This window comes from Sus scrofa, chromosome 6, assembly GCF_054392235.1.
Source record: "Sus scrofa isolate SSC_HxYL_T2T_F1_AM1 chromosome 6, Sscrofa_HxYL_maternal_Yorkshire_Landrace_v2.0, whole genome shotgun sequence".
Lineage (NCBI taxonomy): Eukaryota > Metazoa > Chordata > Mammalia > Artiodactyla > Suidae > Sus > Sus scrofa.
In genome coordinates, this window is record NC_139388.1 from 111,737,985 (window position 1) to 111,808,618 (window position 70,634).

A 70,634-nucleotide genomic window follows, 5' to 3' on the forward strand; every position below is an offset into this window, starting at 1 on the left:
AAAGGGTCTGGAAGATATGTACCAAAATGTTTAGTTCTGGGGAGGGTATTGGAATTGAGTATGGGTGGCACTAAAGTGGACATTTGATTTTGATTGTCTTTAGGTACTGCTGGTATAATCAGTGGCATGATGGTAAATATTTAAGAAGCAACTCTGTTTCTCTCTCTCTCTCTCTGAAAAAAAAAAAAAAAAAAAAAAAAAAAAAAGCTATTATAGTGTCCCATGCAGTGCTTTCCATGCTATAAATGTTTCCACTATGGCTAATTTCAAGCAACCGAAGTAAGATCAACTAGCTCACAGATTCTTGGAAATTTAACAATTCAAGCAATTATTATGTGCCAGGTTCTGAGTCAAGTGCCAGGGCAGATGGAGAAGTGATTATGATGCAAACCTTGTCTGCAAGACAACAGAAATACAGAGGGGGAGCTAAGTGAGGAACTAGAGGAAGAAGAGATTAACTTTGGCAAAGTGTGGGAAGGAGGAGAATCAGAGAAGCTTCCCTGAATGAGCTTTGAAAGATGGAATAACAGTTAAGTAACTAGAGGATGGGAAAAGGCCCCAAAGCATGGAAGCACGTGATACAGATTGCTCACTTTGCACAAGATGATTGTCACAAAATGTACGATGAGGCCAGAAAAGAGCTTTGGGACCATACTGTCAAAGATGATGAATTTCACTGTGAGGTAACGTGAGCTGACAGATTTTCTCTTTTTGGCATTAAAAATTTAATTAATTTATTTATTTAAAAATTTTTGTTATAGTTGATTTACAGTGTTCTGTCAATTTCTGCTGTACAGCAAAGTGACCCAATCATACACACATACACATTCTTTTTTTCATATTATCCTCCACCACATCATGTTCCATCACAAGGGATTAGATATAATTCCCCACGCTAGAGCTGACAGTTTTTGAGAGGCATCAGGCAGTAAATCTGATGGCAGTGTGGAGACTGAACTATAAGATGAGCTATTTCAAACAGGATAGAATGAGGGCTGCAATTAAGGTGATACAGTAGGGATAGAAATGGGATTGACCCAGGAACCACTGATGAGGAAGAATTAACAGGGCAATGGATTGGCTGAAATAAGTGGCAGAGATGGGTTGCTTGAAGGTATTACCCAGGACTTGAAAAATGATCTTGCTGCCTCCTGTGGGAATGAATGACTTCATCAGTAAAGGAAGGAAGTATTTTTGAGAAACTATAAAGATTAGGACTTGGGAGTCCAAATGGCCATCTATTTTGTATCTTACTAGTGACATTTAAGTTCGAAGTTCTGAGACTTGAGTGACAAGCGATGAAGATGGTTTTATTTTACCGTATTTGGATTTATGGATCTGGAATCTGGATAGTTACATTATGAAAGTGACGCACTTTTGATTTAGGATAGAGGACATCTCACCAAATTGGGAACTTAATAATTAACCCAGGAGTTTGCTGGATAAATAATAATTAGTCCACAGAGCTTGAAAAGGGGATAAGGAAGGCGGTGGGGAGGAAAGCACCCAGGTTAACCTGTGAATCAGTTACTCTCAAGAGTAATAGGCATCATGTAGAAAAAAATAAGGAAGCAAGAGGTGTTTGGTGATTCACGTGAGAAACCAGGTGGGAAGGAGACCAGAAAACTATACGCAGGGCCTGAGCTGTCTATGTACAAACACACAGGGCATAGGTAACAAGCAAAGTGAGCTTGAGATGGTAACACCAGGAGTAAACAGAGGATCTCACCGAAACCTTGTAGATGGGACTAAAGATTGATTTTTTGTTTCTTGTGTGTGTGTGTGTGTGTGTGTGTGTGTGTGTGTGAGAGAGAGAGAGAGAGAGAGAGAGAGAGAGAGAGAGAGAGAGAGAGAGAAATCAGATCTATGCCCATTCAAAAGAAGCATAGTTAAGAGATGGGAAGGTGTGTATGGTAGAGGAACTAAGTGGAAGCCTATTGAAGAGCATGAAGATGAATATTTAGGAGGAAAGGATCAGAGCATTCAACAATTACTATACACCATTTGGCCAGAAAGTAACAGGGAAACTACTAAACATCAAATTTGTGTAAGACATTAAGATAAAATCCTTTTAGAGAGTTCCCATTGTGGCACAGTGGAAACGAATCTGACTAGGAACCATAAGTTTGAGGTCCGATCCCCTGGCCTCACTCAGTGGGTTAAGGATTTGGCATTGCCATGAGCTGTGGTGTAGGCTGCAGACGAGGCTCGAATCTTGCATTGCTGTGGCTGTGGTGTAGGCTGGCAGCTACAGCTGATTCGACCCCTATCCTGGGAACCTCCATATGCCAAGGGTGTGACCCTAAAAAGCTAAAAAACAAACAAACAAAAAAAAACCCCAAAAAGATAAAATCCTTTCAAAATTTTTAATGGAAAAATCTTTTTTATTTTTATTTTTTGGACACACCTATGGCATGTAGAAGTTCCTGGGGCTGGGGATTGAGCACCAGCCACAGCAGTGACCTGAGCCATTGCAGTGAAAATGCCAGATCCTAAACCCACTATACCACAAGGGAATTCCTTTAACGGAAAATCTGACCTGATTTCATGAACATAACTTTTTTATGTCCATTTTTATGTTTGAAATAGCTACATGTCATTCCCAACAAAGACTTAAAAAAAAGTTCTCTTGAAATTCTCAATAATCTCCATCAAGACAAAAATTCTTTGTAAAAGTGGATTAAAAGAAACTAAAATGTTTTTTTTTTTTTTTGTCTTTTTGATATTTCTTTGGGCCGCTCCTGCGGCATATGGAGGTTCCCAGGCTAGGGGTCCAATCGGAGCTGTAGCTGCCAGCCTACACCGGAGCCACAGCAACGTGGGATCCGAGCCGCGTCTGCAACCTACACCACAGCTCACGGCAACGCCGGATCATTAACCCACTGAGCAAGCGCAGGGATCGAACCCGCAACCTCATGGTTCCTAGTCGGATTCGTTAACCACTGCGCCACGACGGGAACTCCTAAAATGTTTTAATAAAGATGTTTAAATATATAATAATTGAGACTAGCAAAATCAAACAGTACTTTTTTTTCATTGACAAATATAATGTTGCAATTCATGTGGTGAGGCACACAGATTCTTTATGGTAGGAAGATACACTTATTTGCTCACCCATGGGGCTAACCACCTAGCTAGGTTAACAACCCCCTATAGCCAAGGATCATGAATCTCCAGAAAAGGGGTCTGATAAAAAATTCAATATCAGTCTCTAGAGAGTGTCAGGCCAAAGGCATGTTGATGCTTTCAGGTGGTCTAATCTCTTTTGGAGCCATCCCCCTCAGTGCCTGGGGATGTTTTGGGTTGAATTGTAACACCCACTGCCATCCCCACCTTAAATTCCTAAGTAGAGGTCTAACCCTTAGGATGAGACCTTATTTGGAAATAAGGTCTTTGCAGACATAATCAAGTTAAAATGAGGGCGTATTGGATTAGGCTGGGTCCTAATCCAATGACTAGTGTCTTTTTTTTTTTTTTTTTTTTCTTTTTCCTTTTTTGGCCACACACTTTTGGTGACCTGGAATAGAATCTGAGCCCAAGCTGCAGCAATGCCAGATCCTTAAGCTACTGGGCCACAGTGGGGACTCCAATAATGTCTTTTTAAGAAGAGGGAAATTTGGGAGTTCCCCCCATGGCGCAGTGGAGACGAATCCGACTAGGAACCATGAGGTTTTGGGTTTGATCCCTGGCCTTGCTCAGTGGGTTAAGGATCCGGTGTTGCTGTGAGCTGTGGTGTAAGTTGCAGACACGGCTGGAATCTGGCGTTGCTGTGGCCGTGGTGTAGGCTGGAGGCTGTTGCTCCGATTCAACCTTTAGCCTGGAAACCTCCATATGCTGCAGGCGTGGCCCTAAAAAAATGACAAAAGACAAGAGGGAAATCTGGACACAGAGAAACTTATAGAGGGATGGCAATGTGAAGGACATAAAGAAAAGGCTGATAGTTGTGCCGAGGAGAGAGGCCTGGACCAGAGCCCTCCCTCCTGGTCCTCAGGAGGAACCAGTCCTGCCCACACCTTGATCTTGGACTTCGGGCCTCCAGACTGTGAGACAATATATTTCTGTTCTTTAAGTCACTCAGCCCATGGGGTTTTCTTTCTTTTTCTTTTCCCTTTTTTTTTTTTTTTTTAGGGCCGCACCCATGGCATATGGAAGTTCCCAGGCTGGGGTCAAATTAGAGCTACAGCTGCCGGTCTACACCACAGCCACAGCAATGCAGGATCCTAGCTGTGTCTTCAACCTACACCTCAGCTCATGGCAACACCAGATCCTCAACTCACCGAGAGGGGCCAGGGATCGAACCCGAATCCTCAGGGATGCTAGTCAGATTTGTTTCTGCTGCGCCACAATGGGAACTCCTGGTGGAGCTTTCTTATAGCAGCCCTAGTAAACCAGAATAGAGCTTTGTTCCCAGAGGAGGGGGAGCTGGCGAGGACCAGGCAGCAGCTTAGAGTAACAGCCAAGCAGCAAGCGAAACTTCAGCCTTACGGAAGGAATGACAGTGGAAAAGAGGAATAGAGGCAATTGCCCTAGTGATTCTGGGGCAAACTCAGGGAAGTTAAAGCTGCACTCAGGGGCTTTTCTAGGACTCACCTCCTAAACGTAAAAGATCTGACATCAGGAGTTCCAATTGTGCCTCAGCGGTAATGAATCCAACTAGCATCCCTGAGGACATGGGTTTGATCCCTGGCCTGGCTCAGTGAGTTAAGGATCTGGTGTTGCTATGAACTGTGATGTAGGTCTCAGTTGCAGCTCAGGTCTGGTGTTGCTGTGGCTGTGGTGTAGGCTGGCAAGCTGCAGCTAGGATTTGACCCTTATCCTGGGAACTTCCATATGACACATGTGTGACCCTAAAGAGACAAAAAACCAAACAAAAATTGCATATAGGAGGAAGAAATTTTGTATTAGGTGGATTTTCTGGTGATTGGTATTTTGCATTTGAAAGTGTTGCTAATATAGCTGTGGTCATACCAGCTTCCTTTCCTTAAGGGGCTGGTATTCAGAGTTAGTTGACCAATGGGACAAGCATCCACATTGGTTCACACAATCACGATGTCTTGTGAACTCTAAGGGCCTCAGCCCAGCCACTCCTCCTGACTGGCATTATGTTTTATTTTTTAAGTCATTTTGTGTCCCTGGTGTTCATCCCCATGCCTGGCACAAATAACTGAGTAAATATTGCTTCCTGATTTGCTGACCCACAGACCTCACACCCAGGGTCAACCTAGGCCTTCCTGAATTCCAGGAATTTTTTTCTTTCTTTCTTTCTTTTTTTGTTTTTTATTTTTTTGCTTTTTTAGGGCCACACCTTCAGCATATGGAGGTTCCCAGGCTAGGGGTCTAATCGGAGCTATAGCTGCCAGCCCATGCCAGAGCCACAGTAACTCGGGATCCGAGCCATGTCTGTGACCTACACCACAGCTCACAGCAATGTCAGATCCTCAACCCACTGAGCAAGGCCAGGGATCAAAGCTGCATCCTCTTGGATGCTGGTCAGATTCGTTAACCACTGAGCCACAACAGGAACTCCAGGATTTTTTTTTTCTTATTTCAAAAATAATGTACACTCATTTCAGTCATTTGCAAAATAGAGAAACCCATGCCCACACAGAAGAGAATATACAGCTCTTCCTATCTCACCAGCCTTAGAGATGATGATACCATAATCATAAACATTTCTCCATTTATTAAATATTCTCGGATATCCCGCTGTGGTGCAGCAGAAATGAATCCAACTAGTAACCATGAGGTTGTGGGGTTGATCCCTGACTTATCCCAGTGGGTTAAGGACCTGGCATTGCTGTAAGCTGCAGTGTAGGTCACAGATGTGGCTCAGATCCTGTGTTGCTGTGGCTGTGGTGTAGGCCAGCAGCTGCAGATTTGATTTGACCCCTAGCCTGGGAACTTCCGTATGCTGTGAGTGTGGCCCTAAAAAGCAAAAGAAAGGAGTTCCTGTCATGGCGCAATGGTTAACGAATCTGACTAGGAATCTTGAGGTTGCGGGTTCGATCCCTGGCCTTGCTCAGTGGATTAAGAATCTGGCATTGCAGTGAGCTGTGGTGTAGGATTGGATCCCACTTTGCTGTGGCTCTGGTGTAGGCTGGCAGCTACAGCTCCAATATGACCCCTAGCCTGGGAACCTCCATATGCCGCCGGATCGGCTCAAGAGAAGGCAAAAAGACAAAAAAAAAAAAAAAAAAAAAAAAAAAACCTCTAAAAACATGCTTTTTTTAATTTTAAAATTTTAATTAAAATTTTTATTTATTTATTTATTCAGTTATTGCTTTTTAGGGCTGCACCCTCAGCATATGGAAGTTCCTAGGCTAGGGGGTCAAATCGGAGTTGCAGCTGCTGGCCTACGCCACAGACACAGCAATGAGATCTGAACCGTGTCTGCGACAGCTCATGGCAACACTGGATCCTTAACCCACTGAGTGGGGTCAGGGACTGAATTAGCATCCTCATGGATACTAGTCATGTTTGTTACTGCTGAGCCACAGTGGGAACTCCCCAAAACATGTTTTTAGTGGCAATAGAATGGTCCATTGTATGGATGTGCCATGTTTAACCATTGCCTCGTTGTGGGTCATATAAATTCTTTACAGCTTGCCACCATTGGAGATGAAGTTGTAATGTTGCACAATACACTCTCTGGCTATTAAAGCTGATTATCCAGTTACTTTCCAAAAGATTATATCCATTTAAGTCCATTTGTGACTGCTTCATATATTTTAAATGCTGACAGTTGAGAAATGAGAGTTTCGAAACAGCTTCTTTCTATTTAAACAGCCTCCAGTGAGATGAGAGTGAACTAACCTTTTCCTCCAGAGTTAATGCTGGGCCTCTGAGAAGGATAGGGTAAATCACGGGGGAGTGGATAATTTGGAAAACATTCCTGGAAACCACAAACTGAATTGAGGAGAGAAAGTTTGCCTTAAAAAAAAAAAAAAAAAAAACTGTATGCAATAGATCGACGGGGCAATGATACCCCAAATTGAGCGATAATAAAACAAAATAACTAAAGACGTTAGGCTGATTTGTGTCCTTGGATTCATGACCTCCAAATAAAAATGAGTTTCTTTTTACAAAAGATAATATCATGCTAATGTAAAGGAGAAACTATTTGGGGGAGGAATCAGTCAAAAAGAGAATACTTTAAAAAAAATTAACTTTTCTGGGAGTTCCTGTCATGGCTCAGCAGTTAACGAACTTGACTAGCATCCATGAGGACTCAGGTTCAGTCCCTAGCCTTGCTCAGTGGGTTAAGGATCCGACATTGCCATGAGCTATGGTGAAGTTTGCAGATAAGGCACGGATCCTGTGTTGCTGTGGCTGGGGTGTAGGTTGGCAGCTTCAGCTCTGATTGGACCCCTAGCCTGGGAACCTCCATATGCCTCATGTGTGGCCCTAAAAAAAAGAAAAAAAAAATCACTTTTTTGAAGATTTTATTTTGAAAATAAGTAATTTCAGAAAATATTTCATAAAGAATAAATTTGGAAATGTCCACCATGGCACAGTGGGTTAAGAACTTGACCACAGGAGTTCCTGTGGTGGCACAGCAGAAATGAATCTGACTAGTATCCATGAGGATGTCGGTTCAATCCCTGGCCTCGCTCAGAGGGTCGGGGATCTGACATTGCCGTGAGCTATGGTGTAGGTCGAAGACACGGCTCTGAGCCGGTGTTCCTGTGGCTGTGGGGTAGGCCAGCAGTTGCAGCTTTGATTTGACCCTTAGCTTGGGAACTTCCTTATGCTTCAGGTGCAGCCTTAAAAGGTAAAAGTAAAGTAAAATAAAAAATTAAATTAAAAAATAATAAAATAAAGAAAAAAAAAAGCCAGAAAGAAAGAATATGTTTGTTTAACTCAGAAAAAAAGCCTTTATTTTTTCAAAAGTAATACATAATGAAAGCCAAAAATGTCAAAAATGATTTGCCATTATGTGAAAGAGAATTCCATTCTGGTGCTTGTCTTTTTCTAAGAATGGATATTCCACCTCTGATACTGCAGACTTCCTTGCTCAGTATCAGGTGTCTTCCTTGCTCAGTATCTGCTGCAGCTGAGTTCCTAAATATAGCATGCATACATCTCTCTTTTTTTTGTCTTTTTAGGGCCTCACCCGCAGCATATGGAGGTTCCCAGGCTAGGGGTCGAATCGGAGCTGCATGCCAGATCTGAGCTGCATCTGTAACCTACACCATAGCTCACAGCTATGTGGAGTTTTAACCCGCTGAGCAAGGCCAGGGATCAAACCTGCGTCTTCATGGATAGTAGTCAGACTCACTTCCGCTGAGCCATGACGGGAATTCCACATCTCTTTATTAAGTGAGTGTTACAAATGACTGTGAGCCATTACAAGCATCTAAACCATTAGTATCACAATACAATAGCTTCACTCTTTTAAATTTAACACTTACTAGGACAGTTTATTTCCAGCCCTCCACTTCCAGTCAAGCAAAGTCTACATGACTTGGAACTCTGTGGAAAGCTCTAGAGAATGAGGCCTGGGCTCCAAGCCAGGCTTGCAGTGGGAAACCAGCATTTTAGGAGCGGGGTTTTGGAGTACAGTGGGAGCAAGACAGAAATCAATCTTTATGTGGGACAATTTTGCTGAGAGGCCTGAGTAATCGACCCTTTTTTATTCTACCTTTGTGTTTTCATTGAATTTGGTGAATTCAATTTTAGCTTATTTTCCAATCACAAGCCTATTCATTATATTTTATAACTTCGTGACTGAGATGAACACTGTAACCACTGTTAGTTAAAAAGAGGGTATTCTGTAAAGAGCTGGGTTTATATAATTTTATTAATATGAGAGCAGTTGGGAAAGCAGTAATAATCCTACTTTCTTAGTACATTTCTTTAGACAGCCTCATGGTTAACCTTGAAATTTTTAGTGCATGGAGTTCCCATCATGGCGCAGCAAAACCAAATCTGAGTAGGAACCATGAGGTTGTGGGTTCAATCCCTGGCCTTGCTCAGTGGGTTAAGGATCTAGCTTTGCCGTGAGCTGTGGTGTAGGTTACAGAACATGGCTCAGATCTGGCCATGGTATAGGTCATGAGCTGTGGTATAGGTCAGAGATGCGCCTCAGATCCCGAGTTGCTGTGGCTGTGGTGTAGGCCAGCAGTTGTAGCTCTGTTTTGACCTCTAGCCTGGGAACTTCCACATGCTGCACCTGCAGCACTAAAAAGCAGAAAGAAAAAAAGAAAGAAAGAAAGAAAAGTGGATTCAAAGCCATGAGAGTTTCATCCCAATGCATGCTGGGAAGTCAGTGGGTACCAAAGACACTTTGTTAGAGGGCAAAACGTGAGTCATATTCCTAGAGCCCTTGAGTTGCCCTCAGACAAGGAAGTGGAATGAAGAAGATGGAGGACATGTAGCCACTTCTAAATGATGTGGGGAAAGTTATAGCTTTCTATTGATACTTCATTTTCTAGTTGTGGTGGTAGGTCCTAAAGATCTAAGGTGAAGTGAGGGTCTAGTAGCTGGGATTTGAGACAGAGTGGCAATCTATGGCTTGGGGCCTTTAGAGGATGGGTAGAGTGCAATCTAGGATGACAGAGTCGAACATTTCAATTTCCTACTTCTGATCCGCACACTTGTGTGCCTGACCCTGCTAATCTAGCTTCCTTAGCTCCACCGTGACACGTACTACCTTCCTCCAGTGGCTGGGGCTGGGGTCAATGGATAAAGATGGTTTAGTGGATATTGTTGGTTGTCTATGCATTTCTCCCCTTTACCCATCTCAATGGGCCCACATTTCTTTTTTTTGTTTTTAGTTTTTTTCCAGGGCTGCACCCTCGGCATATGGGAGTTCCCAGAGTAAGGGTTGAATTGGAGCTGTACCTGCCGGACTACGCCACAGCCAGCACAATGTGGGATCCGAGCTGCCTCTGTGACCTGCACCACAGCTCACAGCAATGCCGGATCCTTAAACCACTGAGCAAAGCCAGGGATTGAACCCACAACCTCATGGTTACTAGTCGGATTTGTTAACCACTGCACCATGATGGGAACTCCCACCCATGTACTTTGAAGGGAGATGACCTCAATCTTAACTCTTGGTTGGTTTACCCCAATCAACTCATTCCATCCCCAAGGAAGGTCATTAGTTCAGGGTGGGCATAGACTTACAGGGTCCAAATAAGGTGAATTTCAGGACTCCTGCTTGGAATCCAGTTATGGGGGTTTTCTCTCTCTTCCTCTGGATGCCAGAATTCTTTTGCCACCTGAGAGAAGTGATCTGAAGATGGGAGAGATACATGCAAGGGCATGGCAGAGAAATGGAGCAGGAGACCCTGGATTAAACTGACTCTGAAATTCCAGTTACATCAATACACGAATGTTCTCATTGCTCAATCCAGTTAGAGAAGAGTTTCTGTGTCTTATATCTAGGCATCAAATTGCCCATCTCTAGGGGCTGTGTCTTCCTTCTGATATGTAATGAATGGTGGCCAATTGCTACTATTAAGCAGGAATGTGGATTAAATGGTATACACTTGCAGTGAACAGTACTAGGAAACAGGAGTTGCCCCGGTGGCTCAGTGGGTTTCAAACCTGACTAGTATCCGTGAGGATGCAGGTTTCACCCTTGGAACTCAGTGAGTTAAGGACCTAGTGTTGCTGTGAGCTGTGCTGTAGGCCAGCAGCTATAGCTCCAATTCGACTCCTAGCCTGGGAACTTCCATATGCCGTGGGTATGGCCCTAAAAACAAAACAAAAAGCAGTACTAGAAAACAATACTGTTCAAGTATACAATTTTTTTTTTTGTCTTTTTTGTCTTTTTAGGGCCATATCTGTGGCATATGGAGGTTTCCAGGCTAGGGGTCTAATTGGAGCTGTAGCCACTGGCCTATGCCGCAGCCACCCCAATGTCAGATCTGAGTCACGTCTGTGACCTACATCACAGCTCATGGCAACGCCAGATCCTTAACCCACTGAGTGAGGCCAGGGATCACACCTGCAACCTCATGGTCCCTAGTCGGATTCATTTCCACTGTGCCATGATGGGAACTCCCTACAATATTTTTTCATAGTGAGGTGAGAGCTCTAGCCATCTTTTATTCCATTATTTCTATGAGAAAATCTGCTCCCAGTTCCAAATAAGCAAGATACAGGAAAACTTTGGGGGGGATTTCCTGGTGGTCTAGCACATTAAAGATCCAGTTTGTCTTTGTGGATTAGATTATTGCTGTGGGGTAGGTTGAATCCCTGGCCTGGGAACCGCATGCTGTGGGCATGACCCCCCCCACCACCACCACAAAAAAGGCTAAACTTTTGAGGACCCTCTGGGTCTCAGGTTTCTCACAAAGGTGTAATATTAGATGAGGTTTAAGACATCTTCTTGCTTTAACATTAATTTTTTAAGTTTTTATTATTTATTTTTGTCCTTTTTTTGCCTTTTCTAGGGGTCTAATCAAAGGAGCTGTAGCCGCTGGCCTACGCCACAGCCACAGCATCACCAGATCCAAGCCGCGTCTGCGACCTATACCACAGCTCACGCAACGTCGGATCCTTAACCCACTGAGCAAGGCCAGGGATCGAACCCAAGACCTCATAGTTCCTAGTCGGATTCATTAACCATTGAGCCATGACAGCAACTCCAAGATTTTTTAAAATTATAGTTGATTTATAATTGCTTTATCGTTCTTGATTGTTACTGGTTCATTTGAGTAAATTAAAGTGAGTCCCTGTAACAGGGTGGCATTTTTATATAATATGGCATCTGACAGTGTGTATTTGCCATTCTGAAAATTGTATCTTGTTTGTTTTCATGGCAGTTGAGGGTTTGCCATCATTATTTGAACTATTTTTTCGTTGTCTTTTTAGGGCAGTACCCATGGCATATGGAAGTTCCTAGGCTAGGGGTCCAACTGGAGCCACAGCTGCCAGCCTACACCACAGCCACAGCAATGTGGGATTTGAGCTGAGTCTTCGATCTACAACACAGCTCATGGCAACACTGGATCCTTAACCCACTGAACGAGGCCAGGGATTGAGCCCACGTCCTCATGGATACTAGTCAGGTTCTTTACCGCTGAGCCACAACAGGAACTCCTATTTGAACCATTTTTGAAATTCCAGCATAGTGCTCACATCTTACCTCTAAAATTTATACACGGAATATCTTATTTACTATAGTGAACTCATTTTTTTTTGATTTGTCAGTTACATGGGAACCTGAGAGATCCAAACAGGCTTTATTTCTAAGAAAAGCAAGTAGTAATTATCTCCTTCCTCATCCATGTAAGTAAGTCAAGGCAGGGACTTTTTCTAAGAGTAGAGATATTTGTCATCTTAGATGGTTTCAACACAAAAATGTAATGGGTTCATAATACTTTATTGTTTTTATTTTTATTTTTTAGGGCTACACCTGTGGCATATGGAGGTTCACAGGCTAGGGGCCAAATCGGAGCTACAGCTGCTGGTCCCTGCCACAGTCTGATCCGAGCCACCTCTGCAACCTATACCACAGCTCAGGGCAACATCAGATCCTTGACCCAATGAGAGAGGCCAGGGATCGACCGTGCGTCCTCATGGATGCTAGTCAGGTTTGTTTCTGCTGCACCATGACGGGAACGCCCATAATACTTTAGATTCAACATTTAAGTTATAGATTGAAGTACAAGTGATTAAAAAAACACAAATCAGGAGTTCCCGTTGTAGTTCAGTGGAAATGAATCTGACTAGTATCCATGAGGACAAAGGTTTGATCCCTGGCCTCCCTCAATGGGTTAAGGACCCGATGCTGCCGTGAACTATAGTGTAGGTTGCAGAGGGGGCTTGGATCTGGCGTTGCTGTGGCTGTGGTGTAGGCCAGTGGCTACAGCTCCCATTTCGCCTCTAGCCTGGGGACCTCCATATGCTGCAGGTTTGGCCTTTAAAAGAGAACAAACAAACAAAACAAAACAAAAACAAACAAACAAAAAAACCCACAAGTGATCAAGTAGGTGCAGAGAGTGCCTTGAAATGAAAAGATCCATTCTTGGAATCATGATTAGGTAAAACCTACTCTCTATATAGAGAGAGGCGGCAGGTGATGGCCTACCTGAATGAAATGTTACTAAGACTCCACCCCCAAATCTCTGTGCTCCAGTGTCTCCATGGAAACAACCTCTTATGGGCCAATTAGCTCATTTGCTCCCAGCAGCACCTGACGTAGATGAGCCAGTGGCCACCTGTTTGGGTTGTCGGGAAAGGGAGGAAGGGAAAGACTGAATGTGGCGTAACTGCTGGTTACACACTGGGAGTAGAAATGAGACTGAAGACACCTGACCTATCTCATAGCTTTGCTTTGGGCTTTCCCTATGTATCTCAACTCAAAAGACGTCAATCGATGTCATTTCCTCTCTCGAGTTTCAGAGGGTATAGATTGGAAGAGGCCTTCCCACCACATCATTCCAGTTCTTTGCCCTGTTGTCCTTCACATATGGTCACCTACGAAGAAGTCTTACCAGGATCCCTGCATGTGGTTGGGCGGTGGCTCTGTGGGCAAACGAACCGCTGTTTGGATGCTGCTTCGCTCCCTTGAATGAATTAGGGTTAAGTGTAGAACTAACACCAATTCCATGAAGCCCTGGTTTGGTACTTAAAGGGAGGAAGTGAGAGACAAACCTTTTTTCACCTCTTCCTCATGGCCAGCCCACATCCCTGTATCAGCGTGAGAGATGAGGCAAATAAGAGAAAACAGGGCACTGATGTTTGCCCTTGATGTTGTTTTACAGAAGAGGTATAGTTGAACAGGTGTGGGTCTGAGACAGTGCCATGCATCTATTTGGGGTGTTTCTAATTAGGTAGGATGTTTTACAGTGACTTTTTTTAATTTTTTTATTTTTTTTTTGCTTTTTTAGGGCTACACCCACGGCATATGGAGTTTCCCAGGCTAGGGGTCCAATCGGAGCTATAGCTGCCAGCCTACACTACAGCCACAGCAATGCAGGATCCAAGCCTCCTTCTGCAATCAATACCACAGCTCATGGCAACAACAGATCCTTAACCCACTGAATCAGGCTAGGGATCAAACCTGCAACCTCATGGTTACTAGTTAGATTTGTTTCCGCTGTGCCACACCAGGAACTCCTATAGTGACAATTAAAAAAAAAAAAAAAAAGGATTCTGTAGGGCAGGAGTAAAGTTCTACAGTATTCTTGAAAGGTGCTCCCACTTTTGTGGTAATGGGTGAGAATGTTTGAACTTCATCTCTTTGGCACACCTTGCCCTGTTTTCCATATACCAGGGAGGAAGGACCATGGGGCGGATGATAGATGGTTTTCTTCAGATAGGGCACCAGCTCTCACACCACTGAACAGGCATGTCCCCACCACTGAAGAGAAATCTACACTACCCTGAATTACACAATGGAAATGTAAGTGGCTAGGGGTCGAATCAAGCTGTAGCCACCAGCCTGTGCCACAGCCACAGCAACGCCGGATCCGAGCCATGTGTGCGACCTACATCACAGCTCATGGCAATGCTGGATCCTTAACCCACTGAGTAAGGCCAGGGATTGAACCTGCCACCTCCTGTTTCCTAGTCGGATTCATTAACCACTGAGCCACGACAGGAAATCCTGATTTTAAATAATCCTCAATGGGAAATGTCTGACCTTCTTAAAGGCTTTTTTTCATCTCTTTTCTTTATGTCTTTGATCTCCTTCCCACCTTTTTTTTGAGGTCTTGTATGTCCTCCCTTCCCCTGGAAAGGTGGTCTGAAGTGGAAGTTTGTGTGTTTTTTTATTTATCAAATGGTTCAAACAGTCTTCATGTTGAGCCAGACACTCTTCTAAGTATTAGATAAATATTAACTCATTTAGTCTTCTCTAACATTCTTTGAGGGAGTTACTGTTCCTGGAACCCCCTTTTTACAGATGCAGAAAGTGACAAGTAGAGATGTTAAGGAACTTGCATAAGGACACACACACACACACACACACACACACACAAAGTGTGTGAGCTGCAGAGCAGAGCTGGGATTCGAACCCAGACCTCCAGCTCTCAACCTCCATGCTAGCCACAGAGCTGAGGTGTAGGCAGATTCCACGCCTTCCCACCAGCTCAACCACTGGGCAGACACTTTCCCATTCACCAAGCCTTATTCACTTTTGACCAGAGCAAGCTGAGCGCTCTACAGAAAGGTGCCTTTGAAATGCAAAGGCTGACAGCTTTGTTGATCCACACTGTGGTTTTTGGCCAGAGCTGGCTGGGTCCAGCTATGTGGTAGTCCGTCTTTCAAAATGGTGTAATATTCACACTGTTTGTGTTGGATAATTGCATGTCTTTAATTTGTGGTACTATAAACATAACAGTAACCTAGATCAGGAGTAGCCAAAAAAAGTTATTTGATATCTATTAAGTTAAGCTTCTATTTTTATTCATCGCTATAGAAGTGGTTATCATTATGGTCAGGGAAAAAGCAACATTGTAATATACACGACTTGGTGTTTCCCGACTAAACAGGTAACAAAAAATGCCTTCTGAAGAACATAGGCAATAATTCGGCTTTTCCCCTAACAGGTGAATACAGTTTCCTCTTGGATATTATCAGTTTAGCTTTATTTATTTATTTATTCTGTCTTTTTGCTATTTCTTGGGCCGCTCCTGCGGCATATGGAGGTTCCCAGGCTAGGGGTCCAATCGGAGCTGTAGCCACCGGCCTACGCCAGAGCCACAGCAACGCAGGATCCAAGCCGCGTCTGCAACCTACACCACAGCTCACGGCAACGCCGGATCGTTAACCCACTGAGCAAGGGCAGGGACCGAACCTGCAACCTCATGGTTCCTAGTCGGATTTGATAACCACTGCGCCATGACAGGAACTCCCAGTTTAGCTTTCTTTAGAATGTGAATTATATTTTATTTTTTGCTTTTTAGGGCCACACTTAGAGCATATGGAAGTTCCCAGGCTAGAAGTCGAATCAGAGCTGCAGCTGCCAACCTACACCACAGCTCACGGCAACGCCAGATCCTTAACCAAGGCCAGGGATCAAATCTGCATCCTCAAAGATACGAGCAGATTCGTTTCCACTGTGCCACAATGGGAACTCTAGAATACGAATTTTAAAGGGGAAATTCTTTTTTTCTTTCTTTCTTTTTTTTGCTGCAGAAGTTCCAGGGCCAGGGATTGAACCTGTGCCACAGCAGTGACCCATGCCACAATGGCGACAACTTATCCTTAACCTACTGAGCCACCAGGGAACTCCAAAAGGGGAAAAAATTGTAAAAACCTTTTTTAGTTCATAAAATTGGAATAGTGATATATATACATATATATATGACCCACTTGGAGTTCCTTGGTGGTGTAGCAGGTTAAGGATTTGGTCTTGTCACTGCAGCAGCTGGGTCACTGCTGTGGTGTGAGTTTGATTCCTGGCCTGGGAACCTCCACATGCCTTGGCTTGCCACTGCACTGCCCCCCCACCTCCCGCCAAAAAAGACTTACTTTAAGTGCTGCTTACCTTAGAAAATTCTGATAGTTCAAGACAAATGAAAACATCAATTCATGTAAGAACAATTACTTGTGTAATTGAGTTACATGCATTAAATATGAAGTTCTTGTGTCATCACAATATTGGAAATAAGGGCATTCATGTTCAGTGGTTGCTTTTCGTCACTGTTCCGTCTTTTAGTTGACTTATGACATATTTATAGGCAAAGAATAGATTATTTAGATAGTATCTTCCTTCAGAAATTTCAGTGGTTTTAAAACTTGAGCCTAATTTAACAGCTCAGTCTTGAGAGATGAATCATTCCTTTTGTTTAGCCCATTGGTATAGTATTTAGATTAACATATAGGTTTGTATTTAACCTGATGGAATCCAAACAGCCAGAGCAGACATATGTTAATGGTCTTTCTGGGGCCCTGACAGAGCTACAGAGGGAGGGAGGACTTGAGCCATTAGTTTGTGATTAATGTTGGCAGGCAGTAATATTTCTACCATTTTATGGATGGAGCAACTGAGGCACTGAGAGGTTAAGTGGCTTGCTCTGGATCGACAGGAAATTCATGGAAGACGACCATGATTTTTTATGCAATTGTCGCCAGTTGTAACACTTGCAAGTTACCATTCCTGTCCCTGCCCACAGGCAGGTTACAAACTGGAAGTTGGAACTAAGCTCAGGGGATGTTTGACATCATTTTCTAGGGAAAGAAAGCTACTAAGTTTCCCTTTGACTAAGAGAGCTGACCTGGGGGCTGACATTCCCTAGTGATCCACCGGTCCTGACCCTGCTGGCTCTCTGCTGATTCCCCATGGCTTCTGTCCATGAGGATTCAATCAGCCTGGGGACCCCTGACCAGGGTGGGGGGCAGCAGGACTGTAAATCTGGGAAGGCTGCAAATATTCAGGGTCTTGAACTTTATCAGGTTTGAATGTGTGATTGTGAAAGTAAAGAGCAGAGAAATGACAGCACTCAGTAAATTAAACGTAGAGAAGATCAGGACTGTCAAAAAGAGAGAAAAACAGACTCTGGGCACAAATCTGGCTGGAACCCTGCACGGAGAGGTAGACTTTTATGTCTGCTTCCTGAAAACCAAACCTCTTTCCCTGTCGTTTTATCTAGAGAACAGTATTCTTTGCTTGCATTTTGCTTCTTAGTTTTTATTGCTGAGGTTTAGATCTTGCTTTAGAAGACAAGATACTGTAAAAACAAAAAAAACAAAACAACAACAACAAAAAAAAAAACAGAAAGAAAGAAAATCAGTTGGAAGAAAGTCTGGAATGGTCTATCAATAACGGGTCCCCTAGCTTTTCACACATCTTTTTTTTTTTTTTTTCTATTCTGTAACAAAATGTGATTACTGTTGAATAGGTCTCCTGTATAAAGAGCAATACCAAATTGAAAGGTAAAAAGTACAAGAGTAATTAGATGACCAGGTCAACTTAATTCGTTCTTGCCCCCCTTATATCGAACGCCAGTCCTCAAGGTTGCTTTCCTTCCTGGCCCCACTTGTTAATTCATTTCTCTCCGGCCAGAAGGACATTCCTAGGGAAGGGTGCTGCTGAGGACTGGGGTTCTCTTCTAGGAGCGGAGGACCATCCTCAAGATTATTATCTCTGTCCTGCAGTCTGCATTTGCAAAAGGAACAACAAGGAATTCTTCCTTTTCGAAGGAACCCAAACCAATAGAAAGATCTATGCTTGTCTTGCTCACCGCCCTTTCCTACCATAATACGATAAATAAAATCTTCACGGCTTGTACAGAGAAAAAGCTCGAGACATTTGGTGAAAGGTGAGACTCAAAGTTGAATGAGTGCTCAGAGAAGTTCTTCCCTGGGAATTAATTAGCTCTGGGGACACCCAAGAAATTGATATTTGACACAGTGGGTGTGAGTCTATTACAGTAGGTATTGGTAATAGCTGTTCACACATGGTGCTTGCTATAGTCAGGGTACTCTTAGTCCTTCACACCTAAGAAATCTTTGAATCCTCTCAACAATCCTGATTGTTATCAACCCCATTTTACAGATGAGGAAATTGAGGCAGAGAAGTTAGGCAACTCATCTTGGTCACCCAGCTGGGAAGGGATGGGGTGACAATTCAAACCCAGGAAAGCTGGGCTCCTCAGAATGCCATCCTTGTATGAGCTAGAGTAACCCCCCTAGCTCATTTGAAACCTAGAGGAAAATCTCAGCGTGGGTACTTTTCTAGAGAAGGAAAAAAGGGCTCAGACAGCTCCCTCCATCTTGGAAGTTGTCCGTGGTACTTTGCCTAACTGGCTCTACAGAAGTGCCAACCTTCTAGACTGTAAACACTTCAAAGCTACTAGCTAACTCTCCTAGTTCTTTGTGCGGTACATACTCAGTACTCTTGGGCAAGTGCAGGAAACTGGAGGACGGCATATGGGTAGGCAACCTTTTGGTCTTAATTCTCTGCATATTTGCAACATAGCTGAATGGAGAGGTCATATTTCTGGGTGGCGAATGCAGTAATTTTTAAATTTCTAGGGCATTTTTTTTTCTTTAACTGATTCAAGGGGTTGGGGGGGGGGGAGCATTAGGTACTTAGCAAATCTCCAAAAGCCTGTTATCTCCTTTTTGTCTGCTTCTCCAATGCTCTTGCCCCACCAGAAAAAGAAAACCAGTAACCAGTCTCTGAGCTGAGACAGCTTTGGGGCAGTGGTGTGTGAACCCTAACTCTAGAACTGGCAGTGCTGAAACACCTAGTGATAACTGCCAAACCCAAAGAAAGCTCAGCTTTTGTCTGTCTAATGGGATGGAAATTTCTGCACCTCTCTCACCTTCTTAAGAACATAAATGGTCCCTTTCTGTCTGATGCTCTGATTTTTCCCATCTCTGGAAGCTGGGTAATGGGTAAAGATTAGAGAAGGTGGAGGATTTGGAGTTCGCCTTATTTGGAGGGGGAGATGAGGAAAAAAAAAGAGTCATCTTTAACTTCTGGAGTCCAGCATGAAAGGACAGACAGAAGCCGAAGATGCTGGATTGTTCTGGAATTCAAAATCCTGCCCCCAGCATTGCCAGAGAAAAACAGATGGAGTAGGCAGTAGTTGTGGGACGAGGCCCCACAGCAGGGAAGCTAAGGGGGTCTCATCTGCTACCCACAGCCTCTTATCCTGCCATATTTCAAAGCGGTAGAAAAGGCTTAAGTGGGCCTGGAGTATGAAGGATACTCCATCTACTTAAGGAAGGAGAAGAGGGTCAGTGCAGGAAACTGAAAACATGGCATCTGACTCCCCAAGCCCACTTTTCAGTCCTGGATCAGGAAACAGGATATTCTCTGCTTCATCTTTGGTGAAAAGGAAGGATCACTCTAGGGGCCAGGGCTTCAGTCCAGCTGGCAGCTCTAGGCTTTACGTAGCGATGCCAGTAGTAATTAATAATAATAATAATAACAATAATAAATACCACTCTTCATAACCAAACTCAACCTCAAGGTGACTGAATATCTGGACTGCTGCCTCCCACCTGAACCCTCCTGATTAGCCTCAGCAGGATTCCTTCCACCCACCATCTTCTGACTGAGGTTCCAAAGGTCTGCTCCCCACCACCGGAGATGGGGAGTAACAATGCCCCTCAGCAAAACCACCCGGAGGGGGGTGGTGGGTTGGGAGGTTAGGCGTGATTTGGCTTTGCAGTCTTATTCAGTATGAGAAAATAATTAAAATGGGAGGTAATAAGGATCCCACTGAGGTTTTTTTTTCCGCCGAGGGCAGAGGGCTGGCTGCTCTGGGAGTTTGGCTCCAGCAGGAAGGGCTCCCGAGACCCCAGGCTTTGGCACTCCCTGGCCGGGCGGCGGCTGCAGGTCCCGCCGAGCCCGTCGGAGATCTGGGCGCCAAGCGGGGATCTCAGGGTGTTGGGACGCAAGCAGGACGCGGGGAGGGAGGCCGGCGCCGGTGTGGAATGTCTTTATCGGGATCCGAGAGCCACAAGCTTCTCCTTCGCTTCTTTAAGCGATCACGGAAAGACACCTTTCGATCTTTTGTTAGACATCTTGGCCCTTAATAGCTAAATTTATTTGGTTTAAAGCGGCCTTGGGAGAAGCAGGGAGGGAAAATCTTTCGTCGGTCATTGGGTGGCCTAGATAACAAGCTTTAAAAGAGAGAGGGAAGAAGAAAGTAAAAAGGTTAATGGATGAGGGGAGGGCTGGAAGGCGCCCAGCGTGGGGCTTTTACAGCGACCCTCCCCCGGCCGCCCCCTTATCGCGGCCCTAACTTACCCGCGGCGGACGAAGTACATTAAGTCACGTAAACAGCGCGCGGACAGGAATGCCACCGCGGTGACCTTTCGCGCGCCGCCGCAGCGAGCCCACCTCCGCGCCGAACTGGCGGCCGCCGGCGGCGCGCGGGGTCGGCCCGGGGCTGCGGGGCCGCGGGGCCGGGTCCCGATCGCGACAGCCCGGCGTGGGCGCTGCGTTCCGGAGCCCGATGACAGGCTGCGGGCAGTGGGGCGGAGAGCCAGGGCACGCGGTTGGGGCGACCTCTAGGCTGCGCATTTTCAGTGCTTCCGCCGTCACCACCTGACGTCTCTAAGGAGCATTTTGGGGTTTTCGAGAATTACAAAAACAAAACAACAGTTCCCCCAACCCCCACTCCGTCAGGACCCTGGGGGATGGCCTGTGTTGGACTGACAGCCGGTCCCGGCTAGTGGGCCTGGGCGCGGGTGGGGGCGGGGCGCGCCGAGGTGACCCCGTGCCCTTCGGCCAAAGTGTCCCCGGGACGGGAAGAAATATAAGCACAAGCGAGAAGGCCCCATAAATCTGGTTTAAAAAACCCCACAAACCTCTCAAGTTAAAACTATATTTTAAGTCAGAAACGGTATGTAATTGTATTCTTTTTCCTCCTGCAACGTCGCTGGAGCACCCAGGAGCTTGGTGAAAGGACAACAGGATGAGATTAGGTTTGGGGAAGAAAGGCGGATCATGACACGGGTCTTCGCCCGAGTCTCGCTGCTCCGCCGGAAGCGGCGTACAACTTGGTCCCCAAACACCCGTCCCCGTTTGGCCGCCAAGCCCCCGCCTCCTGCCCTATTGGCGGCTGGGTTCGGGCTGGATTCGAATCGCGAAGCGCGGTGTGGCGCGCGCGGCCCAAATAAATCAGCCTGGAGACAGGCCGCGCCCGGGAGCCAGCCCCCTTCAGAAGGTGAGAAGGGCCGCTTGGGGAGGCAGGCTCGCTCCGGAGGGGCCACTTCTTGGGTCTAAATAGTCCCGAGACAAACGATTTCGTTCCATATTAGCAAATCACCGAAGAAGAGAGGGGCGGAAGGAAAAGAGGAGGAAGAAAAGAAACGGGAGGAAACACGAAGAAAACTTCTAAGCTTTCCACCTGGAACACTATGGGGGCCTTCGCCAGCTCTTTGGGTGCACTTCTTCCTCTGCACCCCCTCTTCTCCTCGCTTTCCGGGACCAACTGAGGCGCTCAGGGAGATCAGAGCCCCGGGCCTGGGGCCGGTGAAGGGTGGCTTTGAAAATGTGCCTCTCCCTGGGGGTGTTGTCTCCGGGGCCAAAGCCGATGCGCTGGGAAAATTGCAAACTGGACGAGTCAGGCAACCTGGCTTTCCGTCTGAATAAACTCCACGGGTCAAACAGTTTTGTTTTATTTTGAAGTTAACTGACAAGAAAAAAATTTCACTATCCATTCTCTCCTCTGGTTGGAAAGCCAGTCTAAAAAAACAAACAAACAAAAAAACCAATTTGTGAGCCTGCAAAAGAGCAAGCAATTACCTGCCTGCCCCCATCTTTGTTTTAAACAAGGTTAAAAGGGACTGGGAATCTGGAAGAGTGAAGAAGTGCCTGGACCCTTCTCGAATCTTAGAACCCGCACATTGTGGAGTCGGTCGGCGTCCCGGCGCTCACCTCTGTCCCAGCGGCGCCGGGGCCCGCGCACCCTCTCCCGGGTGTCAGCTATTGTGCAGGGAAATTCACAAGGACAACCTCGTGTTTGGCAAATATAAAAAAACACACACGCAGCAGGAATCAGGTTCGTGCCGGGGCTCGGTCTTCTCTGGGCTCAGGCTTGGAGGCCGTTCACAGGCTGGACTCTTACTTAGCCAATTTATTTGCTAACTTGTCTTCCTTAGACAGCATCTCGCTAAGATATGAATTAGAAAAAGATAACTTCGCTTTCGAGAGCAAACCATAGAAACATTTAAGAACAATTGGACTCAAAGGAAATCAAATGCCCACAATCTTTCTGTAACGGCTTATAAGTGAACTTCTGCAAAACTCAGTCTACGTAAAAATTTGGTCAGAACTCACGTAGAAACCAAAAGAAAGGCATTGGAAGCCCTGGTCGGAGTTGAGTGGACGGCGGACGCCGGACTATCTCTTCTGGTAGATGCATTCAATCGAATTCAGGTTAAAATTTAAAGTCCCTGGATCCTGCTCCAGTCGCCAATCTCCGTTCCAGAGTTTTCTACCTTCAGTCTTTCCGAATTACGGCCACGCTGAAACTGGGAGCCGCCGCAGTGATTGGGGGAGGCGAAGAGGAATGTAATAAAAGTGACTAAATTGGATGAGAACGGTTTATGGACCTTCTCGGTAGCAATTTAAAATTCAGAAGTGTTTAACAGCTATTTACAACGAAGAATGAAAAAAAGAAAAGGAGAATCGTGGACTTCCTCGATTCTGCACCTTCCTCCCCCGCGCTGCCTGGCCCTGTCCCCTTGTCCCCCAGGATACACAGGCTCACAAGTCACAGTTACATAGAAAGGAAACATTTAGCCATGACTTCTCACAATCTCTCCAAACTCTTAAATTTTATTATGTCCCTACCTACCCGGGTTCAACTCTATGCAACTCTCCCTTCCCCAACTGGAAACACACACACACACACACACACACACACACACACACACACGCGCGCGCACGCGCGCGCGCGCGCACACACACACACACACACACACACACAGCCCAAAGGCTTTCAGGGAGACTGACCTTTAGAAAATCATTTACTTCGATTTACCTGGAAAAAAAGTGTAAAAATCCATTCCTACAAAACAACTCCTCCTGCCCTAGTTAAAATTTTCGACAGCCTTCTGGGGTCACAGCTGTCGGAAGAAATCCTTTTTGTGAGCGTAAGGGAGCGAGACATACATCACGGCTCCTGCCGAGGACGAACCTGCGGGCCGCGCGACTCCCTGCTGACAGATCGGCGCTGATAACCCCGCGACGTTCATTTCCAGTCCCTTTGCCGGCGAAGGACCGTATCAGTTTGTACACAGTTGTGATAACCATTTGGAGGGAGCGAAGAAGGGGTGTGTATGTGAGGGTGGGGGTGGGGAAGTGGTATTTAGCCCTGGAACCAGGGAAGGTGACCCCCCTCCTCTTTCCAACGACTTATATGTGACTTACCTGAAGTTCTCCAGGGAAAGCTCAGAGCAAACAGGACACCAGAACTCGGAGAGCGCGACTGGCCTAGTAGCCCTTGTCCCTTCTGCGCACCTCGTGGACTAACCTTTACGTACACCAGGGCCCCGAATTAAAAGTTCTCAGAGATTAGCTGGGGAGTGCCGACGTGTACCTCCCGAAACTTCCCAGGAATTTAGTACCGTTTGTAAAAAGCGGAGCAGAGATAGGGAGCTAGGCGCTCTAGTTCCTTCTTTCCTACATCACAGGAGACTAGACCCCCGACGGCCACCAGGACCTGAGCCCCAAGGTCTCGAGAAGAGGTCGGGAAACATACACAACTACGGGGCAAAAAGTTCATTTAATGTGGAGGCAGCAGTGGGGGAGACCAGCGGAGGAAGGCACTTTCCCCTCACTTTCTGAGGGCTCGCTGACCCCCGAGATGGCGCGTCTCTCCCGCTGCGGAGACAGCGTTGGACTATGCATAGTCAACCCTGCCAGCGCCTCCCCCCCTTGAGTATGTGTGTAACTGGGGGAGGAGGAATGGGTGTGGGTCGCCAGCCAGGTCAGGCGTTCTGCCACCTCTGCCCCTCCCCCGGCGTCCCCGGGATCGGCGCCCCCTGGGTGGACTTGCTCTTAGTCCTAGGACCGCGCTCGCAGCTCAGCCCACACCCGCAGGCTGCGCGGGACTCATTGTCTGCCCTAGCAGCGCGCTCCCCTCCCCCCGCCGCCCGCCTTCCCCTCCCCACCCTCTTTTCTCTCCTCCCCTCGTTCCCTCCTCCTCCTCCTCCTCTTCACCTCCAGCGCCCAGCTGCTCGCTGAGCGCAGTTCCGACCCACAGCCTGGCACCCTTCGGCGAGCGCTGTTTGTTTAGGGCTCGGTGAGTCCAATCAGGAGCGCAGGCTGCAGTTTTCCGGCAGAGCAGTAAGAGGCGCCTCCTCTCTCCTTTTTATTCACCAGCAGCACCGCGCAGACCCCGGACTCGCGCTCGCCGGCTGGCGCCTTCGGCCTCTCTCCACATTCGGGAGCACACTCCTCCACCGCTGTTCTCCATGCGCTGCGCCCACCCCAGGTTCGGCTGCTACCTCTCTTGCTCGAGCACCCCTCTTTCTTCCTCTGCACCCCCCACCCAACGCAGGCCCCTCGGCCTCGGCTCTCCGGCCCTCTGCGGGCCGCGATCGGCTCCAAGGGTGTCTATCTTATCCACTCCTGGCAGGCCGTGGCGGCTCCCAGGTTCCTGGATACCGCGGACTAACTTCTGGTGTCTTTTCCTCTCTCCGAAGCGCTTATCTGCGCGCACCCTTATCTCCGAGTTATCTTGGCGCAAAGGGGCGGGAGCCGGAGTCAGGCGCGCAGAGACTTCTTTCGTGCTATCTGGCCTGGGTCTGTGTGTGTATTAATTTTAGTATGGTTATCTCCGATGAGCCGAAACGATTTGGAAAAGCAGCCCCATAGAGGCCAGCTAGGCTGCGTTTGGCCTCCCTCCACCCCCTCCTAGTCTCCCTGTCATTCTTGCTGCTCTCCCTTTTGGGGTGGCTTCGTCTCCAGGGCGGTCTCAAGTCCCCCTTTCATCCCCCCCTTTTTTCCTCCGCGCTCCGCTCCACCCTGCTACGTCCATTCCGGAACCGTCTAGCCTTTCCGCGCCTGGGGATGACCGCGGGGTGGGCCGGGGTGGCCCAGCCGGCATGGCCCGGCCGGCGTGAGCGCACGCATCGGTGGCTGCGGGGGCGAGCGGTGTCTAAGGTGTGCGGCGCCACGGGGACGCGGGTTGGGCATGAGACTTCGCACTGCCTGTGCCCTGAAGGTCCGAGACTGCGGTCTCCGCCCAGGCGCCCCACCTCCCTGGGCTGGGTTGCATTTCTCTCTGGAGCTCGCGTTGCGTCTCGTCAGCGCAGTCCGGGAAGCTCTGGGAGAGCCAGTATGGGAGAACTCGGTGGTTTCGTTTTCTGGGACAGGTTGCTTTCCCTGCGCTAATGATTTTCAAGCGGGCAGCCTTCACACTGAGGCATTCCCTGCGAGGGAGCCCTCCGTACCGGGGCGTAATAAGGCAGCACCGACACGCACAGCTACTTTAACAAAAGTTCCTTTGTGTGCCATCGGCCGGGAGGGAGCCACTTCGGGGCGGAAGGAAAACCTTGGTCAGCCTCGCAGTCACCCCTGGGATCTGGCGCGCGTGTGGATGGAGGATGCTGCGAAGGAGGGTGGGAGGGGAGGGCGAGGGGACTCTGGAGGTGCGGGAGAAGGAGAGCGGGTATCCTGGTTCTGGGAGGACCTTGTGGCGGCTGAGCAGGCTCCATGCTCCTCTCTTTCCCCACCCCTAGAACCTGGGCCGAGACGGGATCTTTGAGGAATCTCATTATCTAGAGAGGGGAGTGGAAGTGAGAAGGGCAGCATGCGCTTTTGATAATTCCTTTTTATTTTTTCTCCCGACCCTGCCTCCCTCCCCACCCGGTCTCAGGAGCTAGAAGTCAGCTTGGAGCAGCGCGGGACCGTGGATGGCCTTGACTGACGGCGGCTGGTGTCTGCCAAAGCGCTTAGGGGCCGCGGCTGCGGACGCCGGCGACTCCGGAGGCTTTCCAGCGCGGGAGCCCTCTACGCCGCCTTCCCCCATCTCCTCCTCTTCCTCCTGCTGCTCACGGGGTGGGGAGCGTGGCCCCGGCGGCGCCAGCAACTGCAGGACGCCGCAGCTCGACACGGAGGCGGCGGCGGGACCCACAGCCCGCTCGCTGCTGCTCAACCCTTACGCCTCGCATCCCTTCGGGGCTCCTCACGGACCTTCGGCGCCCGGGATCTCTGCCCCCGGGGGCGCCCTGTCGAGCTGGGAGGACCTATTGCTCTTCACTGACCTCGACCAGGCCGCGACCGCCAGCAAGCTGCTGTGGTCCAGCCGCGGCGCCAAGCTGAGCCCTTTCGCACCCGAGCAGCCGGAGGAGATGTACCAGACCCTCGCAGCCCTCTCCAGCCAGGGGCCCGCCGCTTACGACGGAGCGCCCGGCGGCTTCGTGCACTCGGCGGCCGCGGCTGCAGCGGCCGCAGCGGCGGCTAGCTCCCCGGTTTACGTTCCCACCACGCGCGTGGGCTCCATGCTGCCAGGCCTACCGTACCTGCAGGGGGCGGGCAGCGGGCCCGCCAATCATGCGGGCGGCGCGGGCTCGCACCCCGGCTGGCCACAGGCCTCAGCGGATAGCCCCCCATATGGCAGCGGAGGCGGCACGGCGGGCGGCGGGGCGGCGGGGCCGGGCAGCGCAGGCTCGGCCGCGGCGCATGTCTCGGCGCGCTTCCCTTACTCGCCCAGCCCTCCCATGGCCAATGGCGCGGCTAGGGACCCCGGGGGCTACGCAGCTGCCGGCGGCGGGGGCGCGGGCGGCGTGAGCGGCGGCAGTGGCGGTGGCCTGGCGGCCATGGGCAGCCGCGAGCACCAATACAGCTCGCTATCGGCCGCGCGGCCGTTGAACGGGACGTACCATCACCATCACCATCACCACCCAAGTGCCTACTCGCCCTACGTGGGTGCGCCGCTGACGCCCGCATGGCCTGCGGGACCCTTCGAGACCCCGGTGCTGCACAGTCTACAGAGTCGCGCCGGAGCCCCGCTCCCTGTGCCTCGGGGCCCCAGCGCAGGTAAGGGTCGCGCAACCGCGCGGGGGTGGGGGCTCAAGGCGCCTAGGCCTGGCTGGACTGGGGGCGGGGGGGGGCGTTGCGGAACGCGGAGCAGCTGCTTGACTTGGGCATTCCTGTCTGAATGCCCAGAGTCTGACAGAGCTGATGTGCTGCTTCTGTTTTGCGAAGTGTCTTAGTGCCATTCCAGGAGAGAGTCTAGATGCTCAGATGTAGCTCAGTGTCTGGGAAGACGTCCAGGGACCTGATGAATAGCGACTGGGGTGGGCAGTTGGAAAAAATGAAAAAAAATGAGCCCAGGAGGGAAACGGACAGAGCCGAAGCCTGGTGGCAGACTCTAGTTTGCGTGGGCGAAATCGTGAGACTCCACTTGCGGGGTAATTTCGGGGAGTTTTCTGCATTTCATCCTCTCCTCAAATGCAATCTCACCCAATTCAACCCTCCAAAGGTTGGGAGTCGTGTGTGTGTGCGTTTTCCTCAAGGAGAGTGTTTTAAAAGAGCTCCAGAGTGGAAAAGGACCTAGTTGGCATTTAGCTCCCTGGCCCTCAGTGAGAGGGAAAGAAGAGAGGTCGGCTTTGTGACTGTCTGGAAGCGAAAGCTGGTGGAGGGGTCCTTTGGCTTGACATTAATTCCCCAAGTGTCTGGGTCTGTTGATCCCCCTCCCTTCCTGCGCCTGCCAGGCTGGAACCCGGGGTCCTGGGGCACCCACACTCATTCTTTCTCCAGAGTTCAAGCTAACAAGTTTTCAGTCTCCACTCTCACTCATGCTTTCCATTCCAGTGTCTGGGGGCAGTTTGGAGTGAACTGGGAAAACACAATTGTCAAAATACCTGGAAATGCCCCATCTTGAGAAGTGTTTGTCCTGCTCAAGCAGGGAGGGTGTGAACTGTTGTTGGCTGGCCTGATCAGGGCGCCTTGGCTCTTTTCCCCAGCAGTGGCATTCTGGGTCCTTCTTGATGCTTTCAGAGGTCTCTCTTATGGGTATTTAACCTGTTTGATATAACCTGACAGCCTCCTAAGACCGGGGGGAAAAAGTCTTTTTTTTTTTTTTTTTTTTTTCCTTTTTGAGGGGAGATGAGGGAGTCAAAGAGGAGGCAAAGACAAGGAGACACACATCAGCCTTACCCTCCCGGATGCTCTCACCTCTGGTCTGGGCTGTTTTGTGAGTGCCACCACAGCCGCCCTCCGTTTAGGGACTGCAAGTCTTTTAGGGTCAAGGGAGGCGTTGCCAACCTTGTGTTCCCTGGCAAGCTGGGAATGATAGTGGCCTGAAGGTGAAGGATCTGATTTGAACCACCCTCTCAGTAACATTGGGCTCAGAATTTCCTCTCCTCTCCCTTGTCCCCGGCTGGCCCTGGAGGCCATCCTGATGGCCTGTGGGTCCTGGTGTAGAGTCGGGGTAAGGAGGCAACCTGTTGAGGTGTGGAGCTCAGCACTGTCACCTTTCTTGCTACATAGGGACCCACGTCTGGCTCCTGAGGGGCAGAGAGACAGGGAGATGAATCTTCAAAGGACGAGGAGGGGGTGGTGGTTAGGGCGTGAGGCTTTTGTCAGTCAAGAATCCAGCCGGGAATCTGAAAGGTTGTGTGAGTTGGGTAGGGGGCAGCCCTGCCTGCTTTGCGACACACCTTCTCGTGACCTCCACCTCCCTTTGCTCTTTTCCAGCGTTTCACAGGACAGAGAAGAAGCAGAGAAGGAGACCTAGTCTATGGATGTTTAAAGTCTTTGGTTCTGTGAGGGAAATCCTTTGAGAGATTTAGTGCAGACAAGTGAAGAGTTTTTCATTTTAAACTTTGTCTATCCTTCACAATTTTTTTTTTTTCACTTTCTAGGTAGGACACTGCAGAGTTAGAAAAATTTCTGATAGACCCAGAGCATTTTTTTTTTTTTAAAGAAAAGGGGTTTGTGAGCACCCAGGTTTTGCATAAAGAGTCTTAAAAAAAAAAAAAGGCAGGAAGCTGCTGGGAATAAGCCCGCCTGGGGAGGGGGCGGTTGTGGTGAATGACCTTAACTTGGCTGGTCCTCATAGGCCTTCTTAGGCTGGAGAGACCTCAACCCCCAGTCCCTCTTCCCCCCTCCCCCCCCGCCCCCCCCCCCCAGCTTCCTAAACTCTGCTTCTCCACTTTGAATTTTTTTTTTTTTAAACAAACCGTTTTTTGGAGACACTCTTTAATTGATTGGAGCAAACAGCAGGACTAAAACCTGAGCCCTGTGCTTTCTCCACTGGCACAGTGCAGGGGGGTTGGGTGGTGGTGGGTGCTGGGAACCTGCTCCATTCACCTCTCCCATGGGCTGGTGGTTTTGGGTGGGTGAGTAGGTGGGGAGTCCTGGGGTGAGCTCTATCCTTGGGGTTGGGGGCGGGGAGCAGTGCCCTCCCAGGCTCTTGCTGAGCTGGGTTCCATTCTCCTCCTGGGATGACATTTTGCTGGCCATTCCCTTCTCCCCTGAGTCTCTCACTCCCCAGGGGCACCCCAAACAGCCAAGTTAGGAGAGAGGATGAATAGGGGGAAACTGGTGAGTGAGCATCCCGCACAGTCAGATGTTGTGATTTCCGAAAAGTAGCGTTTTTCTTATTTTAGTGATAGGATTGCAGCTACCAAAGGAGGAGTGGGGGAAAGTACGGAGGGAACTGAAGTTAGAGATTTTGCTTCATTAAAAAGAGGCAAGCTTCATAAATTTTATTTATCTGAAGTTTTGTCTCTGGGTTTTCAGCTGAGTAGAGAAATTTTTACCTGGGGCGTTCACCCTGTCTTCTCCTGGGGAGTCTTTATTGTTTCCAGCCCTGGAGAAGGAGGCCAGGCGTAGGGCCGGGTTCCCCAGGGAATGCCCCACTTCTCCCTGGAGAGGGGCTCTGATAGGTAACATTTTAAAGTCAACAACAAAGACAAATACCTTGTTTAACTTCAGTGTCCTTGAAGTCCTGAGCATTTTACTGATTGCCGTAGTCAATAGTGGCTTTTAGGGCGGAGAAGAATAAATCTTTGTGATGTGTTGTAAGTTGCAATATCCCCAGGACAACTTTGAACTGGAGTTCTGTGGGATGCTAGTTTCTTTCAACCTTATTTCTTGGGGAGAAAGCCTCATTTGGCAGTTCCCTCTGCAGGATAGTTACCTAAATATTAATGGAATCAAAGATTTTGGTATGCCGCAATCGCATTTAAGTATCTTTACAAAAGTTGATGGTGGACACAAGCTGTAAACCGCTTGGAAAAGCGAAAGAATAGAAGGTCTTGCTAGCACACCGTACTCTTCAAATAAACTCTAAAGTGTATGTTTATTTACTTCGAAATTGGATTCAGAATTGTTCCTTAAAGAAAGCCAAATTGTAGCAGTCAAACTTTCTATGATCTAAATAGATAAAATAACTCTAAACAGGAGGTAGTTTTAAAAGTCTATTTTAAAAGTACTTAATAAGTACCTATCTCATTGTCAATAATTATTTGTTCATATTTAACTGGAAGTAATAAATGTTACAACCACTCACTCTAAAGGCTTTTTTTTTTTTTTAATTAGCAAGTTTAGGTTAATTGTGAACTCTGGAACACTAACCAAATAGCAAAATGACAAAGCTTGCACAAATCAAAATTTTAGTGTAGGAAAATAGGAAGACCTTTTATTTAGCACTGGGACAGTCCTAGGAATTTTCTGAATTGATAAAGCATCAACCATTTATAAAGATTTTGTAGATTGGAGCAATTAGACTCATGCTGAAATCATATTTTAATGTTTGGTTCTTGTGGCATGAAAATCAAACCTAACATTTATCTCATTAATCTTGGTGTCCTTTCCCCTCTGAGGAGACCTGAGTCCGTTTCTAATTAACTGGCAAAAGTGCCCAAGAACAGTATTTTTAATTTCACTTGTTCTTTTTTATTAAGGAAAAGGAAGAGTGGTAGAGCAAATATTTTCCAAAAATTACTTGCCATAAAAGTAAAGAAGGCAGCCTCCTTTTCCTTTTTTGAGTTGGGGTAGGGGTCAGTGATCACTGTTAATATTGCAAATCTTGCTAGGGTTCGGCAAGTGGCATAATGTAATTAATGATGCATTTCAGTTTTGAAAAGCTTGGGATGAGCAGTAAAGGAGAGGTCAGGGGCCCCAAACCGACCTCCCCAAGGCTCATCTCAACTCTGAGGTCCTTGGAGACAGAAGGCAGATGATTTGAGCAGGGTTTCCAGCTCTGTCTCCGACTTTCCTGGGGTTTTCACTGGGTGATCCCAGGGGTGCAGATGTACTGGACAGATAACTGGTCAGCAGATCGATCGCGATGAATCGACAGCGGACTGTGGAGCAGAGATCGGCGGGAAGGGCGCGGGAGGGCGCGGGGACTCGGGGTGCTGGGGTGTCGGGGGAGCCTCTGGGAGGGGCGGGCGCGGCCTCACTGGCCTCTCCTCCCGCTCTCGCCGCAGACCTGCTGGAGGACCTGCCAGAGAGCCGCGAGTGCGTGAACTGCGGCTCCATTCAGACGCCGCTATGGCGGCGGGACGGCACCGGCCACTACTTGTGCAACGCCTGCGGCCTCTACAGCAAGATGAACGGCCTCAGCCGGCCCCTCATCAAGCCGCAGAAGCGCGTGGTGAGTGCGAGCGCCGCCCTCCCCTGCGGCCCGGCCCCGAGCGGCGCCCTTCCCGCGGGCCCGGGGTGTCCCCACCCGTCCCGCCCGGGCCCAGCGCGCCGCACCTGTCCCCGCGGGGGCGCCCGGGGAGGGCTGAGCGAGAGGCACCAAGCTGTGCGCTCGGTTCCCGCACGTCTCAGCGCCCACCCGCTGGCTCCGAGGGCAGATTCGTCCCGAAACCAGCTACCGGGGAACCGAGGCAGCCCTCTCCCCAGATTTGCACCTAGAGAACGACGTCCTTAAGTGGGGGGGGAAGGAAGGTGTCGTGTGCTATCATCTTTTTTTTTAAAGTACCCCCTCCATTTCATCTCTCTAGATGTAAGTGCAGTGAAGTAATTTTGGAAGTAGATACAAGAAATGAATAATGTTGATCACCTACTAGGAGAAAAACTGAGTATACCGCCCCAGGTCAGGTGAAGGAAACATTTTCCATTGTGGACTCTCTGGTTTGGATTTCATTCTTGAAAAAACCATACTCCTTTGTAACATTTCCCCCTCCAATGGAATATGACCACAGCGAACCTACACTCCCTTTCTCCCCGCAGGCTCGTCCTGGATCCCTTTGATTTTTTCCCTTCTACCTCTGGGTCCCTTCCACCTCTTCTTGGAGTTCAGACTAGTTTTAGCTCCAAATTCCATCCCTCTTTTGGATTGTCCTTGAGTCTGGTGAAAAATTTATTTACTCTAACCTTTGTTATTTTGAAATCTGGCTGTTCAGAGAACTACATAGAACTTGAGGGGGAAAAAATGCAGACTGCACGTTTTTCTCAAGCAGAGGATTTTCACCATCCCTACATATTTCACTATGTTTCGAATACAGTGAGAATTCTGATTTTCTTCAAGGATTAATCTCCTATTTTCATGTGTGTTTTTAAGAAGGAGAGGGTATTTACTGCTGTAGTGATTAGAGAATATAAATGAAATCCTTCACAAACCCCAAGGAAAGGCTAACATTTGTTTAGCGGAGCCCTCATACTCTAATACCTTTTAAAGTAAAATATTTTACAGTTAGATGCCAGACATCTTAAGTATCTAAGTAATTTATTTAATCGTTATACTCTAATTAGCAGGAACAAATGCTACACATGTTGTTTGTGTTAAATAGATTAGAGAGAAATTGCATCACAATGTAAGTCTGACACCTTAAAGAGAAGCAATTAGTTTTATGGTTGTTTTGTTTTTAATGCATTTAAAATAAAGTGGCCGAGGTTAATTTAATGAGTGTATGTGCCTTAAACTTGTTACAGCCTCCCACAGCTTAAACTTTTCTTCAAAGGGTGTCCTTAACTTCAGTGCCTGACTCCCTATGGTTTTCTTTTTTCTTATGTGCATCATATTAAAAAAGAAAAAGTACTGGCCGGAAAATATTCCCAGGATCTTCCTTGTTTCCATATATTAGCCAATGTAAGAACAATGAAATTATTATCTTTTTGGAAAGGCACATTGAGCAGAATACTAGCTGAGCTCAGAAAAGTAACATTTTCTTAAGATTGAGCAAAAAAAAAAAAAAAACTGGCAGAATAGTAGCCATTTAGGTTCGAGTGGCATTATAAATTTGATCTAGTAATATCCATTATTTAGGTAGTAGCATTAGTTTTGTGCACTTACCAGTAAAAATAACTTAGCAGACTTCCCCCCGCCCCCCAGTTTTTAACATCTCTGAATCTGTTAGTTTTCCTTCTGTGTGGCAGGTGTCTTGGCAATGACCAAGGTCAGCCAGTATGCTTTGTAAATGGGTTATAAATGATTGCAATTGAAGGGTGTGTCTATCAATTGGTTCTCCTTGTGGGCTTCTTATTTATGGTTTTGCTGGATATAGGTTAGTTCTCAGAAATAGAATGTTGAACCCAAGTTTGTTTAGCCAGCAGTACAGAACCAATCACTGTGAATTTGAACTTGTAATTCATTGCAAAATAAGAGATTTATGGTGTAACTTGAATTCCTTGTCAATGATGAATATAACTGAGATCACTTGTTACAAGAAACTTTTATAACCCACTCACCTTCATTTCACATGTTTATGGGGACAGACTTCACTTATGATCTGCAGTTGACAGTCATAAAGTTCTTTGTTATAATGGCAAATTCTGATAACAAGTTTGCCTCACGTTGGCTCCAAATTCCACTGGAAACTCATAAATGACCTGTTAGAAAATGAACCTTCCTGTCCCTGGTTTACTGATTTCACATTTATGAAAAGAAAGGAGTGCTTGCCTGGGAAATTATTTTCTTTTAACCGTAAAGGGAAAAAAAAAAAAAAAAAAAAGGAAAGAAAAGAAGCCCTGCTACGCAAGATTTTGTATGTTTTCATTGTTTTAACAAAGTAATTTCCCAAATAGCCCAGCATGTTCATTTCAACCAAAAGTCAAATTGGTTCTTTCTTAGCACCAACTTCTTAAAAAATGTAGTGCTAAGAGGCTTCCCAGTGTCTCTTTGGTTTTTCAACTTGTCCGTGGAGGGTATGCTGCAGTAATAGGACAGGATGTGAGTTGTAAAGGCAAAATTCAATTTTAGCTTTTAAATTTGCTAGCAAAGAACTTGGAAATCTGTCTTTTAATCTGAATATTCATACATGCTCAATCTATGCTGTTTGTAGTCCATTCCTTATAACTTCTTTTCTTAATCGTCATGGCTAATTTCCCCAATTCTGTATCTTTCAACTTGCTTTGGTCCCTGGATTTTCCCCATAGCTGCTGCTGCTGCTTTTTTTTTTTTTTTTTTTTTAAACTGAAGCCACTGCACAGTTTTTTAGTTGCCTATCTAGGTTATTTAAAAACAAATTTAGATTTTTGCCATTCTAAGTAGGAACTTATTCTAGCTTAAATTCCCCCTCTTTATAATCCACAAAATAATTTAGAGGAAATAAATGCCATTTAAGGATGTGATGGATATAAAGGGAACATAGAAATCAGAGTGACAGTGCCTTTTCTGATAATAGTATTTAACCCTTTGTATGAACCAAAGTTGAGTACTATACTGACAGGGTAAATAAAACAGCCCTATCACAGTATGTAAGACCATGCCAGCACAATGTCGTAAAATTTCCTTATCCTTTGTGAAATGGATAATAAAAATTCAGGCAGTAGGCGATCATGATAATAATTAGTGAGATGTATTAAAATATATTTCTTTACAAAACTTTTGTACATTTTCCAAAAGCCATTACTATTAATATCTATAGGCCCTTCTACAGTTTCTGGCTTATTCCTCTGCACATATCTGAGAAATAGACCCGATTATCTCAGTTTTCAGGTGAGGCAGAGACTCCCCAAAGCCACTTAACATGCTGGCCGGTGGTTTGTGACTGCGTTTCATCACTCTTGTTTCTCAGACCTCTGACAACAGTTGAGTACAATCATAGACCAACATGGTAACTGCTGTGATCTATACTAATAGGCTGGAGCAAATTGAATATATTGGATGGGGCACCCTATGGGCCAGGAAGGTCAACTTGATTACACTTCAAGGTTTTTTTTCTTTTTCCCCAAGGGACCCCTTGTTGATAATAACCAGGTATATGCTTGCTGATGGCAGGGTATATGTATGTAGCATATACATAAAAATCACTTCTCTCTGTACATTTACTGTGTTCTGCTTCCTAGCCTTCCTCCCGGCGGCTTGGATTGTCCTGTGCCAACTGTCACACCACGACCACCACTTTGTGGCGCAGAAACGCCGAGGGCGAACCTGTGTGCAATGCTTGTGGACTCTACATGAAGCTCCATGGGGTGCGACACCTACTTTGCTCATGTGTATACACGTTCAGTGTCTCGTTTATGCCTGGTCTCAGTCAAATCAGCAAAGGAAAGGGCGTGAAAATGAAAAATCTCATTTTCTATATGCATGTTGGTGAAGCTAGGGTCCTGTTCATTATAATAGAAACTGTTATCTTGCATACCAGTCAGAAACAAAAAAATGCTACCAATTAAACTGTCTTACACATCCATGGTAAGACATTCCAATTTTAGAAATACTAAAATGTGGGAAATGGGAATTTTAGACTTGACAATATGGTAGTAAGCCTTAAAAAAAATAACTGTATACTTAAAGAGAAAAAAAAAAGCATGGTACCAACTAGAAATGCACAATACCCATTTATATCTTAACTTTAAAAATTTATTCAAATTGTATTCATAATCAAATTCATTTACAGAAGAGTAATAATATGTTTGATAGCTCTGGTTATTAGAAAAATTCTACATTTTAAGTAAGCACAAGATATTATAAATATGTCAATTAAAAAAATAAGGGTCACTTTGCTATACAGCAGAAATTGGTGCAACATCGTAAATCAACTATACTTTAATAAAAACTAAAAGAAAAATAACCTTGGCCTATGTAGGAACAGAATACATGATCTCTTTGAAATAAAACTTGTATTCAGTGCCTTTACTCTGTAATTGGGAAGTTGTTTAAAACAATAAACATTAGGTTGAAGGAATAAATTCTCCCTAGCAAATCACTCCATTTTTTTCTGGAGGAATCTGCATTTGATGGGGAAAGTGTCGTCTTTGTGCAGTTAGAATCTATGAAGTATGTATAAAAATTGGATTGAAATTTGTGCCAAGTTCTTTTAAATGAGGGCTTTCAGTACTGATGTTGGGTCTTTAGTTAGTTTGGTTTTTCTTCAATATAATATTTATTAGACTTATGGCCTATGTGAAAAATTTTTTTAGGTGCCTCGACCGCTTGCTATGAAAAAAGAGGGAATTCAAACCAGGAAACGAAAACCTAAGAACATAAATAAGTCAAAAGCTTGCTCTGGTAAATATAACAAAATGCTATTTGACTGTAAAGTATATGCCAACCTTAGCAGTAGAGTATATGTATATTTATGAGCTTAATTTTGACTGTTGCAGGTAATAGCAATAATTCTGTCCCCATGACTCCAACTTCCACCTCTTCTAACTCAGACGATTGCAGCAAAAATACTTCCCCTACAACACAAACGCCAGCTTCTGGGGTAAGTGTTAAAACAGTATAGATGCTTTCTGTGTAGTGAGTTGCTCTCTGTTATATTATCTCAAATTTTATCTTATCTGGTAGTTTAATAATCTAAACCAACAGTTCAGTTTAGTTAGCTGATACCTAAGAATAGTTTTTAGAGGAAATTACATTTAAATGTCAACAAAATGACAAACTCAAGTACTTCATAAACCTCTTAATTAAGATCTATATCATTTTTTTTAATGGTTAAATTAGCCCACGTAAAAGCAAGACTTTTTGGCTTGAAGTGCTTTAAACTGTTTTATTTCCAGGTTTTTGTCTGCGTTGATATATATGTATATTTCTAACGTAGATCAGAAAAAGTACCAGCTCAGTGGTTTCATACATCCTGGTGCTCCTGACGTTTAAATTGCTCTTGCTTACCCTGTCAACTCCAGCCTTTTTTCTTTTCTCCTCTCCTCTCTTCCTTCCTTTTTTAAAAACAATCATCTCCCCAAAGCAAAGCTCATCACAATGTGGTCACGTGCTGCTGTTTCCACTGATCTTCATCTAATTGTCCTCTGCTGGGCTGGGCAGCCTTGGCTTCGGACGAGTGCACCTCAAGGGCGCTCAGGCTGATATTTCAGCCTTGCGAGCAGTTTGGTTTGTGAGTGATTCCTGCCCCCGAGGACAAAGATGCCAGGGTCTTTGTGAAGATCACAGACTTAGTTTCAGTAAAGCTGAGATTGAAACTGAGCTTTTCCCAAGTGAAGAGCACGTCCCCACCCTAGTATTTCCCAGGTTTACCTGGAATGCCCTTCAGATCCAGGGCAGGGCCTGGGCTGCAGCATTTCACGAAAGCCCTGGGTGATACTGAGACTAGCTGAGGATGAAATGCCAGCATTAACATCCCTACAGTTGTTTTCTGCATTTAATTTTGCTTTATTTGGGGGTACTTTGAAATACTGCAGACTCCTGGGCCCCACCCTGGATTTTCTGAGTCAGAGTCCCTGGGGGTGGGGCTTAGAAATTTGTGTTTTTGAACAGTCTCCGCCGCAGGTGAAATTGAAACTACTGCCCTCAGGGTGTCTTTGAACCGGGAACTGCGGAGCTGGTTTCTTTCGGTCGCATTTTTACTGGCTTAAACAAACAAAAATTAAACAATAATTTTTTTTTCTTAAAACGGTATTTAATACTTTTCTTTGTCCTCTGACTGAAACTCTTTGCGGGCCTTTTCATTAATGAACAGGTTTTCCAAGGGGAAAAAACCCTTCCGTTGTTTTTGTTTGTTGCAGACGCAGGTTCTTAAAGAAGGTTTCTAGTCTTTATATAGGTGAACCCTGGTGAGTGACTTTTTGACTGGAGGCTAAGATGTAATTTAGGGTCTAAGGTGGTAAATAAAAGTTACTTGTGAGGAAATGAAAAGATCAATACTGTTTGCAAATAGTGTTTATTATGCTCCAAGCCCTCAAGCAATTCTGTGGCTTCAATGAGGCAAAACAATGTCTGGTTTTCCAAATCGTTGAGGGGTCAGTGTCCGTGTCTATCAACTGAAAAGTGAAGGGTTGCCAGCCCAAGTCACTTTTGATGATGCTACAGTCTAAGCTTAGCAGGGCAAAAGCTACATTTGAATGACAAACGGCACAGAAATGGAGATATTTGCCCAATAATGGGCTTTGGGGCCATAGTGGGTGGCGTCTGTTTTTTGCTCCCGTGGTTTTGTGATGTAAAATTTCAGAATTGGCCATTTGCAAGTGCAAGTCCAATCAGTTTTGCCCCTCAGGGGAGGAACAGTGCAAAGGCCTAGACTGGGTCTGGCCCAGGCATGTCTGGAGGAAGAACCTGGGCAGTCCTGCAGCCGGCCCTAGGGCAGCTTTGGTATCTGGGCGTCTCTCATTAGAGACACAGCCTGCCAGGGCGGCTCGCTGGCCAGTGCTTTCGGAGGAGTGTTCAGTTCCTTACCGGAGGCCAAGAGGCAAAGCGATTGTAGTATTAAAAAGGAAAAGTACTGTCAAAAGTACTTTAGAGATTGGGGGAGTTGGAAAGCAGCTTCCCACAAGGTTTTCTGCTCCAGGCTCTCCATCTCTCCCAGAGCCTGGGAGGCCCCCTTGGGAACCAGCTGTGGGAGCTGCAGACAGAAGGGGCAGTTCTCTGAGCCCAGATGGCCTCAGAAATGCTTCCTAACAGCTTTTCCCAAAGGTGGTGGGGTTGCGTGGAGGATTGCCCACCATCCTGTCCTCCCCCCAGCCCCCGTACCCCCTTTCCTGGCATTGGCTGGCACCTGGGCTTGTGGGTTTTCTCCTCATGATGAGCCCATCACTTATGCCCCTCTTCCTCAGTGCCTACCTGACTATTGCCAGGAACCGTCTGCTGGCTGCCTTTGGAAACTGTCCTCCTCCAAGAGTAATTGTAGTCAGTGGTTTCCCAGGAGTGCCGCTGTATGTCTGCTGGTCCCTTGGCACTTTCCAGACCCTTCTCTGGGCCAGCTGATGCTTCCGGCGCTGTGGTCAGCTCCAAAGCTGAGGAGCTGGGACCAGCCTGCTGGAGGCGTTACCTGTGAGCAGCTGGCAGAAGCATTTGTGAAAGGCGGCTGTGTTGACAAAGATGTGTCATTATCCCATTTGGGTTCCAGTTTATGACTTGAGGGAGGCAGCTGGTGTTGTGACCCGAGTGCATGTAGGATTCTGTGAGGTGAGGGGGATGTGATATCTGCATGGCAAGGTTGAATCTGGTACCTTCCTGGGCTTGGCGGTTAAGCCTCCCACGACAATGGGTCCGTCTCTCTGATCTCCAGCGGCCCCTGTGACTGACAGGCTAGAAATGAGTAATGCAGGGTTGCCCTGGGACGGCCCTGGGACTGCCGAGCTACAAAACACAGGGTGATCTTAGGCTCACTCCCAGGGGAACAAGGAAACTGGGGCCATATGTTCTGCTTAGAGATATAACTGCTCCCCACTGCCTTCTTAATTACTGTGAGGAGCTAAAGCACGAAAGTTGAAGACCATATCAAATTTGCTGTTTTAATTCTTATGCTGTTTTAATTCTTAATTTCCCTCTGAGAAATCAGCTGGAGAAGGTCACCAGTAGGCATTCCTAGCAGGCTTCTTTTATTAAGTTCTGACGTCCCTGCCCTGTCTGTGGGTGCCAGGTCAGTGGTGGCACCAAATCGGCATCATGACCTGGTACCTGAGCAAGCCTGGCTGGAGCCGAGGGTTCTGTCTAAGAACAGGCAGACCCGTTGCTACTGCTGCACTGCCTGGCATTACAATAGCCCCTGTCTGCTCCTTTGGAACATTTTACAAATTATTGCAGTAAATGATTTCTTTGTTTTCATTTATATAATATTGGCTCTTTGCTAGACATTATTTTCATATTTCTTTTCCTTATTGTTTTCATTATTTTATTATCAGTTTCTTGTATAGAATTCTTTGTTTCTTAAGTAATATGTTGAACTTAATTTTTGATACAATTGATTAATTTTTGCCACTTTTGAACTTAAATTTTCCCCATCTTTCATTCTGTTTAAAGTTTTCTTGTAGATGTAGACTTACTGAAAAATGTGTATTTAGTTGATCTAAATGGACCTCAGATTTCCTTGATATTTGTATTCTCTCTGGACTGTCAGAATAATTTAAATCTTTTCTTGAATCCCATTTATTGACTGAGTTAAGTTTTACGGCGTTGTTGCTATTATTGGGAGGCGTATATGATAACTTTCTATTTTAGCAAGTTCCCAGTAAGATTTAAGATATATTTCTATCCCTCTTATGACCTGTAACTAAAAATTGGTTAAACTGGAGGGTACTTTACATATATAAAAATGTATATATACTCATATATGTATGTATTATATAGCATATAAACTTTATAACTCAATCCCTAAATTGTGTAGATAAAAGGTATTTCTCTTAATTTCCCTTGGGACAGGGAGGATTAATTTGGTGGTAAAATGAACACTAAGACAATGTCAGAGAATAAGAAATCACTTAACAGGAGTTCCTGTCGTGGCACAGCAGAAACAAATCTGACTAGGAACCATGAGGTTTTGGGTTTGATCCCTGGCCTCACTCAGTGGGATTAGGATCCGGTGTTGCTGGCTGCGAGCTGTGGTGTAGGCCGGCAGCTACAGCTCCTATTGGACCCTTACCCTGGGAATCTCCATATGCCATGAATGTTGCCCTAAAAGGACAAAAGACAAAAGACAAAAAAAAAAAAAAAGAAAAAAAAGAAAAGAAAAGAAATCCCTGAACATATCGGCCTGCCTCAAAGTAGTTCTATAGATAATCCTTCAACAAAATTAAAGCTACTTAAGTTCATATTAAAATTGCAAGTATAATGTTGACGTCATTAAACATGTAATGTTGAAATAAACAGAGACGAAGTATATCTGACTAGCCCTTGCCTTTTATGGTTAGTGTTCCATTTAAGAAGTATTGCAGTATTGGAGGCCCTGTTTACCGAGTAAAATAAGGTTCTGGATGGACATCAGATTGGTTGCTAGTGGTGGGGGCCTGTAGGTTTAGTCCATTCTCACTGTTGATCAGATTTGGAAGTGCTTTAAGTGAGCAACAACGTAGGAGTTGAAAGTATGGAGCCATGAATTCTGACAGCAGAGTTGCAAATGGCAGAGGAGAGGAGATTTGAATTCGTTGTGTAGGGTTTTTGCCGGGGGGAAAAGTGGAATAGAGGCCCCCAGGAAGAGAGCTGGCTATCTTGAGGGACACAGTTTTAGGAATTCAGTGTGGCTGAGTGGAGGGTAGAAAAAGCCAAAGGCAGGCGATGAGATGGATAAATTAGGTGAAAGGCCAATATTTAAGTATTTCAAGTCAATATTAGGTCAGCCTTAAGTGGGGGCCACACTATGTTCATTTCTAAATGACGGACTTTCTCTAACACCCCATGCAGTGATGAATGTGTTCGTCTCTGTGCTGCAGTCCAACAATGAATAAGTTCTTAACCAGGAGTATGTTGATAATTGTATAAACACACACAGGCATGCTCCTGGTTCTACCTTTTACAAGCAGGGTTTCCTCTCACAACTGGTACGGAAAACCACTTCCTTGGAGCTAGTGGCCTCAGGACTTCGAAAGTTTAGCTCCTAGTGTCTGCCTGGTGACCCTTCGGAGAATGGAATGGCGTGTTGGTGATAGGAATTCGTTTTCCTGGCCTTTGTTGTTGGTGACAGACAACATCCGTGAGGAGAACAGGCAGCCTTGGACTCCTGTTCATCTCAGATACCTCTCTGGCTGGCTCTCTGCCTTGGGTGGGGTCTTACCCACTTTGGGGGGTCCTTTTCTGGGTATGAAGTAGATATTTTCATTGCTGCTGCTTTGATCCTTCTGGGATGCTGTGGGTCTAGAGAGACTACTGCAATCACTCCTTGGTAATCACAGTGACCTTGTCAGAAGAAATAGCTCTGAGTTGCGTGGTGTTAAATCTTGTACTAAAAGTGGTTTGAAAGAGTTAAGTGCCTGTAGCTGGGCACTGATTGAGGGACTGATGTTTGTTGTGATTTCTGGATGTCTTTATAGACATCTCTGAAGAAAGAAAGGTTAAGCACTTTGTAGGTTCATATTTAAAATTCTTTCTATAGATTTTATTTTATAGGTTAATATTCGCATCCTATGATGAAAATTGGAAAACATCGCTTGAGTCGCCTCTTTCTTTATGAGCAAGGTTATAGTCTACTGCTTTTTTTTCCTCCAAGAAATTGAATCAATTTGGATTTACTATGACATTATGATTGGTCACAAAATAATAGCTTCCTTCTATTAGTAACTCTTCCTTTAATAGTTAAATAGACGACAGGAACATTCACGAAGGATTTCTATCCAGTATGCATTGCTTTCACTTGGCAACTTGACTGAGAAGAAAAGATTCGGGGGTGGGGGGAGGGAGGAAAGGAGTCTGGGGTTACCAGGGACACACTACTGTATAGAAAATAGATCAACAAGGACCTCCTGGAGAACACAGGAAACTGTACTCAATATCATGTATATTGGAAAATAGATATTATGTATATGTATTGGAAAAGAATATATTTACAATGGAAAAGAATCTGGAAAAGATACATATATGTGTGTATGTATAACCGGATCACTTTGCTGTACACCTGAAATGAACACAAGCTTATAAATCAACTCTCCTTCAATAAAAAAAAAGAAAAAAAAGGAGAGGTTCACCAGGCTGCCTGCCTCTTACCTCAGATATTCCACACACATCTTTAGGGTGCCCGAAAGCCAGACATTAATGGATTAGTCCTGCAATTAGTCATCATATGGTTGCTTTGGGGGAGTTTTCTTTTCTTTTTGTCCTTTTAGGGTCGTACCTGTGGCATATGGAGGTTCCCAGGCTAGGGGTCTCATCAGAGCTATAGCTGCTGGCCTATACCACAGCCACAGCAATGCAGGATCCAAGCCGCGTCTTCGACCTACACCACAGCTCATGGAAACTCCATATCCTTAACCCACTAAGCAAGGCCAGGGATCCAATCCTCCACCTCATAGTCCCTAGTCGGATTTGTTTCCGCCGCGCACACGATGGGAACTCTGGGGGAGTTTTCTTATTTATGAGATAGTGGACGAAGGCAGGCAGGGAACTAGCTTCTGTCAGGTGACTTTTATGTGCCAGGTGTTTCGTGTACCTTTTAAATTCCCGATTATCACTCTACAAATGAGGTGTTTTTATTTCCTTTTTCCATTTGGGGGAGTGAGACTCAGTAAGAATAGGCCCAAGGCTATGTACCAGATTTAGAGGCTGGATTTGGACCCAGGTCTGGCAGAGTCAGAGCCAATGTTTTTATTACTAAGGCACACTGGATTACTATATGATAGAATATGTGATGTTGAAGTCTTTAGAGAGAAGAAATAACATTTCCTCAAAGAAATCTAATTTTGGTTAGCTATTTCAGTATCAAATATAGCCATGAAAATAACATCTGAAAAGTGATTTGCTTATAACCAAACATGTAAGGAGCATTGTATATATGAATTTTCTTCTTAAACGTTATACTTACTGATATAATACTTTATAGTTCTAGGGCTTTGCTAGTTGGATAATAGAAAAGATAATAGGTAGTAAAGCTTACTGTTAATGTGAAGATAAAAAGTCTCCTTTAAAATGAGAGTTTTTGTGTGGCTTAGCAGGTTAAGGACCTGGCATTGTCACTGCAGTGGCTTGGGTTGTTGCTGTGACTGACGCAGGTTCGATCCCTGGCCTGGGAACTTTGGTGCAGCCAAAAAATGAAAAAAAAAAAAAAAAAATTCTCCCTTAAAATATGAAATACAGATTGTGGTACTAAAATCCTCCTGATGGTGTTATTTAAACCCATACACACTAAGTGCTAGTTAGTTGGAACTTTCAGAAAGGTCCAACTTGCCTTTGATTTTTTTTTACAAAATCATTAAAAATGCATTTCTTAAGAGGAAAGTGTCCATTTTCTCCCCAGAGTTTATAGTCCAAGATATCTTTTACTAAATTAAAAAAGCAGAAAGGCATTAATCTCCCACGAGGGTCTGTGAGCGTTGCATTTAGGTATTATTATCGCCTCATTTATAAACCAGGATCCAGAATGACTCCAGAAGGTCACAAACCAAGTCCGCGTTGAAGCCCGGGCTGGAACCGACGTCTCCCACCGCTCCCAGGGAGTCAGCCAATCATCACAGTTATTAATATCCCACTTGCCACTTGCTGCAGGCCATGAACATAAATATTTTGTTGGCATTTTATCTTCATGCTCCTTACGTGCCAGGCTCCCTTTCTTCTTTCACAGCCCCTTCTAATAACTCACTCACGTTCCTTGTCTGACCACTTTGGCCTTCGCCACGAAAGTCACACGTCACCCTGGCAGGGAATGTTGAAGCGTGTAGAGTTTGCATACTTTCACTTTGCTCTGAAGGCCTTTTCTAGACTTCAGTCTTTTTTTCCTTGTGCGCGTGCATGTGTGTGTGTGTGTGCACGCGCGCGCGTGTGTATGTCATGGGGAATGGAGCGCGTGTGTATGTCATGGGGAATGGTGAGTAGCTAGAAATACATTTGCTACATTAATATCCAATGACTGTATGTATACTGGGAAACAGTAAAACTGTATTGCTCTGTAAATAGTTTATAATAAATGTGGCCACCCAATTTATCACAGGACTGTGGTTTGTTTAATAAGTGACTCATTATCACAATCTAAAAGCCAGAATTCTAGGTAATTTAAGTGTAAGCAGAGTGTTACTCATCTTTTCATATGACCTCAGGTTAGAAGGCTACATTTAAGAATACAACCTTGCTTTGTGGATTACAGATACTTTGCAAACCCTCCCCTGCTTCTATAAGAATATACAAAATTGTCACAAAACATGAAATAACGTTACGGGAAGACGTGGCCAAATTTTAAGAAATCTGGCTTAGAATGCTCTGAAATGTTATTGCTAAATGAATCTTCGAAGAAAATGAATTCCTTTACTGGAACAAAAGTAATTTATTATGCATTTCATGGGTGTCTGCCAAAAGAGTTACTAGCAATATGAAGATCTAATGGATATGAATTAAATACAATCTCTTAGCTCTGTGTTTCGACCTATCTGTTAATTGTCTCTGAAATTTCAATAATTTTAAAAAGCATCTCCCAAGACAGGTGTTGACATATGTGATCATTCATAATTCAGCTACCTGTCTTGGTAGGATAGCAGAGACTGTGAGCCAGAGCATGAAGAGATTGTTTTACTGGCCTCAGATTTTAAGAAAAGTTTGAACAAATATCAGGTGTTGATTTCAATGTCCTGTTGGAGTCTTTGGGGTAAACAGTTCCAAGTCATTATCTGACAATGTCTAAATGATAATTTCCGTGCTGTACTGCCCCTTTGGGTAGTTTTTAGCATGGCATGGCTTCTCCAGAGCTGGTGCACATGCTCTAGAATTGTATGTTTATCCTCTTAAACACACATACTTCTAATTTAAAGCTCTCGTTAGGTTTAGTCACTTGATTCATGGTGAAGCCTGAATGTGGGCTGAAGTTTTTTCTCGGGGCTTCTCAGATTAGCAGCTAGATGGAAACAGTCAGGCAGCCCGGTGCTAGCCCCAGCTCTATGTGTGACTGTAGCAGGCTGCCAAGGTTTTGTAAAGCCTCTGTTTTCCTCCTCCTACTAAAGGGGAAAAGTAATTTCTACCATCTGGTCCTTAGGAGTAGCCTAAGTGGGAGATGCCTGCTGACCACTTTGAAGCTGAAGAATAGCACTGTTTTAAATAGGACTTTGGACATTAATAGCAATGTGCTTTATTTGCATGGCATTTTTTTCATCCCAAGGCACCAATCCTTACTTTCTTTCTTAATGCAGGGGGTGGGAGTGGATTTAGAGATATAAAGCTATTGTGTCAAAATTACCATATTTAATTACTTTTATTTCCCTGATAGCAACAATTTTTCATTCATTATGATTCTTAGCACTTCATACTGCTTTCTTGTAAATGTGGCTTGGTTGTTGGACCAGGTGCAGTTTTTCTAGTAGAGATGGCCAGACGAGGATGCTCATCCAGGCTCCTGAAACCGCCCCCCCCTTAAAAATTTTTTTTTAATTTTTAGGGTTGCACCCATGGCATATGGAAGTTCCCAGGCTAGGAGTCGAATCGGAGCTGCAGCTGCCGGCCCATACCACAGCCACAGCAACTCAGGATCTGAGCCGCATCTGCGACCTATGCCACAGCTCGCAGCAGTGGCAGATGCTGAATCCACTGAGGGAGGTCAGATCGAACCCGAATCCTCACCTAAAAAGCCAGTTTTTAAAAGTTAGGTTCATAATCCACCCGGTTTTAAATCTTGCCTCTGGATCTTTTAATCACTTATTTGAATAGAATAAAGTCATCTATTTTGACTCATGTCAGAAGATAAATTTTTTCTTTAGTATGCTAATGACTTCAAGTTGTGGGCCAGACCCTTTTCCCTGCAATTTATATTTGTACATCAGTATTTTGCTGATAATCCCAGAGGACTTATAATAAACTTCGGACCGTGCCTTTCTTTATCACAGCATGCTTGCTGTTTGAGTGTGTACAGATGCTTAAAACGATTTGCTTCTTTGCCCAGAGTAGACTATGTGTGTAGAATAGTTCTTTCCCTCCTTGAAAAGAGCAGCATCCCGGGTGTGGTATAAACTAACTAGCTGAGGCCCAAAGGGACAAGAGAGGTCAAGGGGGCAGCCAGTGAGCTCTCCTCAGTAAGGAATTTCCTTGCTGATTTACAAAAAAATAAACTATTCTGCTGAGCTCCGAGTTAGGTCATCAGCTGGGGTAACCGTGCCTCTCTCTTCTTGAGCTTTATTGAGCTGTTTGGGAGAATTAAGGCGTGTGGTTGTGATGGATGGTTTTCACTCCTCCTGGTGGAGCGGGAACGTGTGTGTGTGTGTGTGTGTGTGTGTGTGTGTCTGGGTGTGTGTCTGGGTGTATGTGTGTCTTCCTAGTGTGACCTTCTCAGCTGTCATTAGGCCACTTTTGTGTCTGGTCCTATTACCTCCATTCAAACTGAAATGACCATGGTTTTTTAGGTTTCTCTTTTGTTGGGGCTGACACTTGATTTTGTGTGTGTGTGTGTGTGTGTGTGTGTGTGTGTGTTTAGGGCCGCACCTGCAGCATATGGAGGTTCCCAGGTTAGGGGTAGAATCAGAGCTGCAGCTGCTAGCCTACACCACAGCCACAGCAATTCCAGATCCAAGTGGTGTCTGTGACCTACACTACAGCTCATGACAACGCCGGATCCTTAACCCACTGAGCAAGGACAGGGATCGAACCTGCAACCTCATGGTTCCTAGTCAGATTCGTTTTTGCTGAGCCACGACGGGAACTCTGACTCTTGGTTTTTAATTTTCCCTTCGGAGGAAGGCTGCTATCCAGCATCACCAGGGTCTAACCTAGAGGTTAGGAAAGCAGAGAAGAACTTGGCAGTGAGACCCTCCCCACCCCCCACCCCACAAACTGGAACCACAAACTTGGACCTGTAGGAAGGACAGATCAGAGGCTGTGGAAGCTGACTGCCCGGATCTGAGCTGAGGAGCCAGTGTGATCACTTCAAAGCCCTGTGCCCTGGGGCTGGTCCCTGGGCCCGGCCTGCCTGGGGTGCCCAGTTTTGTTTCTCCAGACTTAAGGCAGCCTTGAGAGGGATGGATTGCACGGCAGCTCAAGCACACCCCAGCGGACTCCTTCTTGGTTTTCTTCCTCAAAAATGAAATTTATTGCTTATTCACAAGCCAGAGAACCTCTGCTATTCTTCTGGAAGGGCTCTGTCCTTTTAGGGTCCCTTGGCTCTCACGTGTCGCTTTACCAAAGCTGCCGTGTGGGTATCTCGGGAGGCCGTCTCTGGGCCTGCCTATTATGGGATGTGGCGAGTAAAGGCAAAGAAAGAGCCAACACTGTTGGCGAGCCAGACCCTGCTGGGCATGGATGGTCCGAGTTCAGAAACACCTGACTTTTCAGTTACAGGTTGGAAAGTGAGCACAGGCTCATTGTCACAGGAGAGCAATCTGGGTGATCTAAAAGATGAGAGCTGTGCTGCATCACAGGCCTGTGGTGCTTTTCCCTGTCTGCGGCAGCGAGTTGTCCTGAAGTCATTTATTCCTTTAAGAGGGAGGAATCCAGCCAGTTGCTCCCATCTAACCCGGGCTGCTTTTGGTGCTAAGCCCTGGCTGGGTCGGGGCTGATAACACGTTCTCTCAGCAGGAAGTGCCTCCATTTTCAGTAGTCTCTGGGAGGGTGGAGGGCCGATAAGCTGTGAGTGGAAACACAGACCAGATTTCTGCTCCACCCTCCTATTGCCCTTTGATCAGAGAAGGAGCCAGGACCTCGCCTGCCTGAGCTGCCTCCGAAAGGAGGAAGGATGGCTCCGCTGTGGGCGTTTGGAGCTCTCCCCTGCTTTTGTTCGGGAACTTTCTGGGGATTAGGCTGGTTTAAGTTAGTGACGTGCCTGCTTTGGCAATGTTGAGATGTCTGCAATCTCTGATCCTTTCAAGCATTTAACTCGACGTGGGAAAAGTTTGACCAGTTGACGCTGATACTGTGTGCGTGTGCGTGTGCGTGTGCTTGTGCGTGTGTGTGTGTGTGTGTGTGTGTATTATGGCCCTGGACCCACTTGCTGGGTCCAGAGTCATAATAAGTTATTTCTGATCTTCTCCCCTAGTTGAACTGATTCTCCAGAGGTAGCTATGGAATAGCCCCATTGAGGGAAAGGCACTTAAATGAACCATATGACAAGCCAGATTTCTTCTTTTTTGTTTTTGTCTTTTGTCTTTGTAGGGCTGCACCCACGGCATATGGAGGTTCCCAGGCTAGGGGTTGAATCAGAGCTACAGCCGCGGGCCTACACCACAGCCACAGCAATGAGGGATCCAAGCCCTGTCTGCGACATACCCCACAGCTCACGGCAACACCGGATCCTTAACCCACTGAGCAAGGCCAGGCATCCAACCCGTGTCCTCATGGATACCAGTCGGGTTGTTGACCACTGAGCCACCAAGGGAACTCCGACAAGCCAGGATTCTTAAGGAGACCTGTGCAAATTCTAAACTTCTGCAGTTAGAACGCCAGTTTCGAGAGCTCAGGTTACACTGATGAAGCCATCGTGGACTGCTTTTGCTGTATTCACGTACCTTGGAAGCATGTTTCATGCATACACGGCTGGCTGGCTGGCTTCCAGCTTATGGAGGTGACTTTAGGGGTGTGTGGGGACCTCTCTCCACTGTGACTCCTCCCTATATTTCATGCTTCTTTATGCCTCTGTCCAGGCTGGTTCATTTCTCAGGTGCTGGTGTCTCCTATTTCTGGTGCTAACATCTACTTTTTTAGACTGAACTGTGCCCTTCAGTTAAAACATTCAAAAGAAAGGAGTGGATGGCTAATAGTTTGGGCCCTCTCAGAAGGCCCTCTGTCCCCAACCCTGCACCTGGGTTCCTCTGCGATACTTTTGCATGTGCCTGGGTAAGTCATAATTATGACCTCGTTAGAATTTATATCCTGCTGCTTTTCACTTAACATTGCATTACAGGGTTTTTTTCCATTTTGCTACAGTATCTTACTATTTTTAATAATTGCGTAAAGAGTGCATTCAATGGATGTCCCTTGCTTTCCCGAACCATCCCCTATTGTTAGACAGTAGAGGGACTTCCCATTGTGGCTCAGCAGGTTAAGAATCCAGCTAGTATCCATGAGGATGTAGCTTTGATCTCTGGCCTCGCTCAGTGGGTTAAAGGATCTGGCCTTGCCTCGAGCTGCAGTGTAGGTCACAGATGGCAGCTGGGGTGTGGTGTGGCTGTGGTGAAGGCCTCAGCTATGGTTCCAATTCTACCCCTCGCTTGCGAACTGCCCTATGTGGAAGGTTCGGCCCTAAAAAGAAAAAAAATGGCATTAGATTATCTCCATGGTTTCCACTCTTCTAAGTAACTCTGCAATGGATGTCTTCCTGTGGGGAAGCCTTCCCTCCCTTTGAATTCTTTCCCTTTTAACAAGTTTCCAGAAATGAAATGACAGAGCTAAATAGGGTATAAAGTTTTTTGTTGTGTTTTGTTTTTTAAGGCCACACTGGAGGCATGTGGAAGTTCTCAGGCTAGGAGTCAAATTGGAGCTACAGCTGCCGGCCTACACCACAGCCGTAGCAATGCAGGATCTGAGCCATATCTTCGACCTACACCATAGCTCACGGCAACACTGGATCCCCAACCCACTGAGTGAGGCCAGGAGGGGTTGAAACTGCATCCTCGTGGATGGTAGTTGGATTCATTTCCACTGCGCCATCATGGGAACTCCTGAGTATAAAGTTCTTGATGGCTCAATTAACTCCTTCTAAGGTGTGCACCAGAATATAGCCCAGCCCAGGACAGGGGACCAGGCTATCAGTCCCATCAGATCTCTCCATTCATGATAATCTCATTATTTGTCGAGAATTAAAATTTTAAATAATTTTTTGTTGATGTATGATGTATGTACGTTGCAGCATTTCAGGTTGAAGTACTATGTCCCCACTTAGAAATAAGGCCCTGGTGGCTCAGCGGGTTAAGGGTTGGGCACTGTCTCTGCAGCAGCTCGGGCTGCTGCTGAGGTACTGGTTCACTTCCTCACACAGTGCAGTGGGTTAAGGATCTGGTGTTGCTGCAGCTGTGGTGTAGGTTACAGCTGCGGTGGCTTGGATTCAGTCCCTGACCAGGGAACTTCATATGCCGTGGGTGTAGCTATAAAAATAAATAGATAAAAAATAGGGTTCTCAAACCTTGGGCACAAGTATGGCTCTTTTTTTCTTTTTTCTCTTCTTTTCTTTTTGGGCTGGACCTGTTTCATATGGAAGTTCCCAGGCCAGAGGTAGAATTGGAGCTACAGCTGCTGATCCACACCACAGCCACAGCAATGCCAAATCCGAGCCATGTCTGCAACCTACACTGAAGCTCACAGCAACGCTGGATCCTTAACCCACTGAGTGAGGCCAGAGATTGAACGTGCATCCTTATGGATGCTTGTTGGGTTCTTAACCTGCTGTGCCACAGCAGGACCTCCTCTATTTTTCTTCTACCAAACTCAGGTGTTGCTTTTGATTTCAAATGAGCTGATGTTTTTTCTTAAACTCACCACTCATGTAATTTGGGATTTGCCTCTTGTATAGCTTCACATTCTTGTCTGAATAAAAGAGACAGTAGGTATTTCAACCGTAGCTTTTGAGACTGTTGTTCAGGTATAAGGTGTTAAGATTTCTTTAAGGCAGCTTATTTTAAAAACAGCCTGTGAGCCTTTTAAGGGGCTGCAGAAGCAACTGGTTGTTTGCTCAGAGCTGTCAGGGATGGTGAGATTTAGGTCATTGTTGAGATGGTATTCACTTAACCTCTGGTTGAATTCTTAGGGCTGCTCCCATCCGGTGATGGCAGTAACTTAGCTGGAGATTCGATGAGGGCCATGATTCCTCACTTTAATAATATTGAAAATGTGTGTAGTATTTTTCTTGTCAGACACTTTTTTTTTAGGGCCACACCTGCAGCATATTGAGGTTCCCAGGCTAGGGGTCCATTCGGAGCTCCAACTGCCAGCCTACACCACAGCCACAGCAACTCGGGATCCGAGCCGTGTCTGATCTGCACCACAGCTCGTGGTGACGCCAGATCCTAAACCTACTGAGCGAGGCCAGGGGTGGAAGCTGCAACCTGATGGTTCCTAGTCTGATTTGTTTCTACTGCACCACGATGGGAACTCCTTGTCAGACACTTTTGCAGGGGTTTAATACACACTAATTTTTGCAACAGCCTCCTGGTGTTGGTGCCTCTTTATTTCTACTTTCTGGGTGAAGAAACTGAGGCACAGAAAGTTCTAGGTCAGACCCAGCTTCTCTCTCCCAGAGGCTCCTCTGATGTACTGCTTAACATCTTTCCCTTTGCGCTGTCCTGTCTGGTGAATGGGCCTCCCCACATCCTGCATGCTGCCAATTTTGAGCACCCTTTCCTCACCACCAACAATAGCTTCCCTTTATGGAATGTTTACCACGGCAAGGCATCCTGACGCTTCTGCAAACATTTGCTCACCCAGTTGTCACAAATAAGCTTGGGGTAGGGCCAGTTTCCCGAGGAGGTGGGGCACAGGAGGGGACAGCACCCAGTGGGTGGCCGAACCCAGGGAGAATTTGAAAGCCCAGGCTGTCCTGTCTTGCAGGCTGCCTGTGGCCACCTCCAATATCCTTTTTCCTCTGCAGTTCCTTTACAGACCTCTTTGTCTATTAACTGGTCCTTTTTTTTCCTTTTCTTTCTGTTTTTTTTTTTTTTTTTTTTTTTTTTTTAAGGGCCGCGCCTGTGTTGTATGGAGATTCCCAGGCTAAGAGTCGAATCAGAGCTGTAGCCGCTGGCCTACACCACAGCTGTAGCAACACCCTGTCTGAGCCTCGTCTTCTGTCTACACCACAGCTCACGGCAACGCTGGATCCTTAACCCACTGAGTGGCCAGGGATTGAACTGGCGTCCTATGGATACTAGTCGGGTTCATTACCTCTGAGCCATAAGGGGAACTCCTTTTTTTATTATTATTATTAAAAAAATTTGAAGTATAGTTGATTTACAGTGTTGTGCTAGTGAGTGTGTGTGTGTGTCCTCGTTCCGCGAGTAACCTGGGAGAACAGTTCCAGGCTTGTAGTCCAAGTGCCTGGCTTTCAGAGGTACCCTGCAGTGTTGCTTGTTGCTAACTGGTGGTGAGCCCTCTGCTGTCTCAGGGCTTCTGGCCATTTTCGTCAGGGGTGGGGGGGTTGCTTCCTGGGGCAGTCCAGGCCCCCTCTCCATTTCAGGAAATAGCCCTTGCTGTGGTAAAGTCCAATTTAGTCAGATAAATGCAGATGTGCTTTTTACTGGAAGTAGGTAGATGAATAGATGGCTGGTGTGAAGCAGCAGTTTTAAGGGAGCTCACTCTGTCACTCTTTTCTGAAAGACTCTTTCTAATGGAATATTATCCTTTTGTTTATTTCTTTGGGAGTTAAATCTAGATCCATGCTAGAGTTCCCTGGAGGCTCGGCAGTTTAAGGATCTGGTGTTGTCACTGCTGTGGCTCAGGTCACTGCCATGGGGTACATTCACTCCCTGGCCCTCGAACTTCTGCCTCCCGCCCCAAAAAAGACCCATGCTGAGTTTGCTTATAGCAGTGGTTCTGAGCTAAATGTAATCACCACCTGTAATGAAATTCATAGCTTTAGTGGGACGGGATCAGTTCATCAGTTTCAGAATTTTCACAAGGATCGATTTTAAATTTTAGACAAGTCAATGAGCTTGTGAAACTTGCTTTTTAGGCACCCAGAGCCTCGATGTGTCTTTAAGTTTGTGTTATGTAAAAGGAGGTGTGAGTTGGCAGGGGGAGATGGGCACTGTTGTCATGGGATTTTCACAAACCTTTCATTTTTGCTGGGAAGTGGGAGGATTGGTCACCTGTGGAGTGACCAGATTTGGTCTGTCCAGCTGGCAGGAAGTTGGGGTGGGGCAGACACGAGTTCCATGGTCAGAGCTCCTGAAATCCTGTCTCCCAGACAAACACGGTTATTGTGAGGATTAGAGAGAAAACCAGATCTTCTCTGGGAATGGGTAGGGCCACGTTTACTTCCAGGACCCCAAGCGGAGCCACGGGGGCTCTGGGAACCTTCCATTCGCCTTGCTCTGTGTCTGGTGCCCAGTGTTTCTCTGAAGTGGATGTAACATCAATTTGGCCAGACAGCTGGATGTTTTAAGGATTTCATGGGATTGTGTATGTAAAAAAGGAATGCTTTGAAAAGTTCAAAATGTTCTACCTGCATCAAAAAACAAGTGTCTGGTAGTTTATGGAATGGAACCCTGAAAGCTGGGAAGAAATAATTGGCTTCAGAGCTTGTAGAAGGAAAAAAAAGCATGATTACAATTTGTGATTATGGCTAGATTTAAAAAAAAAAAGTCAAGTGCAACTGTTTTCTCAAATCGTAGTCTAAACATGATTTTAGTTATTTTGGTTTGATTCTACTAAATTATATCATGTTTGCTTTTTGGTCTTGCTTATTTGGATGGATGGAAGGAATAAATGAAACAAGAGAAAGGTGACCTTTGCGTTAAGAAATAATTGCCACGATTATGACAGATAGGGGATATTAGCATTTTCTTTATCATGTGGTCTGCTTCAAACATGGCCCATTCTTCTTGGAACGAATTAAAGTCCATGTATGCATGGGTTAATTTTCCATGAAGTCAGTGCTCAAAAATTTCATTTATCAGGCCTTGCTGAACTGTGTATCTTTCCTTCTTAGACTTTGATAGAACGGCTGAGCCCAGTGGTTCTGCTGTGTGTGTGTGTGTGTGTGTGTGTGTGTGTGTGTATGTGTGGTGTTCTGCATTTTCTCTTGCAATGATTAGATTGTGTGGGCATCCTTAAGGCCTGTTTACCTACGTGGTGTGGTTTCAGTGTCAGATCTGAGAGTTTGGCACTTTGTGCAAATGGGTTTCCTCCAGTTCTCCTTTCCTACCCTTGTCCAACTGCTCGTCTTGCCGGGTGGTTCCTACCCTGAGTGAATGATGTGAACAGGAGGTGTTTTCTGAGAGCTGAACCCGCCAGTGTTAGGACCGTGTTACCACAGCACCTGGCGAGCAACTCTGCTGGCCTCACCATCGGCGCACTTGTGCCCATGTGTTTACCTAGGGGAGCCAAATGACACATTTATGGTAACTGTCTCTTCCCTTCTCTCCATCCCCCTCTTCCACCAGGCAGGCGCCTCGGTGATGTCTGGCACGGGGGAGAGCGCTAATCCCGAGAACAGCGAGCTCAAATACTCAGGTCAAGACGGGCTGTACATAGGTGTCAGCCTGGCCTCGCCGGCTGAAGTCACCTCCTCGGTGAGACAGGATTCCTGGTGCGCCCTGGCCCTGGCCTGAGCCGGCCTCGGGGAGCGGGAGGCCACCGAGGCCCCCATGACCTTCACCGATCTCCTTGTCATGCAGTCCAGACTGGGCCGAGGATGCTGATGGGACATTTTCCTCTGACACATGATTTCTGTGCCTTTATTTGAAAGAGAAGAATCTCCCAAGAGGCTCGCTCTGTCTTACCACCCAGGCCCCGTCTTGGAGACCCAGAGAGAAGATGGAACTCATCCCCGGGGAGGGCCGCCGTGGCGTCCACAGTATGCCGCCACCTCCCCGGCCACAGCCACGGCCACTTGCAGGCAGCCTGCCTCTGGGTGGACCAGAGATGTCCAGCGTGCCACTTCCAGAAACCGGGACTAAGACCGGGGCCATGCCCGCTAAGGAATATTGAGAGAGATTTTTAAAACAAGGGTTTTATGCGTATTGCCCCAAATCATGTGCTTCTTCTGATCAGCTTTGGTTATTCCCGAATTTCTCCGTACCTTTTCCATGCCCCAGATTCCACGTGCGTTTATGGAGAAGACCATTCGTTTGGTACACACCTCTGGAGGCTGAGTCGGTTCAAGAGCGCTCTTGTCAAAAGTATCACCCAGTTTGCAGGACTGCACCGTAACTGTAACATACACTGTGACTGACGTTTTTTCCAAGTTCACATTGTGTGACTGACCCGAAGTCAGTCTGAATTTGTAAACAGGGTAGCAAACAAGATATTTTTCTTCCATGTATACAATAATTTTTTTAAAAAGTGCAATTTGCGTTGCAGCAATCAGTGTTAAATCATTTGCATAAGATTTAACAACATTTTTTATAATGAATGTAGACATTTTAACTTAATGGTACTTAAATAATTTAAAAGAAAAAAATGTAAACTTAGACATTCTTATGCTTCTTTTACAACTACATCCCATTTTTATATTTCCAATGGTGAAAAGAAAAATATTTCAAGAACAAATCTTCTCTCAGGTAAATTGCCTTTATCCATTTGTTAAGAATTTTGTACAAGAACACCAGGATCTCCCCTTTATTTTACTGTGGAACATGTGCTGGAAAAATGGCAACAAAACTTTACTACCTAACAGATAACATTTGTAAATACTCTAGGCATCTGTACACACTATGATGACGTCTTTATAGTGTGACTAACCCACAAGCAGGTTGGTTTACGTTAATTTTTTTTTTTTAATGGGATGTCATATGGAAACCTGTTTCACCAGAGTTTTAAAAATAAAAAGGGTTTTTTTTTTTGTCTTCTGTACAGTGAATTCCTTCCCTTATAGTTTCATTTTGATACTGTATGTGGCAATAGTTATTCATATAAAATAAGTGCATGTGATGTTTGCAAATTGCCTTACGGCTTTCCTTTCAATGAAATGTCCTTTTGGAGCTGTTTGATACCCTGATTCATTTGAAGTTGGCACGTGGAGCCAGGTTACGACTTTCAGTTTGCATTGGGGACAATTTATAAGTGAAAAGGACCCAGTATTATATGATATTATCTGCAATTATAAGCATTCTATTTAAGACGAATCCTTAAAAAACATTTAAAAAAAGTCCAGAGTTTCTTTCCCTCTGAAGGAAATACACTCTGTAGCCCAGAAACAGAATGTTTTCCACGGAGTTCCCGTCGTGGCTTAGTGCTAACGAATCTGACTAGTATCCATGAGGACTCAGGTTCGATCCCTGGCCTTGCTCAGTGGGTTAAGGATCCTGCGTTGCCATGAGCTGTGGTGTAGGTCACAGACGCAGCTTGAATCCTGCATTGCTGTGGCTGTGGTATAGGCCAGCAGCTGTAGCTCCATTTCAATCTCTAGCCTGGGAACTTCCCCATGCGCGAGGGTGGGGCCCTAAAAAGCAAAAGACGAAAAAACCCAGAATGGTTTCCTTTCTATTTCCTCCCTTTTTCAAAGTGCTACGGAGTTGCAACGCTCATCTGAGGTTGAAGGGTTTACACTCAGCAGAAGATATATAAAATGATTTGAATAGCCTCTTTGTTTTTTCTGCTTGGATTTCAGGAGATCGGGAGGCTGTTTCACAATATAAAACGATGGCATTTCATTTTCAGTTCAAATGCCTCATAAACAAGGTGCATTTTTCATGTTCTGATGATAGCCGTTGTATAGGGACCAGCCTGAATCAAGAGAAGTCTTCCTTTGTGGTCAGGTGGTGCTAGAAGCCAGCCTCAGGCCTGGAGAGAGAGAGAGAGAGAGAGAGTGTGTGTGTGTGTGTGTGTGTGTGTGTGTCTGGGGCAGTCAGTGAAGCTCCCTTACACCCTGATACTGTAGGGCCAGGACACTTTGAATGGGGTGGTGTGAGCTCTTAGGACAGGGGTGTCTTGGCTCCCCTACTTGGGGTGGAGTCTCTGAAGTTTATGGACTGAGTCCGGTGTCCCTTGGCTTACCTGCACTTTTGAACACAGCTGGGGAGAGTGGGGTGAGGGCTCTGTCCCCCGCTCCAGCCCAGGTGGTGGCAGAGATGGATGCTTCAGAGATAGGAGTCTGAGTCTGGCTGATGGGGGTATAGAACAGAGATGGTCTGACAGCAGAAGAAAATTACCCCCACTGACTCATCTTTTCCACCTTCCTCCTCTTACGGTTCTCATTATGTTGAGTGCTTTCTGGTGGGTTGGGAGATGTTAGAGTTAATATGCTTTGATTAGAAAATGAATTTTTCTTATTGGATCTTTTTTTTCCTGGGGCTGGTCTCAAATATCGCCCCTTCTAATCCCAAGACGCCATTGGGTTCTACAGTGCCTCTTTTTTTTTTGAAAACACCAGGCGGAAAGAATTCATGAAATAAATTACAAGGGGCAGAAAGAGGAGGAGGGGGCTTCTCATAGCCTGTTCTAACACAATGCACTCCACTAATCTGGGCCTTTTTGATGATAACTTGCTTACCTATAACTGTACAAAGCAGAAGTTCGATAATTCCAAGTAGGCAAGTTCAGCACCCTTCCCCCAAAGCAGAACCTACAAATACCAAGTCATTTTCTCAATGGGGAGTACATTTAAAGAAAAGGTGCACCTCGGCTTAAAGAATCCTCAGACCCGTTACCATGCATTGCAGGATTTATGTTCTCTGTCACCCAGGCTGATTTTAGGCCATTTTACATAACTGAGGGCTCTGTCTGGGTCTCTCTTCAGGGTCAATTCGTGTTGTTTTCCTGTGTCTATGGGAGGGTCAGGAAAGCAGAGGGAGCCATTCATTTTCCCCTGCAAATAAATTAACTTCTTGCTCATGGGAAATGTTTTCCCCAGTCCTTGGAAATTTGGATGTAATTTCAGATCATGGATAAATCTGCTGTTGGGAGGGCAATACAGCAAATCTTTGGCAATGCCATCTTCTAAGCTGATTTCAATTTGAGGCGGTGTGATGGCTTCAGTGTGTTAAGTTCTAGGTACTGGCATTGTCCCCAGCTGTCTTTGGACCCTGATGACTCTGGAAAGGAAATAGGTGTGAGTTATCGGGAGAGGAAGGGAGGGTAGGGGTTAAACATTCAGAATAAGGCAGCTCTAATTAAAATACGTTTTGTTTCTGGGTTGAAATAGCAAGTCAGTTTGGCAACTCTGGAACTTTGGAAGCTCTGATGAGCTGTCAGATAGAAGTTTGATTCTTTAAAAGAAGAATCAAATATTCATAAATTTGTTGGGCTGGATCTTTCCAAAGTCTTGGGGGTCTGTGGGTAAGAACTGGGTTCCTGCAGTTCCTGGCTTGTTGAGGCCTTGGGATGAATTCTGTGCGGCTGAATCTTTAGCTGGAGCTGGACCAGAGCAGACCTCTCTGCTGTGGTCTCGTGTGTCTGTGGGGAGCTGATGGGTGTCAGGGACAAGGTAAAAACTGTATGACCTGCAGACAGAGGAAAGGCATTGAGTGGTGTTTGCACGGGGTGCAACTGTTAAGATTTCAGACTAAGAGCCTAAGTAAATTCATAAGAACTTTGAATAAATTATGGTTGATCATTCCAAATAGCTTTGAAAAGAAAGGATGCTGGAGATTCAGATCTGGGTTCACGTCAGATGCTCTGTGGCATTGCCCAGATGGGACCTGGAGAAATAGCAGACAGCTGGCACGTCACCTTCCTGCTCAGTAGCCTTAAGGGGAAGGGATTTTTCCACAGTGAGGTCACTATTTTAAAGAGACACTTATTTTGCACAGGGGCTTTTTTTTTTTTTTAAGAATGGCTAAAATATAGTGAGTAGAGAAGAAATAACATTTCATTAGTAGAAGGGTTTCTGTTTCAGTCACCATTGGTCCCTGTGGTGAGCTGATTATCTAGATGTCGCTGATGGGGCAGGTCATTTCCTCTCGATGGACCTCAGTCTCCACAGCAACCATAAAATGGAGAAATCAGGTCGGGGGGTGCCCCAAAGGTTGCTTCCATCCACCTTCAATCCCCATGGTCCAGTGTAACGAGGTGATGGTGGGTCTGTGGTCTGCTCTGAACTCCCTAAGTCCAAGTCCAGGGAAGCCGGGGGCGGGGGTGGGGGTGGGGGTTTGAAATATCCTTTGAGCTCTCTTGCTGTTCCCTCACCACCTTGGGATTTTTCTCCACAGGCCGAGTTCTCCTGTTGCCTTAGGGGATAGTGAGGGTGAGAGTCTAGGTCCTGTTCACGGACATGGGGGCTTTGGAAGAGGTGCCGCCACCTCCTAAGGCCAAACTGGCAGGGTTTGGGGCTCCTGATAGAAAACTTATACAGCGATACAGACCCAGACCGGAAAGTGGAAATGTCTGGCTGCTGCGCCCTCCACAGAACAAGGAAAAAACAGCTTTGCTTTGCTTGGCCCATTGCTTTAATATCTTGTAGTCGGTTTTTTATTTCTTGGAAACAATCAGCTTTCACTGTTGTTTGCCTTCTGTGTCTTCTCTGTAGCCATTACAGAGTTTTCCTCCCTGTCTCTCCACCCCCTCCCTGGGTTTACCCATGTTTGGGGGGCATTCTTTTCCTTGAATACTCCCAAGATTGATCGGAAATAATAATAGCACCTATGTACTACGTGCCAGTTTCTATATCAAGTGCTGCACATATATTGGATTTATCTGATCCTCATACCCATTGAGTGAGGTGAGGCTGTGCCCATTTTACAGATGTGTCTGGGGAGGCACAGAGAAGTTAAGTCTCTTGCCCAAGGCCACACAGTGGCGGAGCTGGGATTTGAGCCCTGCGGTCTGGCTCCAGAGCGCATGCTCGTCATTGCTCCACCATCTTGTTTTTTCATCTCGATTTAAAGGGGAAGAAATTGAAGAACAAAGAGGGGGAGCCTGAGCTGAGACTGGAGGCTCTGCCCTTGCCGTCTCCCCCAGCATCTCAGAAATACACAATTGTGATTTGCAACACAGGTATGCCTAAATTGAAGACACTTAGTAAATGTATACATTTCTTCTCATCCTTGGTTTCTTCAAAACACACAAGGTGGTAGCTGCGTAGTTGTTAGCTGGGAAGTAGTGAATTGGAGATGTGCTGTCCTTGTGCATTTTACTTCTCTCCTTTCCATGTAGCCTCAAATAAGGCCTATTGTGTGCTTACCTAGCTCAAAAGATTAGGGTAAAACATTTTGCAAAGTATAAAAAAGCCGATGAAATGATTAATAGCAATTAAAGCTGAACACCAGAGAGAACAAGGAATCCTTCATTGTGGTGTAAACTCTTGGTTTTGCCAAATAATTTTTTTTTTTTTCTTTCAGGAAAACCATGTGCAAGATTTTGGCAATGGGTCTTAGGCTTTATCTTTTTAAACAAGTGTTCATTACTGCTTACATCAGTAAGCTATTATTATTGCTGTTATTATTTTGATAAGCTGCATTTCCAGTGATGTTTTCTGTCGGGCCTCTTAAACTTCTCTGCACACGTGTCACACAGAATGTTTGTTAGAATCTCAGCCCCTGCCTCCTTCCCCAGGGAATGTGATGCTGCAGGTCCTGGAAGGCTGCAGGATCTGAAGTTGGGGGGGACTTTCTGTTCATTGACATTTCTTGAAGAGTACAAAATTGAAAAGTTATAAATGTGAATCCAGTGAAAAACAATTGCTCTTCTCTGCCTGTTCCATAGCTACTCAGTTCCTGTCCCAGATACAACTTTTTATTTCTTGTATTGATTATACGCATTGGCTGATTGTCCATGCATACACAAGCATATACATTCAATTTTTTAAAAGCATGTGGTAGCATAGTGTACACATTGCTTTGTGTTTTGCTTTTTTCACTTTGCATATCTGGGTAGTTCATTCTTTTTTGTTTTGTTTTGTTTTGTTTTCTAGGGCCACACTCACCGCATATGGAGGTTCCCAGGCTAGGGGTCCAATCAGAGCTACTGCTGCTGGCCTACACCACAGATACAGCAACACAGGATCCGAGCCGAGTCTGTGACCTACAGCTCATGGCAACGCTGGATCCTTAACCCACTGATTAAGGCCAGGGATCGAAACTGCGTCCTCATGGATGCTAGTCAGATTTGTTTCTGCTGAGCCACAACGGGAGCTCCCGGGTAGTTCATTTTTTAATCGGTCTATTAAGAACATTTGTTTTCGAAATTTGCCATTCAGGCAGTGTTGCAATTTATCCCATATCTGTGTCGTTTCACTTATATGCAGAAATGTTTATGAGTTTCTAGAAGTGGCATTATTGAGTCAAGGGGTAATCTGCTTTTACAAATCTGATAGGCATTGGCAAATTGTTCTTAGAGGTTTTTCCAATTTGCACTCTCCTGAACATTTTTTTTCTTAGTCAAATGAGTCTGTTATCAAACCATCTGGTTTTTGTTAATTTTGTTTCTCTGAGCTCTGTTTTGCATTTATCTTACTGTGACTGAGGTTGAACATCTTTTCTTATGACTGGGAGTCGTGTGTAATTCCTTTAATGTGAACTCTTTGCCCAATTCTGTTCATATTCTTTTTTTTCTGTTCATATTCTTTATCTGTTTTTTTCTATTGGGTTATTGGTCTCATTGATTTGAGAAGGTTTTTGAATATGAAGGAAATTAGCCCTTTGTCTGAAATATACCTTAAAGGTATTTATTCCTGGTTTTGCATTTGACTTTGTTTAAATGTTTTTTTAAAAATCATGATCTTTTTTAAAAAGGTAATTCAATTTATCAGTTTCCCTTTTATGGTTTTGAAATTTTTGTATCATATTTAGGAAAACCTTCTCCACTGCTAAGATTTTTTTTAAGGAGTTCCCGTCATGGTTCAGCAGAAACGAATCTGACTACCATCCATGAGGACACAGGTTCAATCCTGGCCTCGATCAGTGGGTTAAGGATCTGGCGTTGCTGTGAGCTGTCCTGTAGGTTGCAGATGCGGCTTGGATCCTGTGTTGCTGTGGCTGTGGTGTAGGCTGGCAGCTACAGGTCCGATTGGACCCCTAGCCTAGGAACCTCCATATGCCGCAGGTGCGGCCCTAGAAAGACCCCCCCCCCAAAAAAAGATTATTTTTTAAAATCTCATGTTGTCTTCTAAGATGTTTGTGGTTTTGCTTTTGAGGTTTACATTTTGTTTTCATCTGGAATTTTGCTTTTGGTTGTTTGTAACATGTAGAATATACATATATTTGACATAATGTTTTTCCAAATGGCAGTCTAATTGTCCCAGCAGCATATCCTGAATCCATTTACCTCCCACTGATTCAAAATGGGAATTTAAAAAACAATGTAGATTCTCATATGCATATGTATTCTTATATAAATTCTATTTAACATAAATTTATATGTACATGGGTTTATTTCTGGATTTTCCTATTCTGTATCAATAATCTATCCATGATTCATATCAAATTGCTTTGACTATCACATTATGCAATATATTTAGAGGGCTAGCCTCTTCTCATTAATCTTTTAGAAAATAAGAATTTGATTACTATTTTTGCTTATTTATTTTTCTATACTTTTCTATACAAACTTTAGAACCAGTTTGTTCAGTTTATTTTTTATTTATTTATTTTTTGCTTTTTTTTTTTTTTTTTTTTAGGGCTGCTCTTGTGGCATATGGGAGATTAGCAGGCTAGGGGTCCAATCGGAGCTACAGCTGCTGGCCTACACCACAGCCACAGCAATGAGGGATCCAAGCCGGGTCTGCGACCTACACCACAGCTCACGGCAATGCCATATCCTTAACCCACTGAGCAAGGCCAGGGATCCAACCCGAAACCTCATGGTTCCTAGTCGGATTCATTTCTGCTGCGCCATGATGGGAACTCTTGTTCAGTTTGGAAAAAAAAACAAAAAATGCATTGAAATTTTTTTGGAATAATGTAAAAATTTTAATTAGCTTAGGGAGAATTGATATCTTTATTTTGTTGTCTTCCTGTCCATGGTGAGGTGTATCTTTTTATTTGTTTAAATATTTTTCTGTGTCCCTCATTAGCATTTGAAACTTTCTTTCTTTCTTTTGTTTGGGGAGCTTATGGAAGTTCCCAGGCTAGGGGTCCAATCAGAGCTGCAGCTGCCAGCCTACCCCATAGCCATAGCAACATGGGATTCGAGCTACACCATAGCTCACAGCAACTCTGGATCCTTAACCCACTGAGCAGGGCTGGGGATTGAACACTCATCCTCATGGATGCTGGTCAGGTTCATTTCTGCTGAGCCATAAAGGGAACTCCTGAAACATTTCTTCCTGTAGATCTTGTGGATGTTTCTAGGGAGGTTCATTCCTAGGTGTTTCATACTTTTTGATGTTATTTGAACTCTTCTAATTGGTCATTAGATATATTAAGCTTCTTTTCCAGAATCATTCTGAATTTTCATATCTTTTTTTTTTCAATTGATTCTCTTACATTTTCAATTTCAATGCGCACTGCTTGTTGGTGGCTTGGATGTTGGTGGGAAAATTCTGCTCTTGGCATTGAAAGATTAAGGAAATACCTAAGTGCCCTTGTTCACTTAAATCATGGAGTCATATAACTTTCAAGATGGAAGGGACCTTGCTGAGGTCCTGCTGAGAAAACTGAGTCTTGAGAGGTTAAGTCCTGTGGATCAGCATGGAACCCAGGTTTCCAGCCTCCTTGCTCCATGGCCTTGGCTCTGGGCCAGGCTGAGAGGTCACTGAATGAAATTTGAGAACCGACTACTGTGAGCCAAAGTCTGGCCTTTGGCAGAGGCTGGCAACATCTTACAATTCTGAGCATTGCTTCTTTCATCAGTTTAGGCATTAACAAGCTACTGAGACTTGGGGCAATCCGGTTTTGCAAAGACTGCATATATCCCCAAATGCCAGCTCTGAACTACCTCCAGGGAGCAGCACAAATGACCGTTGGTCTCCAGTGAATCATTAGGCTGCATCTGCTGTAATAAATGAAAGCATTGTGAGAGCAGGAAATCGGGACAAACACCTCCACTTGCTAACCCAAACAGCTTCCCTTTCTGAGCCCCTGGAGATCAGTTATCACCAAATGGAGAGATAGACTCTGCAAAGTTTTTGCAGGCCTCACAGCTTGTAAATAAGAGCCTGCATTCTTCATGCGCCTCTCGTTGAATCTGGCAGAGGGGAGATCTCTGTCTCCAATCAGCTGGGCAATGATCAGTAGCTGGGCTGGCCAGGCAAGAGGGATGACTCCAGTCAAATGGACTTTGTAAATCTAGCATACTTAATTCAGGGCACAGTATATTTTGAGAACACGAGGCATCTTACTCATGGAAGATCATGCTGGGAGCACCTGCTGTGTATTTCCTATCACTTATAAAGCCAAATACCAGTTGGTGTCTGTCGAACACAGGACATGATTACACAATATTTAACATGTCTATAACGCTTATCCTGTTTACTCTTTTTCTTTCTTTCTTTTTTTGGCCCCCTCCATAGCATGTAGAAGTTCCCAGGCCAGGAATCGAACCCGTGCCACAGTAGTGATCTGAGCCACAGCAGTGACAAAGCTGGATCTTTAACCCACTGAGCTACCAGGGAAGTCTCTGTTTATTCTTTCTTACACACTTAATATTCTTTGTACTTTTACCAGGACTTCCTTTATAAATTTGTTTTAATTTTAAAAATTATTTATTTATTTATCGTTATTATTATTATTATTATTATTTTTGCTTTTTAGGGCTGCACCCGTGGCATATGGAAGTTTCCAGGCTAGAGGTCAAATTGGAGCTACAGCTGCCAGCCTACGCCACAGCCACAGCAACGTCAGATCCGAGCCTCATCTGCAGCTTACACCATAGCTCATGGCAGCACCAGATTCTTAACCCACTGAGCGAGGCCAGGGATCAAAACATGCAACCGCATGGTTCCTAGTTGGATTCATTTCTGCTGCACCATGACAAGAACTGCCTTTCTTGAAAAAAAAAAAAAAATTCTATTCTTCCGTTTACATTTTGTCAATGACTTGAGTCTACAACAATCATTTTTTTTCTTCTTTTTTTGTTCTTTTGTCTTTTTAGGGCTGCATCCTTGGCATATGGAAATTCATAGGGGTTGAATCAGAGTGACAGCTGCTGGCCTACACCACTACCAGGGCAAGTGGGATCCAAGCCATCTCTTCGACCTATACCTCAGCTCACAGCAACGCCAGATCTTTAATCCACTGAGCAAGGCCAGGGATCGAACCTGCAATCTCATGGCTCCTAGTCAGATTCCTTAACCACTGAGCCACGGGAACTCCGAGAGAGATTCTTTTATTTGGAGACTGTAGGAAGGCTTTGGCTGGTGGTTAGATGTTGGATCCGGGCAGTGGAGGGAGCTGCTCCCAGTTCAGCCTCCCTTCCTTGGCCTCTTTGAAGCATTTGACATTGTGGCCACTCTATTTTTCCTGAGGCCTCCCCTCCTGACTTTCATGATATTATGGATAAATCAGGGGTGTGATGAGGTGGAAAGACTGTGGACTTTGTCATGAAAACATGGGTTTGAATACTAGCTCCAGCTCTGTGGCTTGACTGGGTTACTTAACCTGTCCAGGCTGTAGTGTACTTCAAAAAGGAGTGCAGTATTACCATCTGATAGCCCGTCATCAGCCTTGAACTCAACTTCGGCTTCGTGAGGGGAGGGGCAGTGTCTGCAACCCTGGCCACGGTGCTGGCACGTGGCCTTCGCAAGATAAATACTCACTAATTTAGTTGTTTTCTGCTTCCCATGTGCAGCCTAGAACAACATCCTTCACTCATTCTCCATCTTTTGGTTAGAATTCTCCAGAGAGGAGTTCCTGTCATGGCACAGTGGAAATGAATCTGACTAGGAATGATGAGGTTTCGGGTTTGATCCCTGGTTTTTCTCAGTAGGTTAAGGATCTGGCGTTGCCGGGAGCTGTGGTGTAGGTCGCAGATGTGGCTCGGATCCTACATTACTGTGGCTGTGGTGTAGGCCGAAAGCTGTAGCTCCGATTGGACCCCTAGCCTGGGAACCTCCATATGCCACGGGTGTGGCCCTAGAAAATGCAAAAAAAAAAAAAATTCTCCAGAGAAACAGAACCATGTGTATATGTTTATGTAACTATAAGTGTGTTTCTCTGTTATGGGTCTCTCTCTCTCTCTAGGTATTTATTTTAAGGAATTGGTTCATTCGATTATTGGGGGGGGTGCTGGCCAGTCTGGAATCTGTATGGCAGGCCAGCAAGCTGGTGACTCAGGTTAAGAGTTGACATGGTTGGAGTCTTTTTTTTAGAATTCAACTATAGTTGATTTATGATGTTGTGTTAATTTCTGCTGTACAGCAAAGTGATTCAGTTACATATATACAGACATTTAAAAAAATTTTCTTTTCCATTGTGCTTTATCACAGTATATTGAATTTAGTTCCTTGTGCTGTATAGTAAGATTTTGCTGTTTAGTTACTGTATAGCTTGCATCTGCTACCCCAAACTCCCAGTCCATCCTTCCCCCTTCCCACTCCCCTTGTCAACCACAATTCTGTTCTCTATGTCTGTAAATCTGTTTCTGTTTTATAGATAAATTCATTTGTGTCATATTTTACTTCAACATATAAGTGCTACCATATGGCATTTGGTTTTCTCATTCTCACTTACTGTACTTAGTATGAGTCTCTAGTTGCATCCATGTTTCTGTAAATGGCATTGTTTTTTTCTTTTGTATGGCTAAGTAATATTCCATTATATATCTGTACCACATCTTCCTTCTTTTTTTTTTTTTTTTTTTTGTCTTTTTAGGGCCACACCTGTGGCATATGAAAGTTCCCAGGCTAGGGCTATAACTGGAGCTGTAGCTTCCAGCCTACACCACAGCCACAGTAACTTGGGATCTGAGCTGCATCTTTGATGTATACCACAGCTCATGGCAATGCCGAGTCCTTAACCCACTGCGCAGGGCCAGGGATGGAACCTGAGTCCTCATGGATACTAATCGGATTCGTTTCTGCTGTGCCACAGTGGGAACTTCCCCCACCTTTTTTTTTTTTTTTTTTTTTCTTTATCTGTTTGATGGTGGAGTCTTGAGTCTGCTTCTGTGGCAAGATTTCTATGTTGCATTCCTTTTTTTTTTTTTTTGCCACACCCCAGCATATGAAAGTGGAAGTTCCCAGACCAGGGATCAAACACACCCCATGGCAGTGACCCAACCTGCTACAGTGACAATGTCAAATCCTTAAACCACTGGGCCACAAGGGAACTCCTATGTTGTATCCTTTTTTTTATTTCTTTTCTTTTTAAGGCCTCATCTGTGGCATATGGCAGTTTCCAGGACAGAGGAGTAATTGGAGCTACAGCCACAGCAACACCAGATCTGAGCCAAGTCTGCAACCTACACCACAGCAATGCTGGATCCTTAATCCATTGAGGGAGGCCAGGGATCAAACCCACATCCTCATGGATACTAGCTGGGTTTGTTACCACTGAGCCACGATGGGAACTCCCCATGTTGTCTTCTTTTTTTTTTTTTCCTTTTTGTCTTTTTGCCATTTCTTGGGCCGCTCCCTTGGCATATGGAGGTTCCCAGGCTAGAGGTCGAATCGGAGCTGTAGCCGCCGGCCTACGCCAGAGCCACAGCAATGCGGGATCTGAGTCGCGTCTGCAACCTACACCACAGCTCGCGGCAAAGCCGGATCGTTAACCCACTGAGCAAGGGCAGGGACCAAACCCGCAACCTCATGGTTCCTAGTCGGATTCGTTAACTACTGCGCCACGACAGGAACTCCCCTATGTTGTCTTCTTGAGGAGGACTTTTTCTTTGACAAACCTCAGTCTGTGCTCTTAAGGACTTCAGCTGATTGGATGAGCCCCACCCGCATTATAGAGGGGAATCTGCTCTACTCAGTCTATGGTTGAAATGTTAATCACACCTAAAAAATAATAATAATAATACCTTTGCAGCAACATCTAGACTGTATTTGACCAAACACCTGGGTATACTAGCCTAGTTAATTTGAACCATAAAGTTAACCATCAAATCCGCAAGCTTGGCCATTGAGCCTTAGCAACTAGGCCTCAGTCTAAGGTTAAAGGGCTTATTTGAAGTGAACGTTGCGATGACTGAGCTTAGAGGGGCCTAGGGGATCTGTTAGAACTCACTCAGGATCAGTATTCTGTGTTGGCTATTGCTTGAGGAATTTCTCCGGGTTCTGACTGAGGAAGTTTTGTAGAGGGGAGCTGTCCTGCAGTGCAGGAGCTGCCTGTTTCCATCCCTTCATTTCTGAGCTCAGCTCTCACCATCTGGCTGTGTGACCCTGGGCGAGTCATTGGGTGATTCTGGGCCTCAGCTTCCTTGCCTACAAAGGGAAACATTTAAACCTGATGCACTGTAAGTTCTTTCCTCACTTTTCAGCACCGGTTTCTGGTTTCTCTGCTCTTCTTCTTTTTTTTTTTTTCTCTTTAGGGCTGTACCTGTGGTACTTGGAAGTTTCCAGGCTAGGGGTCCAGTCAGAGCTGCCCCTGCTGGCCTACACCACAGCCGCAGCAATGCGGGATCTGAGCCTCCTGCATCTACGACTATACCACAGTTCATGGCAGCACCAGATCCTTAACTCACTGAGCAAGGCCAGAGATCGAACCCATGTCCTCATGGCTACTAGTCGGAGTTGGGTTCCTTACTGCTGTGTCACAATGGGAATTCTGGGTTTTTTGATTTAAAAATATTTTTAAAATATGTGTCTCACTAAAAAGACATGTTCATAGCAGAAGCTCCAGGGTAATGATAGGTAGACACACCCTCTGCATTCGTTTTCTTGACTTTTGGGAAACTATAAAGTCTATTGGATAGAACCAAGGCTTTGGAATAAGACTAATCTGGATTTAAATCTAGGCTTTTCCACTTACCAGCTATGTGACCTTGGTCATAATATTTAACTTTCCTGAGCCTCAGTGTACTCATCTATAAAATGGGAGTAATAGGATAACACGAAAGGGTTGTTGTGACTTGAAGTGAAATGCTTTATGTGAACCACCAAACATAACACTTGGCAGAGTCAACTTAGAATAAAAATGAGTTCCTGTTGTGGCTCAACAGAAATGAATCCGACCAGTAACCATGAGGATTCAGGTTCAATCTCTGGCCTCGCACAGTGGGTTATGAATCTGGCGTGAGCTGTGTTGTTGGTCAAAGACGTGGCTTGGATCCTGCATTGCTGTGGCTGTGGTGTAGGCAGGCAGCTACAGCTCCAATTTGACCCCTAGCCTGGGAACCTCCATATGCTGAGGGTATGGCCCTAAAAAAAGCAAAAAAAAAAAAAAAAAGAGAAGCGTTCCTAGGAGTTCCTGCTATGGTGCAATGGGACTGGTAGGGTCTCTGCAGCAATAGGTTGCAGGTTCAATCCCCAGCCTTGCTCAATGGGTTAAGGATCTGGCATTGCCAGATCTGTAGTATAGGTCAAAGTCTTGGCTCGAATCTGATCCCTGACTGGGGAACTCCATACGACTCAGGGCAGCCACAATGAATGAATGAATGAATGAATGAATAAATAAATAAATAAACAAGTTCCTTTCTCCTCCCTTGGGTTATTTCTGATGTTCTGGAACTCTGCAGGGCCACCGGTAGGTCTGAGGCTACATGCTCACTTTTAGATATGTCAATGTCTGCCTTTTCTAAAAAAAAAGAAAAGAAAAACAAGGCTAAAAAGCCTACATCAGGATGTGGTCACCTTCTGAGCCTGTCAGATGTGAAAGAGGAGGGTTAAGCCATGTTGCTTTACTTTTAAAACGACGGTCGGTCTTCTAGGAATTGGCTGTTCTTCCATTCTAGGAAGCAGTGATGAATCATTACAAGAAAGACTGTTTTCTTTCTCAAGGACCTTATCAATTAAAGTAATTAAAAATAGAACCTTCCGTTCAGAACGATTTGGGGAGGCATCAAAGTGGAGATGGTGCTCCTAGGGTTGGCCCCAACATCTCTGAGTTAGGTAATCCTGGTAATCCCTGTCACTAGCTCCCCAAGGCCTCGAAGGCTTAAATATTGAAA

The 70,634-nt window shown here is 45.5% G+C and overlaps 2 protein-coding genes across 9 annotated transcripts; one reads left to right on the forward strand and one right to left on the reverse strand.

Moving 5' to 3' along the window:
* Nucleotides 1–19,709: 19,709 nt before the first annotated feature.
* Nucleotides 19,710–23,900, reverse strand: LOC100525229 (uncharacterized). 4 transcript variants are annotated; one of them, XM_084964407.1, is made up of 7 exons: nt 23,801–23,900; nt 22,706–22,899; nt 22,304–22,538; nt 21,774–22,111; nt 21,232–21,318; nt 20,669–20,977; nt 19,710–20,541 (listed from the first exon to the last, which is right to left on the reverse strand). In XM_084964407.1, exons 4-6 carry the CDS (start codon nt 22,084–22,086, stop codon nt 20,688–20,690), a joined length of 690 nt encoding a protein of 229 aa, XP_084820533.1. In that variant the 5' UTR covers nt 22,087–22,111; nt 22,304–22,538; nt 22,706–22,899; nt 23,801–23,900; the 3' UTR covers nt 19,710–20,541; nt 20,669–20,687. The 4 variants fall into 4 exon arrangements, with proteins under 4 accessions (XP_084820533.1, XP_084820534.1, XP_020951835.1 ...); XM_084964408.1 differs by lacking the exon at nt 21,232–21,318; XM_021096176.2 differs by lacking the exons at nt 22,304–22,538; nt 22,706–22,899.
* An 872-nt stretch (nt 23,901–24,772) lies between these two features.
* Nucleotides 24,773–56,571, forward strand: GATA6 (GATA binding protein 6). Of its 5 annotated transcripts, none has more exons than XM_005656112.4 (7): nt 24,773–24,866; nt 26,253–27,415; nt 31,819–31,985; nt 35,627–35,752; nt 36,701–36,788; nt 36,884–36,987; nt 55,154–56,571. In XM_005656112.4, exons 2-7 carry the CDS (start codon nt 26,290–26,292, stop codon nt 55,319–55,321), a joined length of 1,779 nt encoding a protein of 592 aa, XP_005656169.1. In that variant the 5' UTR covers nt 24,773–24,866; nt 26,253–26,289; the 3' UTR covers nt 55,322–56,571.
* Nucleotides 56,572–70,634: the final 14,063 nt, after the last annotated feature.

Coding starts and splice junctions, on each gene's coding strand:
- GATA6 (XM_005656112.4), top strand. CDS start 26,290: ATGGCCTTGACTGACGGCGGCTGGTGTCTGCCAAAGCGCTTAGGGGCC. Junction 31,986..35,626: donor TCAAGCCGCAGAAGCGCGTG/GTGAGTGCGAGC, acceptor TCTGCTTCCTAG/CCTTCCTCCCGGCGGCTTGG. Junction 36,988..55,153: donor CACAAACGCCAGCTTCTGGG/GTAAGTGTTAAA, acceptor CTCTTCCACCAG/GCAGGCGCCTCGGTGATGTC.
- LOC100525229 (XM_021096176.2), bottom strand. CDS start 22,086: ATGGATAGTGAAATTTTTTTCTTGTCAGTTAACTTCAAAATAAAACAA. Junction 21,319..21,773: donor AGGCCCCCATAGTGTTCCAG/GTGGAAAGCTTA, acceptor CCTTTCACCAAG/CTCCTGGGTGCTCCAGCGAC. Junction 20,978..21,231: donor ATATAGTTTTAACTTGAGAG/GTTTGTGGGGTT, acceptor AATGCTCCTTAG/AGACGTCAGGTGGTGACGGC.